Here is a 72,089-nt window from a genome sequence, read left to right on the forward strand (position 1 = left end):
GCAACCATCAATAACACTCAGCAAAAAAGTCTTAATGAACTTATTAGATGTCATTGAAAGTATATAATCAAAAATGGACGTTCAGTTAACACAGAACAAGGCTATGTAGAAGTGCTTGTTTCTTCTCAGCCATGCTTCATTCCCTCAAATAATGAAGAGACAGGTATTCTTCATGTCACCCTTCTGTCATCAGCTTCAACTAACTTCTTTACTATTCCTTTGGCCAAAAGTCCAAAACTAAATACCCTTCTGTCTAGCTCTACTACTACAGATACACTGACTACTTCCCTTATAGTACAAAGATATAAATAGGTCCACAGATGTGCATAAATGGTACACACTACCAGGCTGGCTAGTCCCTTGTGTTGCAGTATAAAATAAGTCCCTTTTAATTTTGGCTCAGACAGTGGCTGTCATTAAAGTGTCACTGAAGCCATTCCTTGCCAGTCGGATGGGCCCACTGTTTCCGGCCTCACAGAGTGAATCTGTATGCCTGTGGCCCGTCAAAACACAGGGCACATTCTGTCTTCTTTCGGGCTGTTTTTGAGATGGAGGAGCATGAGTTTCCTTTGTCAGTTACGCAGATAGCGGCTTTCTGAAGGACAGACGTAGGCCTCGCTCTTTCCAACCTGTTTGTGTGCGAGTCCGTAATGTAATTCACTCGCTCACATGAGTGGAGAAAGGGACAGCAGTTGACCACTTAAACCCTCTCAAGTCCAAAGAGGAGACACATGACATTACAGTGGTAAGCAGTGCTGTGTTGAATATTCAACTCACAATTACCCTGGATTAGCCTTTATGCTACACCAGGTTTAAAATCCCCCCATTCCATTTTAGCATGCATTACACATCTGGTAATTGCAAGCCATGGTGATGAACACTAAGCACTTAAACTGCACTGGGAAAGAAGCCATCATTTAAACATTCATTCATCTACTGCATTAAATTACTGCCAGCACCCTTATTGTGAATTACAAGCCGAAAGACCACCAAGAACTCCTTTATAAAGAAAAAAAAAAAACTTCACAGGTCAAGCTTTTGGTGCCAAAGATGTTTGTGTACTCAGCTGTGCAGTTCATTACAGACACACTTGATGGTTTTTGACCAAGGCCCTGAAGAGCTAACGACCTCGATTTCATTTAGAGGCGGCATCTGGTCCCTCATATTAATGAACTCAGCAAAACTGCTCTAAATAGGGCCAGTTGGTGTCCAGGCCTCACGTGCAACAAGTGCATGTGGAAGACGGAGCCAAAGTGTCCCGCCAGGGGAGGGGTGTGAAGGGACCAAAAAAGAGAGCGGAAAAAAAGCCCCCCGTCGTCACGGTAACGGCTGGGGCAGCGGGGCAGAGAGTGCGGGTCTGTATTCACACTTGCTGCTCTGGTCCCACTCAGTGTCTCTGGAGTACACACTTGAATGTGACAGTAGCTTAGCAACCCCCTCAGTGGCTGGATATGGGTATTGATATTCACTGAGGGGGCTCAAAGGAGGAGGAGGGGGGTGGGGTGGGGGGGGGTCAGGAACAATAGTGTCCTTATGAGAACCTCGATTCCTTGTGGTGTGCTGAGCGACTAATGTGGGAGGACAAATATTTTATCCGAGAGAACTGAGCCACCCTGAGCCAACCAGGCACAGAAACTTCCCAGCATCCCAACTCCAACCCCCCCCCCCCCCCCCCCCCACCCCCCCCCACCCCCCACACACACACACACACCAAACCCTCTTTCACTTCTGTTTGTGCATCTGTGTGTGAGGGAGACAAGGATAGAGTGAGGGAAAAAGAAAGAGAGGAGCAGAGAGAAAACATCATGTGTTAGAAAACAGACATGGTTTGAATGAGTGACTGGGTTGTTCCCTGTTGTTGATGGGTGGTTCACCCTTTTGTCTACATAAAGACTTGCAACTTGAACAAGTTATTTTATTGGGTCCAAATCAGTACAATCCAGTGTAAACATACAAATAAAAAAATAAAGGTCTAACTGGGGTTTTTTTGCTCATGATTCTCAAAACTTTTTAAGCCAATCTCTCCAAATTCAGCCTACTGACAATACTTTTCCAGTGTAGAAACATTCATTGGAAATATATCAAAGAAACTGCAAAAGCGTTCTGATTACTGTTATTGATAATTGCTGAAAAAGTTTAAATTCAAAACAAATGCACTCAATTTTACATGATTTAAATGACTGAATTATAGAGATGTCACATTTCAGATTCTCATTCAAGATATCACGGTAATGTCAGAAGAAACAGGTTGGTAACAGATTCTACAAAGACATATCTTTCCAGAGCAGAGTGGACAACAACAGACTTAATTTAGTTTATTCACTTTATACCAGCTACCTACATTTAGCCAAAGCATGCCGTAATAGTGACTTGTGTATTTATAACTGACGTGTCTATTTGCTTTACAAAAAAATTGGTGTTAAACTATGAATCTTTCTATCCATGAAAATATTTCTAAAATGCTATTCAACTATTCAATTCATATTTTTCAGCTCTGAGTAGAAAAAAGTAAGACATACTAAATCAGTCCCACAGCATCATCATACATATTGTTACCCACATAAACAGTAATAACTGTATGTATTGCTATGAGGCATTGAGTTAACTAAAAATCAGTAAACATACAAAATTCCAGCCCGTGGATGGAGCAATGTCATGTGTTGATGAATAAAGAATACTACATCACATCCTTGTTCATTATGCAACACAGAAAAAGGGGTTAGCATAACAGAAGACAAAGGCCATCTACTGAGTCAAACCACCAGATGAAAAGCCATCACTGGACTCATTTAGGCCCGCATAACTCCACATGTCAAAAGTCCTTTCAAAGAAGGAGAGAAAAAAACGACTTCATAATAAAGGCCACACAAGCCGTTCAGTTTCAAGACTCGTAATCTTTCTTTTTGGCCAGCTTGCTTTTGACATAGAAAGAAAAATGGAGGAAAGGGGGATTTCTTATGCTCCCCATTGTAGTGTGGTTTCTTCACTCTCCTTCTTCTTGGGTTTTATTTCAGAATCTGTCTTGTGCTGGTATAGCAACGAGGGCATCAGAGAGCTTGCATGTCAGCTGAGATGGTTAAACCACTAATACTGGACAGAGCCCTCGGCTTTCAACAGGTTTATGTACAGTAAAGGGTCACATCAGCAAACACAATGGCCCTCATTTACGAAAGGAACGTACAACATAGTCAAGTCAGTATGGTGTGGGGTGCAACAGAGTAAATTAGTGGAGGACTGGGGAGTTCTAATCATAGAATATAATCGATTGGAACTGCACATTTGTAGCGTTCATGTAGCCTGTTATGTTGACACAATGCTTAGGATACCCATCATGTGTCAGAATTACTTTAAAACCAAGAAAAGCACAGTCAGGACATGAATCAAAACAGTCAGGACATGAATCATGCATTTTGTTTTCGTGTGCACAAAAGATTATGTTGTCCTTCAACTTGTCTCCAGTGTTCCATGGTCATATATAAAATGTGTCTATCCCAAGGTCAGAAAATGTTCTCATCTGGACATATTATGCATGTCATAAATTCTAGGGGGTGTGGCCTCTAAAATGAGAATATAGGGGCGTGATATTTAAATTACGTTTTTTTTTCAGCCTCCACATTAACCAACACCCGTTCATTTTCATGATGCAACAATACATTTCATGAATCCCATGTGAGCCCTCTCGTAAGGTGACTCCTGTGCTCAGATCTGTGCTGGTTTCTACGTTCGATTGATAAAAGAGGCCCATTGAAAGTTTCAGCAAAAGAATAATCTCCATGATAAAATGACTCAACATCTTCCTTCATTATTTTCTACCTCAAGCCCCACAGATGGGACAGTAGGTCATGAGATGTCCCTGCAGCAAAGTCATTGGGGACGGGGTCCACAAGGAGGGCCCCTCAGCAGGGGGTGCCTAGGGCCAGTATAGAAGAGTTGTCCTTGGCTTTGTCGAAGAGGATGGCGGGCGTGGTGCCTGAAACAATTTTGAGTTTGTCCTCAGGGACGGAGGATGTGGGTGAGGAGGAGGTGGTGGCAGTGGCGGCTGTGGAGTGCGAGGAAGAGGAGGAGGAGGCGGACGAGGACGAGCGGTCAGGCAGACACTCGTCGCAGCAGCAGCAGCAGCAGTCCATGAAGGCCTGGCCCAGCGCACGGCACAGGCACAGCAGGATGACCGGCGTGGCGGCCGCCCGGGCGAACATCAGGAACTGGCCGATCAGCTGCAGCAGAGCCAGTGTCGCCACAGACACCTCCAGCCCGGCATAGGCCAGTGTGATGTTGGTGGCGTTCTCCGGCAGGCCGCAGACGCCGAACACGACGGCCAGCGCCAGGACCGTGCGTGTCAGCTGGCGCTCCCGCCGCCGCTGCTGCTGCCTCTTGGGCGAGGAGGAGGACGACGACGTGGATGATGACGACGTGGTGGAGGGCGAGAGCGGGCGCCCTGCTGCGGTGGACGCCGCCTGCCGTGCCTCCTCGGTCACGTGGCGTGTGAGGAGCTGGCACGCCAGCGTGAAGAGCAGCGGCAGGCAGAAGAAGCAGCCAAAGTACCACCACATGCGCGCCTCGTGGTACGTGAGCACCAGCGAGTACACCGACTCCGGCAGCTCCACCGAGGGCCGCTGCACGCACGAGTCCACCGGCAGGCCAGACGCTGGCGCCACGTCCTGCTGCAGCTGCCAAAGCAGGAGCTCAGGGATGGCTAGCACCATGGAGCCCACCCAGATGACCGACAGCTTGGCCAGGATGGACTGGCAGGGCTCCACCATCCGTGGCCGGGGCTGTGGGCTTGTGGCCGTGTGGAAGCGGTCAATGCTCAGGGCACACAGGCTGAAGGTGGTCACTCCCAGTGAGGTTACCTGGATGGAGAGAGAGGAAGGGAGAGGAGTGAAGACATGAATGATGGTAGGGGTGGAGAGGAGAATTGGAGAGACTGGAGAGTTCCATGTCATACCAACAGGTGGGGCAAACCACACAGTCCATCATCCATCATAAGACTGCCGAGCCTACTTTGTGTTTTCAGCCATTATGTGGTGGCCTAGGAGAGGCCTGTTCAAGTGTGTGTGTGTTTTTTATCAACACACTTGATTAGTTTTAAATCAAACCAATTTCTACAGGCAACCAAACAAAGTACAACAGGAGTAAATAACCACTCATTATTGATTAGGTACTCCTGCTGGCATCACTGTAAATATCTGGCCTTGTTTATTTATGTAGGGCAGCACAAGTACACAATTGTCACTTGGCGACCGTTTGACCTAAATCTGGTCTCATTTAAAGTCGTAATGGCTCCATTAATTAGTCTTCCCTCCAGACAAATAATGTGGTGAATGGGTAATTAGCATAACAAAGTCTCGACTAGTAAAGGAAAACGAAGGGGCAGGGCAACATACCCCATAGGAAAGATATACTACCAGAGAGTGTTAAATGTATCTAAACATATGTAACTTATATAAACATAGTTACATAGGCTACATTAATATATGAATGAAACTCACCTCCATGTAAGGGACAATTCTACACGAAAGGTCTCCCATTAACCTCCTTTTGGTCAGTTCATTAAAGATGACCACGGGCAGACAGAAAAACAGGATCAGGAAATCCCAAAAGGCCAGGCTGGCCAGAATGCAATTCCAAGCAGTTTTCATGTAGTAGTTGTGCCACACGATGCACATCACCGCCAAGTTACCTATGATACCCACAGCAAACACTATCAGTGACAGGAGCATCACTGCATAAGCGCTGTAGGAACTGTCAGTCACGGGGTACAGAGGGTTGTGGATTCGAATAGAATTGCTACTATTTTTTCCATCCCCGTCAGTGTTATTAGGGAAATGTGCATTCCTAGGTGTTGTAAAATAACCGTCTGGGTCGTAAGGTCTTGGGTGCCTGAAGTTATAGGGAAACTTCGATGTTCCATCCTTCGCCCCCCTGGGCACTCTCTTCAGGTTTGCCTCCCGAAATAACATAACATGATTTGTCCCAACCATATCTCCTATTGGATTTGATTTGGCGTCAGGAATTGAAATGTGCATCGCATTAGAGCCCGCTAATCCACTTGGTAACATGTCCAAAGAAGTCAGGTACCCTGATGATTCCTTCAGTGGTTTTGCGTAACGGAGCTCCGTTAATCCCAAAATAAGGAACAAAATAGGGCAAAACATTGTATCTACTCAATAATGCAACAATTCCATCAAAACGACCAACCACAGAGTTCAGAGAGTGTTTTTCACAGCCGACGAATAATTTACGACCCTGTAAGCTCCAGAAAGTCAGACCCCAAAGCCCAAAGACGAGATGTTCGGAAGTTTGAAGCAACTATATCCCCATCCTTTGAGCCCGTTATTCATAGGCAACCGCATTTTTGCTGGCTCAAACGCCCTCTAGTGTTCATCAGTGGTTACACAAGCCAAGTTCCCTGGATCACGTGAAAGCTGCACATTTCACCAAGGAATTCAATACTGAGAGCAACAATAAGCAACAGCACAGCACAGCACAGGTCCTAAAGGACAATGTAGGCTAAAGTTATCATCAAGATGTGCACTGCATTTTCAATGCCAGTAATCGTCAACTTGATATGGCACAGCAATACAGCTGGCTTAGCCTACTTAGGCCTATCTACAGTTAGTGGGAAGCGAAAACATAGGTAGGCCTACACCAGTGTTTCCCAAACTTTTTTTCTGGGGACCCACTTTTTAAAAAGGACAGACCATCGCGACCCATTTCACTTCAGATCTAACATGCAACCACCAATATTGTTTTAGGCCACAGGTTCTCAAACTTTTACAAACAAGCTATGTTGTTGTAAGAATGTGAAATGAATAAATATCAGGGGCCGTATTCACAAAGAATTTTAAGGCTAAAAGTAGCTCCTAAGTGGCGAATTTAGGAGCAGCTCCTAAAAATAATGGGCGTGTCACTCCTAACTTTAGGACTCCTAATTTTTTTCACTAAAAGTAATTCACGAAGCATTTTAGACCTAAAAGTAGCACCTAAGTCTGGGACAGCCTAAAAGAAGTCGAGAGGACTCCTAACTCACTAAGACCTATTCACAAACAGCTTTTTGTGGCATTTCACGTTGCGATGTTTTGAAATGGGTATGCGCAACAGGAGCTTCCAATCGCGAGGGAACAATTTTGCATTGTAGGCATAAAAGGGATGCTATAACGCCACCAACAACAACCAAAACTACTCATTGTCAACATGTAAATTAAATGTAACGTTTCATTGTGAATCAAATTAAAATGTTCTCCTCTTTGCAAACGTAGGCATATGGTGACAGATTAATTTAATAATGTTGCAAAGATAGCCTAGCCTACTGCATCAATCCGTAGGCCTATGTTTTATTAGGCTACTAGGCTATTTGTTTTGCCTTACTCTTTATTCATTTAGGCTAGGCCTTTTTATTCAGTTATTCATCATCTTCCGTCCTTCGCACTACTTGCACGCATTCTCAGACCTGTCACCTGTCACTCATCATCGTAAGGGAGGTGTTTGGAATCATTCCCGCGTTACAATCATCAGCCAATCAAGGTGGTCACTTCAGTCAAGCTCGTGCATGAGTAATGACGTCATCCATAGCAACGAAGACTCACTCTTAGTTTAGGAGTTGTCATTTTTCCTTCCTAAGAGTAGGTCTGAAAGGCTTTGTGAATAACTTTTAAGAGAAAACTCCTAGCTAAAAACTTTTAGTGCGATTTAGGAGTACTCCTAGTGGTAAGATAAAAGGCTTTGTGAATACGGCCCCAGAACAAGAGGCTTTTGCGCAATAGCCAAAAGATAATAGAGTTTGCGAGGTGGAAAACACCTAAAAAGACTATTAAACAGCTTCAGGTAATACAAAATGCAGCAGCTAGGACTCTAACAAAAACTAAAAGAACTGACCACATTACTCCAATTCTTAAGTCCTTGCACTGGCTTCCAGTAAGTCACAGAATTGACTTTAAAGCACTATTGCTTGTTTATAAATCAGTAAATGGAGCAGGACCTAAATACTTGTCAGACATGCTTCAGCAGTACACACCTTCTCGTCCTCTCAGGTCCCAGGTGAAAAACCTGCTAGTAAAACCTACAGTTAGAACTAAACATGGTGAAGCAGCTTTTAGCTGCTATGCGGCTCAGCTGTGGAACTAACTTTCGGATGACATTAAAAAGGCCCCAACTGTAGCCAGTTTTAAATCTAGACTTAAGACCAAACTGTTCTCAGATGCTTTCTGCTAACTGTGCCGAGTTACAAATTCTGAATCTGCCTTGATAATTATTCTACTTTGTCTGTTATTACTTTTTTTACTACTTTTGCCTTTGTTTTTGCTTACTAATTATTCTTTATTTTTAAACGATTTTACCTTGTGTTTTATGTTTTCTTTTCATTATGATCTTTACCTTTTAACTATTCTTTGACTATATTGCCCTCTATGCTTTTATTTGTTATTATTGTTTGGTTTTGTTTATGTAAAGCAGATTGAATGACCTCTGTGTATGAAATGTGCTATATAAATAAACTTGACTTGACTTGACTTGACTTGACTAACAGTGAAATATTGTAGTGAGGACTTTTATTTTGAAACATTTGAAACGAGGACTTTTATTTTGAAAAAGTATAAAAGTTACAAAGATGAAAAATACACTGCCCGGGTGTCCTAAGTAAGATCTACGTGACAAAGTTTGAATGAAGTTTCTACGTTAAGCGGTTGAAGCTGCATTAATTGCGTTAGAAGAAGAAGAAGAAGAAGAAGAAGCCTAGGAAGAACAGTACAGTGCATTTTCATGCACTGTAATAATAATAATAATAATAAATTCACTTTATAACTCAACCAAAAGACATCAGATTAATCAAAGGCAGTAGAAAATATTAGAGTTTTTAATTTATTTTCTAAATCTGATCAAATCTGATCTCTAGGCATCTGAGTTCCAGCAGTGGGCACCATATGACTAAATGCCATTTCACTAGTTTTGACCTTGGGCATCTACCAGCAGACCAGCGTCAGTAGAGCCAGTGCAAGGACCTGATGATTGGGGTGATGTGATCTCCTTTCTTTGTTCTGGCTGCTGCATTTTGTATTAGTTGGAGCTGTCTGATAGACTTTTGGGGGAGGCCAGTGAGGAGAGTATTGCAATAATCATCCCTGCATGATATGAAGGCATGGATTCGTTTTCAAATCCTGCTTAGACACAAATCTTGTCTATATTTCTAAGGTACCAAAATGCTGATTTAGTTATTGTTTCGATGTGCTCATTGAAACTAAGATCTCCATCCATTGTTACACCAAGGTTTTTGACACAGGTTCTGGTTTGAAGTGCTCTAGATTCCAAATAGGTGCTGAGTTTCAATCTCAATTCCAAAACAGAACTCTGTCTTGTCTTTATTTAATTGTAAGAAATTATGTTGCATCCAGCAATTCACTTTTTCAAGACATAGACACAATGAGCCAATCCCAAAGTGAGCCCTGAGGACTAAGGACTCACAGACTTAATTGATCTCAGGTGCTAAGTGAGTGAGTGTGTGAGACCACATGGGTGGTATAAATGGAATTGGGACAGCACTTCACAATGGTTATACAAAGACGTTGCTGACACGTGCACTATGCACGTGTGTCGTGCTGTTGTTTACCTTTGTAATGTCTGGATTTCCCTGGTCTCCGCGGTAAACGTCACAACGCTTTGAACTGTGGGTAATTACCTGTGGTGAAGTCCAATGCAGACTCTTGGAAAGGGGCTCAGTAAGTGTGTATACTCAAACCCTCACGCTTTTTGAAATGCGGCATTGGGACAGCCCTAAGCCCTTACAAATTTCGCGAGAATGTGCACCAAAGTCTGTGGGATTGGCCCAGTGACTCAATGGGACCAACATCATTTGGTGAGAGAGCAAGGTAGACCTGGGTGTCATCTGCATAGATAAGTTACCTTGTACTTTGTCCAAGAGGGAGCAGTATTGGGCAAGTTACTTCAAAATCGTAATGTATTATGTATTACTTATTACTGTCATTTCAAAGTAATTTGTTACATTATAATATTACTGTCTCTGAATTGTAAGGCATTAAACTACTATTGTATTACTTTTAAGTTACTTTTACCAAAATATCTAGAAATATGGATTTGGAATTCTAAATGCAGTTTATTATGCTCAATGCAGCTCACTTCTATAATGGAGGGCGATGTGGTATAACATAATGACCTGAGATAGGCTTAAGGCTAACAACAGAATGCAGTAGGCGCAGTGATGGCTCATGATGCAATACAAGGAACAATCATAGCCAGAATTTTGTTAAAAGCAGACAAAAGGTCGAAGTCTGGTCAATTGTGATAGAAATGCTACTTTAGGCTTAGGCCTACTCATTAAAATCAACAGAGCGCCCACTATCTGTATATTGTAACCTAAAACTTGTCAAGATAGGCTACACAGTGCCACTGCTGGCCATTTTGGTGCCCTAACTGGTGAAATACAGTATTAACCTAAGTATGTCATCATATGGCCAACTATAAAGATGTAATCTGCCTGTTCCCAGGGATGGGTAGTATTTCTGATGAAACATGTAATATGTATTTGTATTTCAAATACAAAATAGTATTTTGTCATTTGTATTTTATTGGGTTGAAGGAAATGGCTCTGTATTTTGTATCAAAATACTTTATTGGTGTGTATTTTTGTATTTTAGAAATACTGCAAAATACTATATGTGAAAAACACTAAAAAAAAAGTAGATACTACACACAGGTGTAATGAATAATTGGTAATTAGGCAACAATGGTTTATTTTCATCACAATCAGCTAAAATGAGAACAGCTGTGTTCAGACACTCACAGCTTTTCAGTGACCGCTATTGTTGAAGCATCAGCTCTGGTCTGAAGCACTGGTGTGAAGTCGTATGCAAGTTTACCTGTACAAGTTCACATAAGGACACCGACAAAGGCAACCATGTCCTATTGTCTCCATGCCAATCTTTATCAGAAAAAATGTCATATCTCAATGAACCACAATGACATCAATAGATGGTGTTGAGTGTGTTTGAATTCCCTTCCTTGTAGCATCCATTTATGCATTCTACAGTAGGGACAAGTTCACCTTGTTTAATTAAATAACAATTCTATGTCCTTATAGCTGCATACTTGAAGTTGGAGATATTAAGGCATATCAAGTTTCTCACATACTGGAAGTTCAAGATACATAGCCTTATGATTTTCTTATTCAGTTCTGCACTGGACTTGAATTACGAAATTCGGCACAGATACACAATTATGATTTTGGCCTATTGGTTATAATGTGGTTAATTGAAAGCTCTGTCAGTCGTTTTGGATAAGCATCAGCTAGATGACTAAATGTAAATTCTTGAATTATTCTTCTGATCACACTACATGAACTTGCATATACGGTATACTATTTGGTATGACGAGCCAAATTGTAGTGTTTTTTACTATATAGTTTTAATAGGCTAAATGTTTGGGATATTAAAAAGCTTTTTTGCAGTGCTTCCATACTTCATTGAAAAAAGTATTGAGTATTTTCTAATACAAAAATACAGTATTTTATTTTGATACATAATATGGTTACTGCATTTTGTAGGCTAGTTTATTTTGATACATTAAAAATGAGGGTATTAGGTATTTTATTTTGAAATACATTCTGATGTATTTTTGCCCATCCCTGCCTGTTCCCAGCATTAGAACAACACTTTGCAATGGTTAGCTTGTCACCTGTGACGATATATGCTAGGCCTAAGTGACTGACCTATCTGGGTGCGTTTGGAGATGCCTGATGAAATCAGACGTTGTTGAATAGGCATAATTTATCCGGGTGCCACACACCTTGCATGTAGTTGTTCGCTTATTTCCTCAGTGCAGTTTTTGTAACCGAAAGTAATGATAAAAGGCACAACTCCGGGAGGACTTCTTGTCACCATGGTCAATGCATTTATATCTGTGAGTGTGCGCACATAGCCCATACGTTACATTGCACATTATGGCAAAGGGGCCATGTCGCTTGTTATACGTTTCACAAAGTATATGTAGCAGTAAAATAAAATGGAAATACATGAATAAATTTAGATTAAAAAAGCAATAATTGCATGAAATACAGCTTGTTCAGGAGTCTCGAAGCTCGAGTCCGAGTCAAGTCTGAAGTCTTTTGAGTGGAGTCACAAGTAAAGTCCCCATCTTTTTTACATTTCTATCCCTTCATTTTCTTTAATTCAAGTTCACAGCACGAAGCTGACATGAAGAGCATTTATGCTTTATCAAGAATCAAAAAGATTAGCGTAGCACCGCTCTAGATGTGTCATTAAATGAATTGTGCTATTTCGCGAGGTATAGAGATCTTTCGGTTTCAGACACAAAGTGCACTTAACTGTTCTTCATATGCTAGTTGTCTCTGATAAATTGAAAATAATGAGCGTAGGCTTATGTCCATCGAGTCAGTTGCAGCCAGCCACAGTCATCTTCAACCAGTAACAGGAGATACTTTCTGCTATTTGCGCAGTTGCGAATATGCATCAAAACATAACACCACTTCATTTCAGGTTAAAATGCATTGTAATGCGCGTTAGTTAAGTTTGTACCGAGTAAAATATTACCCAATAGTTTTTTGTAATGCCTTACATTACCGCGTTACAGCAAAAAGCAATATATTACAGTAATTACATTACTTTTGTTACTCCCAACACTGAGAGGGAGCATGTACAGGTTAAACAGTTAGGTTAAGGGGCCCAAGAATAGATCCCTGTGGAACCACTTATGGCATGGTGGTTTTCTCTGATACATAGGTGCTGATAGAAACAAAGTAGTCCTTGTCTACTAGGACTTGAATTTATTAAATGTATGTATCGTATTTTACCAGAGTCTGCATTCAGGTGAATGCCTTTTACGACCTTGACTAGGGCTGCTTCAGCATGATGTTGAGGAAAGCCTGATTGTAGGTTGTCATTGAAAACTACTTTTTCAATAACCTTATCTATAAAGGGGAGGCTTGAAATAGGCCTGTAATTGTTAAGTATAGATTAATCCAGGTTTCTTTTCTTAACCCTCCTGTTATGTTCGTTTCATGTTTACTAGTTTTGTGTTCCCGGTCAGAAATGACCGCTGCATTATAACTTGTTATAAATCCATAGCAGAACATATATTATCATCTAATGGTGTGATAGACCTTTGTATGAACGTGTGTTCTATAGATATAACCTATTGAACTTCCATTTGCTGTTTATGGCCTGTAGGTCTCATTGACCTGAGCTCATGCAAGTCAGAAAGGGGAATATTCTATTGGGGAAGCAAAGAGGGGGAGTGAGGGTGTGTTTGTGTGTGTGTTTTAATGTACAGAAGCACACATACAGTCCATCTAATCAATAAGTATGTGTCTGGATTCAAGTTTATACACTGACCATTTTCTCACAGATTCATTTCTAATGGCCGGTCATATTTGAGACCGGGAATACACATGGGTGTTAAATAAACACTCAAATTGTCATGAAAATTATCAAAAATTGTTCATGTGTTCAGATGCCCTGTGTTAAGTCATGGCAACTCATGGTAGTCAGAATAAGGTAACAATATTTTTGAAAATAATTGTCAATCGGTCACATTTGACAGCAAACACAACAGGAGAGGTTTGGTAACTGCAGTCTTAAGTGCTGCTAGGAAAATTAGGTGAGAACGGTTCATAATTTGCAAAAGCTCAAATGCCAAACAGCTGAAAACACTTTTAAAGAAGTTTAGGCAGAGCGTCAAGACAGCAGGTAGATAAAACTAAGTTGCAGCACAGTTTTTTCAAGGGTTTGGCCATCAATAGCAGTAAATACAGATAAGGAGGCTACATTTTGTCTAGGCCTGTGGTGAACTCTAATATTTTAAATTTTGTGATGGAAAAAAAAAAGAACCAACATCATTACATTTTTTTGTTGACTTGAAATCTTGAGGTAGCTCTGTTATGTTGGGGAATTTGTTAACTTGATCAAGTTATGGCAAACAATGGCAAAAAGAGCACGGGAGTTATTAATGTGTTCATAATGTTACAATTAATGAAGATTGCCTGGCCCTACATAACTCAAGCTTAGTATTCTCCATTTACGTTCGGCTTTCCTACATTCTCTCTTCTGATTTGCTACTGTTGTGATATTCCTCCATGGTGTTTTAGGTTTACTTTTAACCTTGGCAGGTGCTATAGAGTCCTTGAGAATATTAGAGCTAAATTGAGTAAGATGGTCTTCCTGCACACATGGTGTCATAGCTACATAGCTATGGCTTCCATAAAAAGAGTGCTGGTATTCTCATTGATTTGTTTGTGGTAATTTGATGGTTTTACTGTAAAATTCACTATGATAGTTCATAGTAACACTGTCGACTTATGTTTTTTTTACAGTTCAACCATGAAGTATTTATTAACAGTGCCATGACCGATTTTGATGTGTTCATGATGAGCGATAATGGATGACTGTGTTCTTTAATCAAAAGTTCATTTTTCTGTCATGTTGTTAAACTTTAGTCGATACAAGTAACATGTGAGTAAGTAAACATAGCAGTCTATTTGATGACCACACACAGTCTATGGTATTATCCCAGAAATGTGATTTACTTTTGAAGTTGAAAATGTTTAGTTGAACTGTAAACTTCATAGTAAACCTCATAATTATGAAGACCACAGTCTGACTATAAACTGAATTGCAGTCAACCATCATCTTTACTTATTAACTGTAAACTTTAAAGTCTGCATCAGATGTGCGACCATGAAGTTCATAGTAATGGGAGAGTTCATAGTCAAGTTATGATATATTCGTGGTTGAACTGTAAAGGCAATGGTAGAACTATAAAAAAAATTAGTTAAACTGTAAATTTCACTGTTTTACTGTAAATAATTTTACAGTTCATTAATGTATTATTAATGTGTTGTATACTGTTAAGTACATGCCTAAAATTGTGGTCCATTTGTGGAAAAACACTTAAGATACGTTAAAACGAACTGAGTATGAGCTGGTAACTGACATTTTAAACAAAGCGCCCACACACGACTGAACGTGAGGAGGCAGCGCGACATCTATGCAACACGACAAAATGAAGTGTCGTGCAAGTTGATCGGTACCGTGAGATGCACGCTGCCCCCTCTGTGACGCGTTCGCCCCCAGTTTCAGAGCTATTCTAGGGCCGTCACTGTGGTAAACAAACTACATCCCAATAGAAAACTGATGGCTTTCCTGGTTAAATGGTATAAGCTAGGCCTATTACACAACATAAATTGTGCTGGCGACCCAAATAAAATCTCCTGCGACCCACCCGTGGGTCGCGACCCAGTCTTTGGGAGCCAATGGCCTACACAAGCAAGCAACATGATGGTAGGTTACACTAGTAACAAAGGAACACTATCAACAACACGGCACAGGTCATACAAGTCCATGTAACACTGCACTGGCGTTGTGGCTTTGTATTTTTCTGAAATATTATATAGCAATCTATTTTAAATAATCTCAGTTGGGTACACTTTTGGATGTATTTGTAATTAGCAAGTTTCTTGATTTCGCAAACTGATTTGTTCACTCAGGGTGATGCATTCAGTCCGCACTTTAAATGTAATAAAAAGAGGTTACTTAGTAGGCCTACAGCAAAAGGCCAGTTTATGAACATGATAATAGGGACATGCATGCCTTTGGATTTGTGGTTTTCTGCAGTATGTCATGCAGTTTGCCAAAGACATTTCAGACAGCCTATTTCCTGATAGACTGGCATCACATGAAAATACAGTAATTGATCTGACAGTTTATACATTCCTATCCTGGTGTTGACATCAATTTGACAGGGGACATAGCTTCCTCATTATTCACTTATTATTTCCCGCAAACCAATTGCATGGTCTATTACCAAGAAAATACCTTCTTGTCTTGGCACATAGGTTGAACTATCTGAGGCCCAATTGTCTGTGCACAAGCTTGCAATGCAGAAGAACGCCATTGTGTTTTGCCTTCACTGTCCGACAGATGTTAAATAATACAAATAAAAGTCTTCAGTACAACCAAGCCTGCAGAATTTGCCCCTTAGAGTGGGCAGTGTTTAGCCAGAGAACTCCTAGAGCTTAGCCTTTTTTGTGTTTGTGTTTTTGATTGGGCTTGTCTGTCTTGTCTCCAGTCTGTGATTCCTTGTTAGTATGAAGCAGTGATGTCATATTTGGCTCCTGTGAGACCAGCACAGCTTAAAGGAGAATTCCGGTGTGATATTGACCTAAAGTGTGTTGAAACATGATACCGAGTGTGAACGTATGTCTCATAGCCCATCTTGGCTTGTCCCCTGCACTCCAAAATCTGGCGCTAGTTGGCCAATGCTACCAACAGCTTTTTCAATGGTGGTGCTTCGGCATCGGGCTAGCCATGCAAATAAATCACTGTTTTACACCATTTACGAGGCTCAATGTATCTCCACACTTCATTGGTAGACTTCCGAGGGCCCTGACATTTAAAACGAGACATTGAGAACTTTGAAAAAAAAGTACTGGTAGTTTACTTACAAGACGATTTATATAGACAGTATCTTCATGAAGTTTAGCGTTTGCAGCCATCTTGAATTTAGTCTAGTCTAAAAATAATTCAGTGGAAATGCATGGATTCCAGTTTCTTCCAGTAGCAGCAACTGGAATCCATGCATTTCCACAGAATTATTTTTGGAATCTGATCCCTTATCATACCTGTTCATTCTTACTTATCGCTAGACTTATCGTGACTAAATTCAAGATGGCTGCAAACGCTAAACTTCGTGAAGATACTGTCTGCATAAATCGTCTTGTAAGTAAACTACCACCCAGACAGCACACATAGGCTACATCTGCCCGATGTCTGTTTCAGATCAGCATGGAATCCTCCCATGTAGCCTCCTTGTAGGCTACAAGTTCTAAATGGATAATCTGCTAAAATAAACTGTGCCTGATATTGACAGACACGGACACACCAGCATAACCTGAATTTCCATTCAAGGAATAAAGGAGGTAGTCTGTAGCCTACAATAATAATGATCACAATCTCCATTTTCTGTCCTGTGCACGCAGCCAAGCCTTGTGACTGTGATGAAAAGATCTGCACGTAACCTACTTTCTACATTTTGAAGGTTAGCGTAAAAGGTCCCCCGGTAACCTGTCACTGTTATCCCCGTAAGAAAACGACACTAGAATTAGTTACCCAACTGTGCCTGTTCCCTTTGTGTTTGACTGTAATCATGTTATACATTAATTAGTGATTAAAAATGACCTTTCTGCGCATATCTGTAACACGAACTGATCTGACCTGACTTGACCCGAGTTTATGTGTAAGCCTGTGTTTGCATGATTCTCTACAACGTTTTACTGCATTGCCATGAACAAAGTAAAGGCAAAAAAGGTGTTTGTTTGTCGAACAAATTGGGATGCAATGTGAGCCTTGAATTGAATGCCATGCAAGAATTTGCTAGGATCTCAAAACCGGATTATGAACATTCTTTGCCATAGAGCAACACACAATAGCGTTGGATTATAAACATGCTTTGCCACAAAAACAGAGAAAAAGGTGAGGTAAGTCGAGCTATATGAAGTTATTATTTTGCTGTCACTTCGTCTGTTTTATAACCCAGAAGGATGTACTTGGTATCAAATGATGGCTCTGTGTCTCCTCTTTCATCCGACATGCGTGGCATCTATCCGATGACAGGTCCGCGATTCAAACGAGAGTAATGGGTGTGCAGTTGGTTTTTGTACATGACGTTATTATTTTGCAGTCAGTTCGTCTGTTTTCATAAGCCAGAAGGATTGACATATTTGGTACCAATGGGTAGCCCTGTGTCTCCTCTTTCATCTGATATGCTTGCCATATCTATGCGTTCACACATTTGGGAACCACTGAGCGAGGCCGTGTCGGTGTTGTGGTCAACAACTGCCCTTTTTTTTTTTTTTTTACCCCCGAAAAGTGGGGGTGCGTTAGCACCCACTGCACCGGTGCTTCCGGCACGCTTGTGTCTTGCCAATGAGCAAACGATGAGTCTTTGAAACATTGGCTCATTGTCGTTTTCGATGATTTGCCGACATCCCGGTGATGTCTTGCCAATGAGCAAACGCTTCCTATGCCATGTCTTCAAGACTGTAACATTCATCAGCCCGACATCGGTAAGATTTATGTGTGCCTTCTGGGCAGTGCTTTTTCAAAGTTCTCAATGTCTCGTTTTAAATGTCAGGTCCCTCGGAAGTCTACCAATGAAGTGTGGAGATACATTGAGCCTCGTAAATGGTGTAAAACAGTGATTTATTTGCATGGCTAGCCCGATGCCAAAGCACCACCATTGAAAAAGCTGTTGGTAGCATCAGCTAACTAGCGCCAGATTTGGGAGTGCAGGGGACAAGCCGAGATGGGCTATGAGACATACGTTCACACTCGGTATCATGTTTCGATGACCGTGATTTGTTCAAGTAACAGTTGTTCCTGGACCAACATTCTAAAGAAGGTCCTGGACCAACAACTCTTTAACCAATCACAGCCTTGTGCAATGTGAGTCTTCTGCTTCTCCCATTGCCATTTTGAAATTTCCAGTGGATCACCAACTTGTATCTCAATAAAGGTAGGTCCTTGCATATTTGTGTGTAAAATAGTTGTAAAATAAAGTAATTCCGAGTGGAATCTGAATATATGCACCTTAGATTTTTTTTATTTTCGTTTTAGTTGACTTGGTTCCATGTTTGTCTAATGTTAGCTGCCAGGCTAGGGACCATACATTTACTGTAATACATTAGCTTCCTAATAGGTAATTCAGTGGCTATGCATCTTTTAAATAACTTATTTCGAAGGGATACAGTAGTTGAAGTAGCTTTGAAGCTCATTTAGCAGTCTTGGTGCCGCTGTTATTATGTTAGAGGCTAGGCTAGGGAACATAAATTTGTGCTACCAAATTAGCTTGCTAATAGGTAGGTGCAGCATGCAACTATGTGAAGTGCCAAGCCGGTGTTATGTTAGTTCACTTGCTAAGGAGCACACTTTTGGACTACTAATGTAGCTTGGTAATAGGCTAAAGCAGTAGCTTTTGTGTGTACATGGTCCTGGAGCGACGTTGCCATGTTGGTCTTAGACCGTCTTTACAATGTTGGTCCAGGACCCACATTGTCATGTTTGTCCAGGACCGTCATTACAATGTTGGTTCAGGACCGGCTTTACAATGTTGGTCCAGGACCCACATTGTCATGTTTTTCCAGGACCGTCTTTACAATGTTGGTCCAGGACCCACATTGTCGTGTTTGTCCAGGACCGTCATTACAATGTTGGTCTAACACCGACACGGCATCGCTCAGTGGTTCCCAAATGGGGGTACGTGAAGGCACTTCAGGGGATACGTGAGATTTTAACCCTTTCGAAGCCGATTGATGCAAAGTGCGTCAAAACACACCCTTTCTTCTCTGTTACATTGCTCCGCAACTGTTCCTAGCAGCGAGAAGCCGTAATTGCGTGACAGAGCAGAAGTGGGGCTTTCCAACGAGATCACGCACTTGTCTGTACGTTAAAGTATGAAGATTAAAAAAAAATCATGAAATTAAATCAAATTGCATCATATTTACAGTCTGTGTTCACCTGCGCACCCATTACACTCGTTTGAATTACTTGCAAACTCGTGAACGCATAGATATGGCAAACATATCAGATGAAAGAGGAGACACAGGGCTACCCATTGGTACCAAGTATGTCGATCCTTCTGGCTTATGAAAACAGAAGAACTGACTGCAAAATAATAACGTCATGTACAAAAACCAACTGCACACCCATTACTCTCGTTTGAATCGCGGACCTGTCATCGGATAGATATGCCACGCATGTCGGATGAAAGAGGAGACACAGAGCTATCATTTGATACCAAGTACATCCTTCTGGGTTATAAAACAGACGAAGTGACAGCAAAATAATAACTTCATATAGCTCGACTTACCTCACCTTTTTCTCTGTTTTTGTGGCAAAGCATGTTTATAATCCAACGCTATTGTGTGTTTCTCTATGGCAAAGAATGTTCATAATCCGGTTTTGAGATCCTAGCAAATTCCTGCATGGCATTCAATTCAAGGCTCACATTGCATCCCAATTTGTTCGACAAAGAAACACCTTTTTTGCCTTTACTTTGTTCATGGCAATGCAGTAAAACGTTATAGAGAATCATGCAAACACAGGCTTACACGTAAACTCAGGTCAAGTCAGGTCAGATCAGTTCGTGTTACAGATATGGAGCGCAGAAAGGTCATTTTTAATCACTAATTAATGTATAACATGATTACAGTCAAACACAAAGGGAACAGGCACAGTTGGGTAACTAATTCTAGTGTCGTTTTCTTACGGGGATAACAGTAACAGGTTACCGGGGGACCTTTTACGCTAACCTTCAAAATGTAGAAAGTAGGTTACGTGCAGATCTTTTCATCAGTCACAAGGCTTGGCTGCGTGCACAGGACAGAAAATGGAGATTGTGATCATTATTATTGTAGGCTACAGACTACCTCCTTTATTCCTTGAATGGAAATTCAGGTTATGCTGGTGTGTCTGTGTCTGTCAATATCAGGCGCAGTTTATTTTAGCAGATTATCCATTTAGAACTTGTAGCCTAGACTAAATCACTCTGTGCGTAAAAAGACGCTACTTGCAGTCCAATCAGCTTGAATGAAACCACCCGAAATCACTACACAGCACCTAACATAATGACAATTTTTGTTAGACTTTTTTAAAAATTATTATTATACTCTCTTATATCGTAATATCCCACGTGAAAACGTGCGTGAATAGTTGGCCTCTGGAATTTTCAAAATTGTCTCGGGGAACCCAGCCCGAAACCAGCTTTTTGTTTTGTTTTTTTGCACCCCCACTTTCAAACTCGTTCCGGCGCCGCTGCCCACAGGGACATTTGATCAAATATACCTAATTAGTAGTGCTGCATGTGATTTTTCCTTTAACCCATAGTTCTTTTCCTGTTATAGGGTGATTAAAGGAGTGACATTTGTGTGTGAAATTGTCCTGTGCTCAGTGCCCACATGGATAATTTCCTTCTGGAAATATTGCGGTGTTGGTGCAGGTGGGCAGTCTGTTTTCATAGTCTCTGATGTTGTCTGGCCTCTTGTAGAAAATTAAAAATATAATATAAAATATAATATATACAAAAAATATATATTGACAAATATGACAAAAATATATTTTTTTGACACTTAAAATATAATTCAATATATTTTTCCAAATAATTACTCTTACCGACCCACACTCCATCAGTCTCCATAGCTTAACATGGCAAAAGTCAATCCCCTACTAATCTTATCTTTCTTAAACTGCTGTTCCATGTCCCACCCCCTTAAATTATAGTATAAACAGATTAAATTGAAACAGTGATGTATCGCTTGTGTAGCAGACGTTGCTGCCATTGCACAGACCAGAGCAGAGTGTGTGCAGACTGCAGAGTGCTATTTCTTATGATGGACGTGGGCCAGCTTCCCTGTGATGGACCTGGACCAACTTTCTTATGATGAGCCTGGACCAACATCCCTGCGATTGACCTGGACCAGCTTCACTGTGATGGGCCTGGACCAGCTTCCTTATGATGGACCTGAACCAGCTTCACTGTGATGGACCTGGACAAACTTCCCTATGATGGACCTGTAATAAACAAAGCAGAAAAAATATTTTGCAGCTTATTGTATAAAGGTTTAAACATGGCAAGTTTCTCAGAAATGTAGGAAGAAAAAAAATCAGTCTAACGACAACTGACAGATCTGTATTGCCTAATAGCAAGCTATTTTTTTAGTATTTTACCTAGCCTAGCTGCTAACATTAGCACTAATTACCATGGCAACAAGATTGCTAAATGAGCTTCAAAGCTATATCAACTATTGGGTCTCTTCTTGGTAATAGGCTAAAGCAGTCACTTTTGTTTGTTGTACATCTTCCAGGAGTGACCACCATTTTGGTCCAGGACCGTCTTTACAATGTTGGTCCAGGATTAACATTGTAAAAATGGTGCTGGACCAAAATTCTAAAGACGGTCCCTGACCAACATTGTAAAGACGGTCCTGGACCAACATTGTAATGACGGTCCTGGACAAACATGACAATGTGGGTCCTGGACCAACATTGTAATGACGGTCCTGGACAAACATGACAATGTGGGTCCTGGACCAACATTGTAAAGATGGTCCTGGACCAACATTGTAATGACAGTCCTGGACAAACACGACAATGTGGGTCCTGGACCAACATTGTAAAGACGGTCCTGGACAAACATTGTAAAGACGGTCCTGGACAAACATGACAATGTGGGTCCTGGACCAACATTGTAAAGACGGTCCTGGACAAACATGACAATGTGGGTCCTGGACCGACATTGTAATAACGGTCCTGGACAAACATGACAATGTGGGTCCTGGACCAACATTGTAAAGACGGTCCAAGACCAACATGGCAACGTCGCTCCAGGACCATGTACAAAGAAAAGCTACTGCTTTAGCCTATTACCAAGCTACATTAGTAGTCCAAAAGTGTCCTCCTTAGCAAGTTAACTAACATAACACCGGCTTGGCACTTCACATAGTTGCATGCTGCACCTACCTATTAGCAAGCTAATTTTGTAGCATACATTTATGTTCCCTAACCTAGCCTCTAACATAATAACAGCGGCACCAAGATTGCTAAATGAGCTTCAAAGCTACTTCAACTACTGTATCCCTTCGAAATAAGTTATTTAAAAGATGCATAGCCACTGAATTACCTATTAGGAAGCTAATGTATTACAGTAAATGTATGGCCCCTAGCCTGGCAGCTAACATTAGACAAACATGGAACCAAGTCAACTAAAACGAAAATAAAAAAAATCTAAGGTGCATATATTCAGATGCCACTCGGAATTACTTTATTTTACAACTATTTTACACAAAAAATATGCAAGGACCTACCTTTATTGAGATACAAGTTGGTGATCCACTGGTTGTTTCTGGAGGGAAATTTCAAAATGGCAATGGGAGAAGCAGAAGACTCACATTGATGACATCACAAGGCTGTGATTGGTTAAAGAGTTGTTGGTCCAGGACCGTCTTTAGAATGTTGGTCCTGGGACAACTGTTACTTGAACAAATCACGGTCACCATCATGTTTCAACACACTTTAGGTCAATATCACACCGGAATTCTCCTTTAAAGGTGAAAACTCTGAATTCTGATAGTGTATGTATTAATATAATAATCTTTATTACAGCACATGAAAATGTTCTGTTCTGTTATCCGAAGTCGTCGTCGTCTTCTTCTTTTTCTTCTTCCCACCAAATTTCTGCGTCTAATTCAGCTTTAACCGTTTAACGCAGGGCTCGAATTATCTTTTTGTCTTTAAGGGGGTCTCTCTATCTCATAAAAAGTTGGCACACCCCGTGCATAGCCTAACAAAGCGATGAAATAGCCTAGGCGTACAATATATGCGCACGGTAGGCCTTGGCTTTACCTTGACACACGCACACAACAGACATAGATTTTTCATAGAAATTGATTGCTTTTAATTAATTTCAACATATTATTGATTGTAATAGTTAATATTTCATTTCAATTTCACAATACAAAGAAATAGACTAAACGATTTAGTCTGTGCCATTCTCAATTTCACAACGTGACTCATTTGAACCAGACCACCGTCTCAGATAGGCTATCCTCAGTGTCAAACACAATAATTATAAGCCATAATAATTATAAGCCATTGCAGCCAAACTATGTTCTAGTATTGTTGAACTGTGGAAAATTAATAGACGAACAATTTTGGAGTTTGCACTGAGATGTTGTTGGGTAGCCATTGAATATTCCGACATCAGAGATTGCTAACAGGTGTTTCAAAGTATCTGGGAACTTTCTGGAGCTCTGAATGGCAGAGGATAGCTACAGATAATCAGACAACACAATCATTGTAGGCGGCATTATGGGCCATAATGGCTTTGTCAATCAACATAGAAGAGGTGAAGCGCAAGTTCAAAAGCAAATAGGACTTTTCAGCACATATCAAACCATATAGGCTAGCCCAGGGATGTCAAACTCAGGCCCGCGGGCCATTTTTGCTGCTTATTTGTGGCCCGCGAGGTCATTATTCAATCTGTATTAGAAGTGGCCCGCCGTGTAGTTTATACAGCGCATCCATATCTGAGCTGGCCTGACAGTATTCTCTTCAGCGCATCCGCGTTAGAGCTGGCCTAGCACGCTATTCTATTCAGCGCATGAGCGCAGCCCATCAAGTTGCTACATACTGTACATATAGTGTATCATACACCGATAACACTTCAAATCCCAAAATGCGTTGCATCGTTAATGCCGCCTTTTCTGTTCATAAACAAAACACGTATCCATGCAACCAGACAAACTATCAACGAAAATGGCGAAGCGAAAGATTGATAATCGGAGCTTTCAAGATAGGTGGGAAAACGATTATATGTTCATATTATTCAAGGACAAATCCGTTTGCTTGGTATGTGGATTCACCGTAGCTGTCAAGAGTACAACATAAAACGGCACTACGAAACTAAACATGAAGACAAATACAAAGATCTGGATGCGAAGCTTAAGCTACAGAAAGTGGGAGAATTGAAAGCAAGTCTGCTTTCAAGGCAGACAAGCCAAGTCACAAAGTGATGCTGCTGGAAAAGCGAGTTTTAGGGCCCGTCCACACAGAGACGCTTTTTAGGTTAAACGCATCCTGTAAACGCACTGGCCCAAAACCGCACTTTTCTGAAACCTGGTCCCAGAGTGGAGAAATCTGAAACCGTAGCCCGTTTGAATTCGTTTAGACAGCGAAACCGCACATCCTGCTTGCGTATCGATGATGTCATCGCCACACCTCAGCTGCCCTGGACTTGCACTTATAGTATTGCCTAACAATACTAGTTTTCATACATGACATTACCTACGATTACACTCCGTAAGATAAATATCACAACTAGTGCTGCGCAGCGCCGATAGCTTATGACTTGGTAGACTGAACACTGTTTTTCCCCGGTGTTTTTTAATACATTCTAGCTACTGTCAGTGACGTGAGAGAACTTAAGTTATTAGGAAAGTGCGGTGTAAGTTTAGGCTACATTAATTTGTGCGTAGTGCCAGTGTCATTCATTTATTTTACGTGTCTTACAACATATATACATGCATTCACAGTCGAGTGAAATCAGATATAAGCATACAAAGACGCTTAGAACTCACGTTAAGCTGGTAGCACACTGAATGCAAATGCGCGATTTGATTTGATGCAGGCAAACGTATTGACTGTTACTAACGAAGGTTTTATAGCAATATAATAAATGTGGCGACAGAATACCCTAGAACTTGGGTAAGCCTTGCGTTTAGTAGCCTAATTGCGGTGATAGCCAAAACTAATGTGAATCACGGACTATCCTACAACCAAAGAAAGTAAAGGTGATTAGTAGGCCTACCTGTGTTAGCCAAATAAAGGACGGGACTGCACCCTTCACAAACCGTAAAATAAAGTTTATTAGTTTTACAGTTGACTACAGTTGACAGTTCACCATCAGTCCACACAAACAATTCTGGTTTCCTTGCACTAGCCATTTTGTCATAGCCTATTCTGTCTGTTTGTAAAGCACACAAACTTTGGTCAATTTCTGTAAAGAAACAGTGCCACCTATAGGCCTGGGGTATGAAGTAACGTGTTGAGATGGATCCGTTTGGACGCAAATATTCTTGATGCGGTTTCAGGGAAGACGGAGGAAAAAAAGATCGGTTTCGTACGTGTGGACTAGCCCTTACAGTTGCACAGGATATCGCGCAAACAGCACGGCCATTCTCAGAGGGAGAGTTTGTTAACTGTTAATAGTTACAATTACAATTTTGATAATTGTTAAATGTTATTTACAATTTTTATAGTTCACCTGCAAAAAATAGGCCAATATATTTTTTCTATTCAGATATTCAATATATTTTTTCTATTAGGCTATATTCAGAAATGCCTGCATTATATTTTTTCTTGTGTGTATACAGTTTTAATTCAATAAAAACATCGGTTATTCAATAAATGTTGAGCTTGGCCCGCGACATACTCCCAGTTCTTAATTTTGGCCCCCTGTGAATTTGAGTTTGACACCCCTGCTAGCCCAATGAACGCCTATGTAAATAGACAAAACACTCGCATCAAAGCAGGGTGACTTCTTCAGATTTGTGAGTGCTGTCAAAACGATCGTATACGGTTTGCTCATATAGTCTAGTGGTGTGGTGGTGAAGTGTCATGCTGCGTTCAAGAGCGTAGGGTAGGTCTACGTCCCGTAGCCTATATTTTAATTTAACGTCTTTAATGGTAAGAGATCACACAGGGATGGATAATGAGCGGTTGTTTAAGATTAAATTGCAATGCCAGACCCCCTCAGATTTTTGACTTTGTTGCTTTCATGGGAGCCAGTCCTCACTCTATGGGAGCTCGGCTCCCTCTGGCTCCCACGTAATTCGAGCACTGGTTTAACGTAGAAACTTTGTTCAAACTTTGTAACGTAGGCCTTGAAAAGGACACTTGAGGAATTTATTTTTCACTTTTGTAAACTTTATAGATTTTAAGATGTTAACAAAAAACAAGCTTATTTTTCCCCATAGACTTTGCATTGGCACTATGACATCACAATGGGCTAATATAACTTCATTTGCACCTGTATCAACTTCCAGCTGCTCAACTAGGCCCCATCAAAGAGCCAGTTAAACTGATTGCACCTGTATCAACTGCTTTCTGCTCAACTAGGCCAACTCTCTCTCTGTCTCTCCATTCTACAAGGATATAAGGCACATTCCATCCAACTTTATCCTTTCATCCTCTTCAAACCATTCACTCATCCACCCATTAAACTATCCATCAACATCCAGTAAACAATCTGCCTATCAACATCCATTCAACTTTCTGTCTATCAACATCCATTACACTATCTACATTTAACTTTTAAACTATATACTCTATCTCAGGCTTTAAACATACAATCTGACTCTCTTAAGACTACAGATCCTGTTCAACTATTTCCTCTGCCCACAACTGTTTCAAAATAAATGTCCTCACTACAATAACTCATTATTAAATAATTTAACTGTTTAAACTACTCAACTATTTAACTGTTCAGCCATTTCAACTGTCAGTTGTTATCAACTATGACTCCTGCCAACTGTTTCCTCTGCCCACAACTGTTTCCAAATAAAAGTTTGTTTTGCATTTTATGTTAATATTAGGGCTGTCAAAATAACTGATTAATTTTGATTAATTAATTTGAGAAAAAATAACTGATTAAAAAATTAGTGCAGATTAATCGATTCCGTATGACCTTTGACCCCGAGCCGTTCTAGTCAGTAAAAATTAGACTGTAAAATGAAGGAGAGAGAAGAAAATGTGCTGCCTGGATCATTGATTGGAACATTTACTTTTAAAAAACGGCCTGATGGTGTTGAAAATAAAGTCCTCTGCAATGTCTGCAGCAAGGAATTTGCATATCAACTCTATAGTCGCACATCAATGCAAAGAAATAAGTGTTGACATTGAGGGGAGTGTTAATTTATTTTCATTGTGTCCCCTAGGTTATATCTGTGGCCTGAAATGCCTTGTATGTGAAAAAAAAAACTTCTTCCCTAAGCACTTTTGAATTTATTTCCTCAGTATATTAGTTCATATCATAGATTATTATGGCAATTATTTGAACAGTGAAAATAATAATAAAAAGAGTTTTTGAACTTTAATGTCACTAATGCTGATTAATCAATGATTCATTTGAATTTAAATATTTAAAATACTTTCACAGCAAAAATTATATATGCGATTAATTTAGATTAATTAATCACAGAGTATGTAATTAATTAGATTTATTTTTTTAATCGATTGACAGCCCTAGTTAATATATGTTTTGCACTTTCATGCACTGGTAATTTCCACGAAATTACATTTTCTAGTTTATAGAGCGCTTTTCTAAACAAAGTTACAAAGTGCTTTACATATATAAAATAATTAAAAGAACAACATTAAAATGGTCTAAAAATAATACAAATAAGACCATATCAACATTGGCAAGAATAATAGAAAAATGTATCTTTTTTTACTAGACAAAAAAACTATTAGACAGCATACACGCAAAACAAAACAAGACACAACAAAAAATAAACTTAAATTGGAAATGCAATTCCAAGGAATTACCCGTGTATGAAAATGCAAAAAATGTAAATATAAAATATCATGTTAAAACAGATAATGGAGAGGTTACTAAGGTGTTGCTAGGACTGGCAGTGAAATGGTGGTTGTATAGTTTAATGAAAGTTGATAAGTAGACAGTTTAAAAGTTGAATGTAGATAGTTTAAAAGTTGTTGATAGATGGATGGTTTAATGAATGATGATAGACAGATAGTTTAATGGATGTTGATACACATAGTTTAATGAATCTTGATGGTTTAAAAGTAGATAGTTTAAACGTTGAATGTAAATACATCAAAGGTCTAAATGTGCGATGTATACTACTCTGTTGAATGTAAATAGTTTAATGGATGTTGATAGTCAGAAAGTTTAATGTTGATAGACAGATTGTTTAATGGATGTTGATAGGCAGATAGTTTAATGGATGTTGATGGTCAGAATGTTTAATGAATGGTGATACACAATAGTTTAATGAATCTTGATGGTTTAAAAGTAGAACAAAAGTTGAATGTAGATAGTTTAATGGATGTTGATAGGCAGATTGTTTAATGGGTGTTGATAGTAGGGATGTTAACTGATGACCATTTGACTGATGGTTGACCGTATTAATATTAACTGATCAAAGTTGTCGGTAGTCGGTTAAAAAAAAATAGTGATCTCTAAATTATTGACAGTGGACTAAACGCTACTACAGTTAGCCATCTCATTCCAAGATCTTTTTGTGTGAAGTGAACAAATTATCCCTCACTCTGAATTTTTCCATAACTCGCCTGTTTGTACTTAATAAACCAACAAAACATTTGGCGTGAGGTCACAGCGTTTGCGAAAAGTATAGGCTACAAGCTAAAACACTTGAGGTTAGAGCCTGGCCAGACGACAGGATGAAGCGTGCAAAGAAAAGTAGTGTGTGGGACCATTTCATCTAAAAGAATGACACAGATGTAAGTTGCAACTTGTGTGATACAGTGTAGTAGCACATCATGATGTATCACTTGAAAATGCAACACCCTAATGCCTCTTCGGATGAGAATGGTAGCCAAAGCCAACCTACCATGTCATCTATGCTAGCTGGTAGGAAAAGTGACAAACATCGCTCAGAGACTATTACCCAAAAGATATGTGGAATAATTGAAAAAGACATAGTGCCCCTTCACTTTGTAAGCGGTCAGGGCTTTCTAGTGCTTACGCAATAAATTAAAGAAAAGAGTTGTTCTGTCCGCTATTAGAAGGTTAGACCTGCCTTGGCCGGTGCGTCTTTTACGCATTCTGAAGGTGCCTGTTTTATCCATTAGTTTTATCGTGTTGCAGTCTATTAGGCAACATTCCGCATAAGATAGGCTTAGATTTGGAAATACATTACATCTACATTTCAGGAAGAAATCAATGGTAACAGATAAGGTGATGATGATCATCATCTTTCTTTATTATTGTTAGCACTACCTCAAACTAAAGCGGCATCTCTTCGGAGCTGTCCATTTTCTTAAATAATCAGATTACATACAAGCTCCTTGGCGCTGCGTTTGCGGGACTCATGTTTCGCGCTGTAGGGGATTAAAAAAAAAGTGACGTGAGTGGAAGGGCGGCGATGCGACGGAGTTGTGAAATTGCAGGCACGGCACGAAATGGCTGTTATTTCAAATAGAGTAGCATATTTTGAACTAATCAGTTAACTGGTTTCAACCGGCTAATGAGGCTCGGTGGTCAAGAAAATTTTTAGTTTTCGCCATCCCTAGTTGATAGGCAGATAGTTTAGTGGATGTTAATGGACAGATAGTTTAAAAATTGTTGATACACATAATGCATGTTGATAGTGTCACGGCCTTGCCTGGCTCCTCCTCCTTTCTGTGTGCTGCGTCTGTCTCCTACAAGTGAGCTGGGCGCAGGTGTTTGGAGTCGGGCTAATCACTTCCTAGTCTGGGCCTTTAAAAGCGCTTCAGACGAGACCGGGTTGTTGACCGCTGCCGCTTCGTCTCTCCCGCACCGTTTAGGATTTTGTTTTGCTTATTCGCTACACCGCATTACACTGACTGCTTACACTTTTATTTTCCAAATCCAACTCCATTACTGACTTTACTTAACCCATTCTGTTAAAGTATATTAATTTAATAAATTTAATATATATATCGCTATTCCGCGTGTGGCCTTTCCCTACTCTGTTGCTTGCTTTGAGCCAGGCTTGTAACAATAGGCTGATAGTTTAATGGATGTTGATACACATAGTTTAATGAATCTTGATGTTTTCATAACCACATAAGTAAATAGTTTAAAAGTTGAATGTAGATAGTTTAATAGATGAATATTGATAAGCGCCAAAGTCACACTGTAACATTTTCATGCACTGTAATAATAATAATAAGACTTCGGATAACACAGCAGTGCATTTTCATACACTGTATTAAACTCTTTAAAGGCTTTGCGGTACAAGGGAGTTTTAAGAAGAGATTTAAAAGATGTCATAGAATCAGCTAACCTTATTTGCTCAGGCAGTGCTTTCCAGAGCTTTGAGGCTAACACAGAAAAAGATGTCCCCTTTAGTAGCAAGCCGGGACTCAGGAATAGTTAAGGCCATCCTTAAAAATATTTTTGTTTGCAGTAACAGCCAAAAAAAAATAAAAATGGGTCGGTAGGTAGGTCAATATTTTTTTTTTCAAGATTCAAAGTAAAAAAAAAAAAAGTACAATTTTGGTCATGGTGATTACGTAGGAATGAATTTACACAAATGTGCATATCGTGACGTAACTGACTGGGTCTTCAACCCGTGCCTTCAGGCGCACCATTGCAAACCTCATTCTGATGCAGGTTATATAGACCAGCTTTTCTCAAACTTCTTTGACCTGAGGCCCGGTCATGGCAGACTTTTGGGTCATAGGGCTCATCTACATGTACCCAGAAAGAAGGCTACAATAGCTCTTAGCCACGTTATATTGAAATTTGACTATACAATACTCAATGCTATACAGTGTATTATACAGTCTCTGCTCTGTTTCTAAGGAAGTTCCAAAAAACAACGTCGTTCTATTAAGTTTCGTTAAATAAATAAATAGCCTTCCAACAGGTTGAAGCGGAGCTTTGATACCAACGTTATCGATTAGTTTCAGTTTCTCTCGCGCAGACGCGCACTGAATGAATGCTCATACCACCACTTAATTGTAGGGCTCCATGTTTAATGACATCGATAGCAGAAACGTTTGTTTTCTTTTTTCGTCGATCCGCGGTTTCTTGATCAACTGCGCAGCAAATTATCAGATGAAGCACCGGGCCTAATTTCACTCCACGACTCCGCGGACCAGCAGTCTCCATGTTGCGGACCCATATTTTGAGAAATGCTGAATAGACCACAACCAATTTCAATACTCCGACACGGTCACCGTTAGACTAGGGGGAGGAGGGATGAGAAAAGATCTGGCCACAGTTCTTCCAGAACTTCGTGCCAAGTAAAAGCGTTATCAGTTTGTGTGAATGAAACGAAGCGTAGGCCATAGTGTGACATGTGTAAAACCAATGGTGTAGAGATGACGCCACACGTGAGCCACGTTTGCATGTAGGCAATTTATATTCACAATACTTGGGCCTACTAAAAGAAATATTATTTTATTGCATTTGTATTGGTTGTTTAGAGTAAAAAAACAACAATCGGTCGGTATTAACGCAAGTTTACAACCGGCAAGTCGGTCGGACTAAAAGGGGAAAAAAATAAATATTTGGGTCGGTTCTAAATTGACAGGGTCGGTCGGGTTACGGCAAACGAAAATATTTTTAAGGATGGCCTAATAAACTTTTGCCTGTAGACCTTGAAGCAACACCAAAGAGTTTTTTGTACCTTAAAATGATGTTTCCAAAATCGTTTCAATGGTTCATCCACTGGTAACAGGGTGAATGGCACTTCTGCATTTGCTTCGCGACCCTCTATCGGCTATGACCGCACTATGCAAGTTTGCCAGATCGGGTAGGGGATTTGTAGTTCGATAGAATGCAGAATTACTACAAATTTGACTTGCTTCTGATGATGCAATACATTGTTATTTCCAAAGCCTATGCTGGATAAACAAATAGCATGCGTGCAACAGAGGAAAAGTGCTTTAGTGTTGCTTTAATGTGCATGTAGGACTAGGGCACTATCATAGGGCATATCAGAAATGTAACCAGGGGAAAGGCCATGAAGAGCTTTAAATGAAATTGTTGAACATTTTAAACAATTCTCCAGCATATTGGGAGCCTGTGTAGTGATGCTAGAACAGGAGTGATGTGTTCATACCTTTTGGTCTTATTTAAGAGCCTGGCAGCTTTTGGACTATTTGAAGTCTATTTAAGGACCTTTTAGTAAGGCATGTGAAAAGACTGTTACAAAATCCAGGCGTGAGGAGATAAAAGCATGTAAGATGGTTTATGTGTTTTTGAATGATAAAATAGGTCTTATTTTGGAAATATAAGATTGAACAAGCTTTGTAATATGGTGGTCAAAATTTAGATTGCTCCTTGGGGATCAATAAAGTATCTATCTATCTATCTATCTAAACCAGATGCAAAGGTTCTTTGCAACAGGCTTGACCCTGTAAGGACCTAAAAATGGCAAATTTGATTCGCTATGTGCTGGGACCCAATGACAAGGATCTCTGTTTTGTCAGAATTTAGCTGGAGAAAGTTCTTTGACATCCAGTTTTTAACACTACTAAGGCAGTCATTCAGTGAATTAAGCCTACTATCTGAGGGTCTAAGTGTGACAGTCTTCCTGAAGACATTGATTACTGTATGTTTATGCCTTTTATACAACAGGATATTATAATAGTTGGCACTTATTTAGGATATTATAATAGTTGGCACAATGGTAAATGAAAGAATGAAAGAAAATACATTTTTGAAAAATGCTGGCTAACTTTTTGAGAATTGTGGATTGAGGATAACCCTGCATGTATTCTTCTGATTTTAATTGTACAGTTGTGATCTCTCTATAGATTTTTCTATAGATATTTTTTGTTTGAACACATTCAATATTTATTATAGGAATATGGGACAGTTTGTTTGACAGTTTGCCCAACCATTAGCTTTTGTGACAGTGATTTATACAGGCTAATCATCAGACACTTGTTAGTGTAGTCACTCGCCTGGGATTTCCAAGTAAATTGTTTCCTGTTACTATTGTTAGCAGCTTTACTGTGTTATACATAGCCTGTTAAAAAGTGGGAAGGGTGGGGCGTTTTCGTCATCGACTTGCTCATATCACCACACACACTTGACCCTTGTCGCTTGACGTAATTATTACTGACATATTTCTGTTATATCTGTCTATGGCGTTCTACAGAAGTGTTGCAAAATGTTTTCCTGCAGACTTTGGTCAGGTTGACCTTTAAAAGAAGATTTCACATGTTATTGTGCTGTCTTGAGGATTTGTTTGCAACCTTAATTTGTAACACATGAAACTTTAGGAGAGTTGGCAAGAACAGTGATCTTGAAACAGTGAGCCTAAAAGATGACTTTGTCATGTTTACACTTAAGTTTATTCTAGTTATTCATTTACCTTGGACATCAACGCAAAACCTCAGCTTGAGGAAGCCAGGTGTTAAAATACAAAACCATCCAGGCACACCTTGATTCATGAGGTTTTCATTTGCAGTGGATGTGTGTTGTTTTTTTAACTTTCAGAATGACATGAAAAACACAATGTCCAAACACTTGATTTTTAAATGTAACTGGCCTTAAATTTTATCTAGCTGTTCAATTCACTACATAGTACAATGGTGGGCAGTAACACACTTAAGTAAAAAAAAAATTTTTTTTCAAGCAATGAGTACTGAAATATTTTTTAAAAAAACTGTACTTCTACTCACTACTCCAGTAAGTTTTTGAACCTGCTTCATAGCAGAGTTCATAGGTAACCTCCCAAAAACAAGCATAAAGACACTTTGCATTGTAGAGGTAGAACTTTCAGACAAGTAGCTTGTTGGTTGGAGACACCACGCGGTCAGCATTTGAAAATCTAGGCTACCAATAAGAAAACCTTCTTCACAACTGCTCTCGCATCAGCATTTGCAAAGTATTTGCACATAATTGTTACATGCAGGATGTTTGCAATTAAGGTTATTTAATTTTTGACTCTGAGACAGGGAAATGGAGAGAGAAGCGTGGAAAGAAGGAAAAATAGTGGGAGTTGCCCTAGGCAACCCTAGGCCTAATAGGCCTATAGGCAATTCTTTTGTTTGATTGACCCACTGGACCTGCTTTACCTAACTAAAAAAGTATATTAACAAGTGCTGTTTTTGCCCTTATAGGCTATTCTGCACTGTCCAACAACTGAAAAATATAACAAAATGGAAAGTAACTTGTATTTTTAGTAGTTTAATAACTACATACTTTTCTACTTTTACTTGAATACATTTCTCAATAAGGAATTTTACTTGAGTCCATTTTAAGGGAGTTATTGTACTTTTACTTGAGTATAGATTATAGAAAGAAATGTACTGGCATTTGTGTTTTGTTATTTTATTTTTATAAATCTGACTATATCTGAGCTAAATATCAACCCAGACCAATGTGAATTGTACAAAGGGCCCACTAGGGGGCAGTCCATATCACTTCAAATGAAGAATTAACCCTATGGTTGACAAAGTTTATTCAAGGATAAGCTTGTAAGGTATAGTTCATCTCCTCTTAACCAACAAACTTTTATCATGTGCATCTCCAAAAGTTGCTTTTTAGAATTTGAGGGCGATATGAAATAATTTGCATCGCAAGATAACCCACAGTAATTAGGATAGTGCAACTACATCCTGATCGTCATATCAAAGAGTTGCCTCATTCTGTATATACCTCCTTCCGATCCACTTTAAATTCTAACAGTTCTTCATATACTATTGTAGTTGAAATAGTCATGGAGTCAAATTGCAGTAAGGCCAAGTCTGAATAGTAAAGAGGTATGTGTCAGATAGAGAATGCTGCAGGACTGCTAGTGCACCACTGTCCGGCCCCATTTTGGTGTCTGTTTCGGTAACAGAAACTTTTTGTTTTCCTTTCCGCATCGTGCTCATTGTTATGCCTTCTTCTATTGGTTGGATCTACCGGATAGACTAGAAATGATCATGCGGTGTCTTTATGTAACTGAGGAGTAGTGTTATCACCAGAGAAATATTTGGATACCAGGTCAACCAAACAGATTCATTTGTCAGATTGAAATTAACTGAGGAATTTGATGCATGGAATCCTTCATCACCTGGAGGTTAAAATGAAATGATCCAAATCCAGTTTGCTTCATAACAAACAACATCTGTATCAAAAGTTTCAGTTGGCAGCTTTTTAGTTTTGATAGTTGTTGATACCTTGTTTATAGTTGCAATAATGTACTAACAGCTAGCCTAAATTGACAGGACCATGTAGCAAAGTCTGTGCAAAGTACATTGCACCATTGTAAAATAATAACAGAACAGGCTCAGGTTTTAGAAAAGCAACTTTAGACAGTCAGCACTATAAATAAAATCAGATTGAATGGAATGGAATTGAATTGAATTGGATATTTGCTGTGAAAAAATACTATGTATGTCAAATAATAAAGGCAAAAGATCAGCAGTGAATATTTTTAAAGTACTGGTGCAGCCACTTGGACTTCAGATGCAGGTCAGATAAGTTCAGTCCAGTCACTTAAGTTTTTTGTCTTGGCACTTTCCTCTCCTTTCCTTAGTCACTAAAAAATAGAGAGGCAAAACTGTGCACCCTCTAACACGGAGATGCATGTCGGCCGACCACCTCTAGACCACTTTTCTCACACTCCACACTGTGACCTTATTGGGTCAGTGGATTGTGAACACTGATGTCTAAATATATTTGGCAGGCCCTTTTTATCATATGCGTCTTATATATTATAAGTTGCCTGATGTCTCAGATTCCTCAGTCTTGCTGTCCCCTTCGGGTCACCTTATCTGTTCATCAGGTGTGGCATGATGCCATACCTTATCTGTTCATCAGGTGTGGCATGATGCCATCTGCTCCGCATGGCAGCGTGTTGTCCTGATGAACTGGTTTGGCCAGTGTTTGACAGTTGGGTTATAAGAAGCACTTCATGCATGACTCCCTAATCGTTGTTTCCCAGGGTCAAGCTCCTATTCCGTAAATCAGGGGTGTCACACTCATTTTCATCACGGGTCACATCAGCATTATGGTTACCTTCACAAAGGGCACAACTGCCTTTGCATTCTATTATTATTGATTACAAACAAATGAACTAGCTTTGAAAGTAGAATAACCATGACCATTACGGCAAGCAGATATTCAAATGTACAACTATTGTACAAAAAAAGAGTTTGGTTACAAAAAACTACTTGCATTTATGCAAATATGCACTACTTACATTTATGCAAATGCATCAATGTATATGCATTTGCATAAATGTAAAAATATACTGTATGTGGGTACCCACTCACATTTCTCTGTGTTCTTATAACATCATTTATCAGATTAAGAAACCCTCATCATTACCATATTTTCCAGACTATAAGTCACACTTTTTTTCATAGTTTGGCTGGTCCTGCGACTCAGGTGCAACATATTTATATATATGTTTTTTTCCTCTTCATGACACATTTTTCGACTTATACTCCGGTGCGACTTATAGTCCGGAAAATATGGTGCTCATCCTTTAAGACAACAATGTATAAGTGAATAGCAAAATGTAGGCTAGAAAAAGCAAGCTCATGTAAAATCACTTGGTAGGCCGCAGTTTTTTCTGTCATTCAGTAACAAAGAGGGAAGACATTACTTGGGCATTGCTTGGCCATGAACTGGTGCCACCTGATTGTTTTGATAAATATGTAAGAAAGGAATTGGGTCAGAATGCTATGAGCCATGTAAGTCATGATCATCAGCATAATTTATATGCATGACATCTCATGATTTTGGCACGTGCTATAAAGGCCTGACTATTCAGCAGTAACTTGATTACTCAAATTAATTGTAAACTGGTAACAACGCTATTTTATTTTGTTTAAAAATGGTAAATGAAACAAAAACACTTTTTAATCAATGAAGTTGCATGCATGTAATTGGTATGAAAGTTAATTACGGAATAGCATCATACATGTGTTAAGCTGCAGGGAGAAAATGTCATTGCTTTAACCGTTGTCCACTGTTTTGCAAGATGCGTGTTGATGTTTTGCAAAGCGTGTTGACAAGATGTGTTTTTGGTATTCAAATTTATTATGCAAATACTACATGGAATAAAAACAAGCTTTACTGAGAGCCATGTTTGTCACCTAAGCTATATTTGAATATGTATGCAAAGGGATATACAGTACTCCTGAACAGCAAAAGGAATGGCCTTGTACTAATAAAACAGAGAACCTTGGTCAACCCTTAAAACACCCAAATCCCCCCCCACACACACACACACACACACATCGCATCGCTCCATGATTATGCAATGATTATCTGTCTACTGTAAAAACATGACTGAAACATGGCAGACCACCGCCATGTTTCAGTTCCCCTTTTTGTTTGCATAAAGCATGAGCTCTTCCAAAATTCTGCACCTCTTAGCATCGTTGACCCAGCCACTGAGTAAACCCAGTCCAGACATTAGGATGGTTTTATTTTGAGCTGGTGTTGAAAAGGTGTGTTATTGCTTTGTTGTTAAACATGCTTTCTGAAACAGAAACTATATACTGGGTTGCTTCCAAAACTCTTCTGTACAGCATTTTTTATTGTCCAATACTTATGACAACAAAGCAAGGTAAGAATAATTTATATTTAAATAATTTACCTACTCATCCATAAATCAGCCTTCGGTTGGTTCTTGTTAACTTCTTACTTTCTATGGAAAATACATGATATATATAAAACAAACCAAAAAGCTCAAAATCAGTCCCATGTGTCAACATGTGAGACATCAGGTACAATAAAGAGAGTGAGTTCTTGCACCCTCCATCAAGGTGTTGCTATAGTGATTAATTATCAGTGTCAAGTGGTCACCAACCTTTTTGAGGTCAATATCCCTGACCTCGGCCCTGAACAAAGGCAAGATCTACCTAGAAGCGTCAAAAGAGAACCAAAGGCAAAATACTTCCAATTTAAAGGCTTTTATTTAGGCAAATGTATCAGGTCAAAAATATCACATCCTCCACCCTCTTGTGAATCCGTGCCTCTGTACATTTTAGTCTGGGTTAGCCTACACAAGGATCGCATACATTTTACAAACTGAAATCGCATTTTCCTTAGTAGGGGTATGCACGGACGTCACGTTCTGGGCGGTAACCCAGCTGCATGGCCATGTTGGAGGCACTTGGCGTAAAGAACTGAATGTACAATGGAGCATTATGCACTTTGGATACCTTAAGTGATTATAACCATGTCTAAATAACAGAAAAGCTCATCAACACACATCCAAGATGCAAAGGCATATAGGGCAGGACTTGGACCACAAGAAAAGGTGCGATATTTCGAGAAATTACGGTTTATTGGCAGCGCAGATCCATATGAGTTAGGTGAGGGAGGAGGGAGATACGGTACCAAGTCCAACCACAAGCGCCCCCCTTCCTCTGATAACTTCTGGCATTATTCTCCTTTCTCTCTGGGTTTTTAATAACTTTTGGAAGTCGATACCTACTCCAGATGTTTTTCTCGGTCTGACCTATTGGTACAACCTAAAACACGGCAATAACTAACCATTTTCCTTGACGACTTTAGGGATTTACTTCAGTGCCTAATGCTTTCTTGCGAGTATATCTCCAATATGGCGACGTCCCGATCTGATGACACGCCGTGTAAACCCCTAATACAGGCGTCAATGAGATAACACTTAACATAATCTTTACTTACATTATTTGGTTTTTTAATTGTGTAACAGGGTGGTACATTCAAAGGGCCAAAGGGCCAATCACAGTAGCCTGACTACGCCACCCTGAGGCCTAATGGATCAGGGAATCTTTAAGAGATCGTACCTCTAAACCGAGACAGCGCTCACAGGTTCGAAAATTACACGGAGACATGAAGTCCAGCAAAGCAAAAGATTTATTAATACACAGAGTTTGGGAAGTGGAGATCTGAGGGTGGCAGCTATGGAAGTCCACACAAATATCATGCAAACATCATAAAAGGTTCACCTGTTACACAGCAAAGGCACACACAGCAAAGCTATAAGCAGCACACCAGAAACACCACACGTGTGCTTAGACTAGACCTCCTTCAGAGCCACCTCCCTACTAAATAAACATAAAAATTACAAACAAAAAGACTAAGACAAGCCAAACAAAAACCAAACATAACAAATAACCAAAGCAAAACCGAGACAAGACAAGACAGCAGCACGACCCATGTTACCCCACCAGCATGACTGTGCTGCCTAAAAGAACAGAACACAGAAGATTAAACAATGAAAACACCACAATATACATAACACCACAAATGTTTATGGGGAGACAGCATACCTGACGGTAGCACAGACAGCGGCTACACCAGTGGAGTCTACATTGTTGTTGTTCTTCTTCTTCTTCTTTTTTTTTTTGGCGGTTGGCAAACAGCTTTTAGGTGCATTACCGCCACCTTCTGAATAGGAGTGTGGGTCTGAATACTACATCCCTCTAAATTCTATGGAATAAACCTGTTGTTTTCAAATATTGAAAAACACATCTAAAATATTGTTCCCCAGAATTTCTTTGCAGTATATCTGTTATGTCCAAGACTTATTTTTTCTTGTGCTAGCTGCTCTATAAGTGTCTGAATTTAGGACACTGTACTATTACATGTTCTACTGTTTCTTGAATGCCACACTCACAGTAACCATCAGCATGCTTTCTCATTAGAACTAGAGTGCTGTTCAACCCTGTATGCCCATAACTCATTCTTGACACAATATCCTCCTCCTGTTTGTTTCTGCTGGTACTCCTACTCCATCCTACACTCTTTTGAATTGAATACAAATGCCTGCCTGTAACTTCATTATCCCATAAATATTGCCATATTTCCTTATTCTTAGCTTTAATCATGTTTTTAATTTCAGCTTTGCTATATTGTACCTGAATACCTATACTGTCTTGTTTTGTTGCCTGTTTAGCATACTTGTCTGCCACTTCATTCCCCACTACTCCTACATGGGCTGGAACCCACCCCAGAAGGATGCTGACTCCTGAATTAGTTAACCTATTTACCAAATGCACTATCTCATATATAATATCCTGCCTGGATTCAGAATGTACATTCCTTATACTTAATAAAGCTGAACTTGAGTCAGACCATATTGCTACACTTTTAGATCTATACTCCTCCACCCATAATAACGCCAACCATATTGCAATTAATTCAGCTGTATATACAGCAAGATCATCACTAATTATCTTAGCCTTTACCAACTGTAATTCAGGAATTGCATAAGCAACTCCTACTCTCTTGTTTATTTTTGATGCATCTGTGTACACATGGATATTATTTCCATACTTTTCTCTGACATACATTTCAAATGCACAATTATCAATAGTAACTCCACTCTCCCTTTCTTCCAATAATGCTAAATCTATTGCTACTTCTTTAAACATCGATGGAGGAACACTTGAATATGCTACTGTTGGACTTACACTTAGTGTTGTAATTTCCATTTCTCTTGCAACATTTCCTATTGTCCAACCAAAACATGAGCTTTGTTTTTTTTTTCTTCTCTTGGCAGGGCATTAGAACCCTCTGACAAGGATGGTCATCTTTGTGGCCCTTCAGGTTTGCCCAGTAAACAAGGGCCAACTGCTCTCTTCTTAGCTTAAGAGGCATCTCTCCCATCTCTACCTGGATAGCAGCCACAGGAGTAGTTTTATATGCCCCACTACATAATCTCAAAGCTTGATATTGTATTGCATCCAGTTTACTTAACGGAGTTGCAGAAGCAGACCCATATATAAAACATCCATAATCTAACACTGACCTCATTAGTCCTATATAAATAGTTTTCATAGCTGGTCTGCTTGCACCCCACTCTACTCCCCTCAAACAACGCATAACATTTAAGACCTTCTTACACTTTTCCACTACTTTTTGGACATGAATTGCCCATGTAAGCGTCTTGTCATACCATAGACCTAAATACCTAAAGCAGTGTTTCTCAAACTTTTTCAGACCAAGGACCACTTAACCAATGAAAAAAAACCTCACGGACCACCTAGCTAAAAAAAAACAAGAGTAGACGTACTTCAACAGTATATTACACAATAGGCCTCACCTTGCTTATTGTGTCAGAGGATTCATATGATTTAAACTGGCGTAGCATACAGTTGCAGAACTGTTTGAATTTACATACAAGTTGGTTCAATATTGCAAACAACTCATCTATATTATATTTTACCACGTCTGCTTGCGGACCACTTGGGATAGCTTGCGGACCACTAGTGGTCCCCGGACCACACTTTGAGAAACACTGACCTAAAGAAGTCTACTATTTTCTTTCTTATAAAAAACATGGTCTTTGATTTATCCACTGAGAATCTAAATCCCCATTCAAATGCCCATCTTTCAATATTACTAATTGCTTGTTGCATTTTATTAACAACATATTCAACATTTCTACTCTTCTTCCACATTGCACTATCATCTGCAAATAGAGCTACATCGACTGAGCCTCCAACATCTTTAAACACATCATTAATCATTATTGAAAAAAACAAAGGACTAATGATGCTCCCTTGAGGAGTGCCATTCTCTACTTCATAATAACTACTTAATACTTCATTAATTTTAACTGCTATCTTCCTTCCTGTTAAGAAATCCTTACACCAGCTAAAAACTCTTCCTTTTATTCCCATTAGTTTTAACTTGATAAGCAGTCCCTTCTTCCACAGCATATCATAAGCCTTTTCAATATCAAAGAACACCACTAATACTGTCTCTTTATTTGTCTGAGCTCTCCTTACGTCATACTCCAAACACACCATAGGATCCATTGTTCCTCTTCCTCTTCTAAACCCACTCTGATCATTTTTGATCAGACCTCTAGATCTAGATCTGATCAGTCTCCAGGTAGTATACCATTTCCTGGAGAGCGCACCTGCAAAGTGGTTCTATGCGCGTGTGTGTGTCTCTGCATCCTGCGTTATACCCGCAATCCCGTGCTGAAATTTAGGCCCTGTGACGTTGGCAAACATGCAGGAATTTGGTGAAATTTTTTTTTTCTGTTATTCTCGGGATCTACTGGAAAAGTCCCAAAGATCTACAGATAAGTTGAGATTGATGGGTTGGTGACCCCTGCTCTAAACCATGAGTTGTTTTGAGAGACTGTGTTTTGGAATAGTTTATCTCAGTCAGGTACTAAGTACACGAACCACTGCTAGCTGATGTGGTGCTTTTAGTGAGCATATGCATTGCAAGTATGCCTAACATTACATCTCATGCCAAGGGAGGTTTGAGCAGGCAGTTGAGTTCAGCAGTGAATTTTCATCGCCTACTGTATCTCTAGATATACCTTAAACATGGGGTGTCAGGTTTAACAGACCTTTCTTCTTAGAATGCTATGAAGCACATCAACTCATTTCAAAGCCATGTAACAAATTAATGCATTTTGTCCATGAAAAACACTGACACATTAGCATTTGCATCCACAAAATATTGAGGAAGAAATCACAGAGAAGAAAATGTATGATTCCTGTTGTGCACTAATTGACCATTGTGCTTTTAATTTACCCAGGCAAGGCCGAAAACACTTGCACTAAAATACTACAAAAAAGCTTGAGGGAGAAGAGGGTTCATGTCTTTTAGTTCTACACACGAGCATTTCATAATCTCTATGCTGACCGAGTGAGTGCGGAAGTGTAGGCGCTTCTGTCAAAATTATATGCAAAAAAGTGATTTCGTGCATACATGACATGACTCAGCAGGTCACAGAATGCCCACGAAGAAAAAGAGTTGCTGAAACTTTTATAGGCTTATGTTATGAACAGACACTAGAGCCTATGAACAGCCTTGTTGTATGTTCCTGTACGGAATGAATTCTGTAGTCTCCTGTCCACTTAAAGGTGCTAAAGAAGCTCTCTGTTCAGAGGTGAAGGCTGCAGAAAGAGAGAGAGAGAGAGAGAGAGAGAGAGAAATCAGAGGGCGTCCCATCAAACATACAAAATTTGAACGACTCTAACTCATTTCCTGTCAGCCTCTACTGTCCTATCTCAATGAAAGGCAAAAGCCACCTAAATTAACTTTTTCAAAAAGAGACTGTCATCAATAAAACTGTAAACATCCTCCTGTCTGAAAGCCAAATTTCTCATACACCACTAACTCATGGTGTCATGGGGACAGAGTGAAAATGGTGGACTTTGTTTTTGTGGTGTTTGCAGAGTGGCTGTTGGTGCCAAGCATGTGCCCTCCTGAGGAATGTGCTTTCCTTATCACGGCTGATAAAGCTGCAAACCAAACCAACCAAAAGGTGGTGGTGCCTCGACACACCAATGCCAAACCTTTTAAAACATCAATGGTACAAACAGTAGGCTATAGAGGTCTTTTTTCCCCACCAAACAACCTCAGCTAGGAGTCATATCGAGCACCCAGCATGTCCAAGATCGAACATCCAGCATTTGCTTTATCACGTCCAAACAAGGTTCACCCAGGGTTTATCTTTCGGGTCAGTTTTATTTTAAGTCTTCAAACCTGTTAATTCCGATGTGAAATGATGCCTTGCTCAGATGACAATCAAGAGTAATCCTATCACTTTGAAAAATGCAGTGTGAAGATAACACACATATCAAACCAGTTGGACAAAACTCCAAATTTTAAATGTGCCACCTCTCACGACTGCTCAAATCTACTCTTGTTGGAAAGAGGAGCAGGTCACATGAGCCTAGAATCTACAGACAAATGCACAATGCCATTTTCACATGTGGGTCTACTAAACTCGATATTATCGTGACCTACTGGTTAGGGCTTCGGGCTTGTAACCGAAGGGTTGCCGGTTCGATCCCCGACCCAGTAGGAAAAATGTGGGCGGGGGAAGTGGTTGAGCACTGCTCTCCCATGCCCACATCCACAGCTGAAGTGCCCTTGAGCAAGGCACCTAACCCCTCACTGCTCCCCGAGCGTCGCTGTAGCAGGCAGTTCACTGCTCCGGGTTAGTGTGTGCTTCACCTCACTGTGTATACATTGTGTGCTGTGTGTGTTTCACTAATTCACGGATTGGGATAAATGCAGAGACCAAATTTCCCTCACGGGATCAAAAGAGTATATATATTTATACTTATTTGTACAATTATTATTAGTGAATAGCCAGTGGATAGTGACAAAGATATTGTTCTAATGTATTGTTCTAATGTGGAACATGTCTTTGACTTGGTCGGCGGAGCAGTCACACCTACGCCACACACACACACACACACACACACACTAGGTCACCTAGGTCACCTGCAGGTCATTATCGTGGCAGGTCTTTGATTCATGGAGCCGGTGGTGTCACAACCCCATAAGTTTGTCTGAAGTCTTGAGAGCGGACACGTCTGGCCCTGCTGGTATGGAACTTTGCATAGTTCCTGTTGGATGTTGCAAGACTGTTATCTCTAGGTCATTAGTTACATTATATGATCGTCTTGGCACAGACTTCACCTGAATGTGACCCTGCTCTGTCTCAGAGTTGGACTCATTTGAGCACCTTACCATGCACACAGAACTACAGGACTACTGTTGGACTACTTTTTGCACTTTCACATTGACACTCACTCTCTTGAGCACCTTACCATGCACACAGAACTACAGGCCAGACCTTTTTAATTTAATTTATATAGTATATTTAGTATTTAGTTTTGTTAGTTTTTCTTATCTTCTACTGTCTCTATTGTACAGTGGAGTTTTGTTATATGTTTATACTTATATTTACTTATATTTACTATTTCTGCTGTAAGTGCATGTTGTGTGTAATGTCTGTATGCTACCGAGACCTTGAATTCCCCCTTGGGGATCAATAAAGTATCTATCTATCTATCTATCTATCCATCTATCTATCTATTATTAGGGGAGTGGCATGCTTCTCAATAGGCCGCCATAAAGACCCTCGGTCACCACACCTTTTCCCCTTTCCCCTTTGTGTGTGCGTAAAGCATGAGCTCTTCCAAAATTCTGCGCCTCTTAGCATTGTTTACCCACCCACTGAGTAAACTCAGTCCTGGGTTCCAGGTTATGGCCACTGATGTTATACAATTTATGATGGTGGTGCTGTGGCTTGTACTAACAGTTTCATGTGACTGTGCTGCGGTTTTTGTTCAGCAGTTCAGTTGGGCAGAGAGGTAATCATTAAGCCACACAGAAACTCTGCACATTTTCGCTTTGTCTTTGGTCAGGTGGTTGGTCAGTCATAAACATCAGAGAAATGAAACCAGTAGGCACAGTGCAAACAATCGATAACTAAATCATAGGGGCAGTGATAAGACGTTATTGCTGTGGCACAGGATCTATAGGTGAAAAAAATCGATGGGAAAAAGTTAGATGAAGTTAATGAAGCAAGTAAAGATAGATAATAATGGACCCTGGTCTGTTGCAATCGAGTATTCTTTACTGAACAATGACAGAATCAATTAAGGCTACTGATGACATACATAATAGCATCCATGGTCTGCCAACACAAAAAAACAAAAAAACTGGAAATCAGCTCTGTATCACCACCAGTCACTATCTGTCTGTTCGTATCACTAAAATGAGTAATTACCCCCTGGGCTCAACATTGTATAATTTGCCTCCTGATTCCTGTGTGACGAAGACATCACAAATGAATGTTTCTCTCCAATCATGTACCCCCTCCCTCATACTACACACGTTATGACCCCACCCCCAAACCCCAGAGTGTACCACCGACTGACACTCTTCCGTCACAGCTACGGGCAACATGGCAAGCACTGCATGTGCATTACGCCCGCCCTGATACGTCAAGGACTGTTAATGATCCACCCACTTTGTGCCTCACCCACTTCCAGCCAATCGGCTCGAGGGTATTTGCATAAGAAAGGAAAGGGACTTTCCCTTCCTATTCCCGGTCATTTCCAGAGAACTCTGACAGGTATTCATTGTGTGTGTGTGTGTGCGTGTGTGCGTGCGTGCGTGTGTGTGTGTGTGTGTGCGTGTGTGCGCGCGCACAGTGTGTGTGTGTGTGTGTGTGTGTGTCTGAAATCACTCACCAATCTGGATTTTTTTCTCTCTCTCTCTCTCTCTACGCACACACACACACACAGACAAACACTCTTCAGGCATGCAGAAGAGGAAAGGTGTTAGAAGGAAAATATACAGTGATTACATCTGTCTCAGAACAATGCACAATGAAAAAGTGTAATGGAAGGTCAAATCTCGGCTTATCATTTGTGCACAGAATTCGAGAGAAACCTTTTGTAAGCACTATATTAAAGGGTATATACAGGTCCTGAAACATGAAACATAATCATTGTTAATTACATTATGTTACTTTGTTTCAATGTCAATATTGACATATTGGATTTAGTCAGGGTAACAACACAATGTTTCAGGCTAAACAATCTGTAAGCGACACTGACATGAAATTGATATTGTTATATTTTGGAGTTAAAAACTAGTTATGTGCACGTCCTGCCTTACCTCTCCTTGTGCCTTGCACCTGTACTTAACTTAGAAAAAAAAAAAAAAAAAAAAGTGTATATATATATATATATATATAGGGGCAGGTGCACGCACCAACCTTGTCATTCTGCAAGGTATTCAGTCACTGTCACTAATATGTACCAATACATAATGTTTGTTTGTCTGTGTGCACTCAATGATGGAAAAAAGTTCACCTTCACATCACATGCGGCTGTCAGGATATTTTGTCACTCCTATTGTCTTTAAAGCTCTTTGCTCTAAAGCTCTGACTCTATTTTTCACAATCTATTGTTTTATCCCAACCACCTGACAGAGAGAGAGACTCCTTGTCTGCCTGGCCTGTTTCATAATTTGGCCGAGTGTCCTTTCATCTTAACAAATTGCCTGGCAAGGTCCATAAACATGTCATCACCTGACAACAGTGATGTGTGCAGTGTAGTGTGGTAAATACTCCCCATTCATTAGATGATAAGCATCGGACTGCCAGTCAGCCTGGCAGGTTGGCATCACATTCTGCCATCAGGCTTTGTTTCCTCAGTGAGACAGCTGGTTGTCCTCACAGCTCCCTGCTCTCTCCCAGGTATAACATGTATAACTCCCCCTAAATGTTCAAGATGGGCCTATTTGGGCCTATTACAAATTCCTTTACCTTAAAATAACAGCTTCAAACTCATTCCGATGCTACGCTGACTTGAGTACCTGAAAAGCTTGATATTGCACAATGTAACGTTGTTGATTGGGCTAAATAGTATTGAATATTGATGCCAAGGGGCATAGATATCAATTCTTCCTTTGTGTTCCTTTAACAAATATATCACTGATACATTATGCGTATTGACCCTTACACTGTGTTTCTATACAGCAGGTGTCTTTGTGTCATTGTAAGTCAAATGTAAGGCTAAATAGACTAAATGCTGTGGTTGTGTGCTGTGGCACATGAATATTTTTTAAGCTGATGATATATGGGGCAACTTTTTGAGCAGTGTTGCTGGGCAATGTTCCTCAGTATTGTGGTTCTGGCACATTCCTATTGATATTGGTCATTAATGTCTTTCCTGGAGAACTTTAATCAGTTGGCAAATTGTCATGATCTTCCAATCACAATAAATGGAACTGGTTATGTGGTTACCCAGTGCCATGTTGCCCCATGTATTAGTTATGTCCCTGGGCATCTCAAAACAAAATATGAGACTTTCATATCTGATTTTCATTTTTGGTGTTATGAAAGAAGAGGCATTCCCTAAAATTAATTTCCCTAAGTTTCATAGTCAAGATAAGAATGTAAAGTTACAAAAAATATTATTCAAGTGGGCAAATCCTACCTGTACCTGTCTGTAACCTGCAGTGTTGTAATGTAACGGAGAACAAATACTTCGTTACTGTACTTAAGTAGAAATTTCACGTATCCGTACTTTACTTCGCTATTTAAATTTATGTCAACTTTCACTTTTACTCCACTACATTTCCTAGATAAAATGTATACTTTTACTCCGTTATATTTCCACTAAGCATCTTCGTTACTCGTTACTAAAACATAAAATTAGAAGAAATGTGTGCGACTGCAATAAGGGAGGTTTGGCGAATCACTGCTACTAGATTGCATTACGCGCGCTCCGCACGCTGCGCGCTCTATTTCAGCGCTTGTTTGTTGCTAAAGGAGGAGGACGCACAACTGAAACCGCCATGGAAGCACAAGCACCTACTGGAGGACCTCCCTTTATCATAGACGACCATCCTGACGATAGTGGTGAACTCGGTGAACAGGGTAGTGGTGAAGATAACATCATACACGCGTGGCCGTATTTGCAAGAAATGTTTCTGTACATTGGCAGCTTTCTGTGAAGCTGAACACTCCGCTACCTGCCTCAGCGGCCTGTGAAAGGCTATTTAGCATCGCAGGACTTGCCTTCAGTCCAAGAAGAGTAAGACTGAATCAGGCCCGCGGTGGGTAATCGGGAGAATAGGGAGAATTCCCGGTGGGCCGCTTCACTTTTGGGTCGGTCGAGGAAAAAAATATTGACATGTCATGTTAGTCAATGTTTTCTTAAAGTAGGACACGTTCCGCATTCTGTGCATGACACCAATGCAATGCCTCTGCATGGGTTGTAGCCTACGTGAGGGAGTTCTCCCCTTCCAAAAAGAGTTGGTTGGGTCCATATAGCCCGTCTTTTCCAAAAAGTTTTCTCAGATATGGATAGCCGAGCCGGCCCTACAGTAGACACAAGCGTCAGGAAGGATGGATGGTAGAAAGAAGCCAGAGAGAGACTGAGCAGCAGATCAACCAGTTGACCACTGAAAATTATGAGCCCGAAATTAGTGATGAGGCCATGACTACAGGGACAAGTAGAGAGGATAAATTAAAGTTATTCAATGTAAGAAAGAGCAATTACCCTACATGATAAACCTATATGCCTTGTTTGCTCAGAAGAGGGTGTAGTAAAGGAGTAGGCTAAATCACCAAACAACAATATAGCCTACCCATGCAAAAAACATGTAGCCTAAACATTAGTTCAATATGCCTCTTTGTGGAAGCGTGGGATAGGCTACATTTCAAAGGCTTTCTGTCTTTCTTTCTTTCTTTCTTTCTTTCTGTTTTTGTTAACTTGTGGAATAGTGGAATATTTTTTGTTAACTTCTCAGTTGAAGTGAATTATTATATAACCTTTACACATTTGTTGAACCATGGTACTAATAAAAACTACAGGATAGTAAGAGCTGAAATGTTGCTTCATTTATCCAATTTCCACCACTATGGAAAACGTGGGCCAGTCTTGGGCCTGAAACTCCCGGGCACTGAATTCTGGCAACTTTGAAAACCAGCTTCTTTTGAAGATGAACAGACACCTTTTCAGTTTCAACTAATGACTGGCATATTAGTAGCTGCCGGACATAGGTGGCCTGTGTGTGTGTGTGTGTTTGTGTGTGTGTGTGTGTGAGCGAGTGAGATGGTGACCTGGGGAGTAAGCCCTAGAAATGCTCATACCAAATGACCAAAATGTTCTCCCTACCAGCAGGTCTTTTTTTTTTTGAAAGAAATAAGTTATTTATTTTTCATTTTTACCTTAAGTTCATACAAAAGTGAAATTTCAGTTTTTTTCTTTGATGTCAGTTCTAAAAATATGCTGTTTGTTCTTTGAACTTAAGAAAATTGTGCCTGAAAAGTCCTAGAAAATAATGTGATTTTGATTTGATGAGTGAGATTAAGAGGATATGGGAACCCTGAATATGTTTTATGCTTTACTATAAGAAAGCCAAAATAAAGTTCACAATAAAACCGCTTGCTTTTTACTTTTTACTTCAAAATACTTAAGTACATTAAATATCAGAAAATTACTTTTGATACTTCAGTACAGTATATATCAGATACTTTAATACTTTTACTTAAGTAATATTCTAAAAGGTGACTTTCACTTCTACCAAAGTCTTTTTCTAGTACGATACTTGTACTTTTACTCAAGTATTGCTTTCTAGTACTTTATACAACACTGGTAACCTGTAACATGATTTTCTCAGTTTTTTCAATTGGACAAAGATGTCCGGAGGGCATAATTCAAAATACAATATCTTGAACAATTCAAGATAATTATGACTTTTATGATATAATTTAAAGCCTATTGTGTCCTCTTTTCATTGGTCTCAATTTTGAATTTTGGGTCACTGTGACTCATTTTTCCAGGTCACATATTTTTTTTATTCTAACTACAGCTGCAACCATTATCAGACATGGTATCCCTTGGTTTGATACTTAATTTTTACAATTTTACCCCAGTTTAATCTTTTTGTCTGAAAAGCAATTACGTGAACCTCCAATTCAACTATTTCCTTTTCCGAGAATAATCAATGACAATAACTCCTTTTCCAGAATAACCAGTTCTGATATTCCGTTACTGTGTTAACCTAACCCCTTCAGCACCAGTGGTGGGAACTGTAAGATGAGAGCTCTTCCCAAAACTGTGAGCTAATCTACAGACATAGTGAGAATAAAGCTCCAACAATGGCATTGTGCCCCATGATTGTGTACTGGCTGGCTTTCGGAGGAGAAGACGAGTAGTTAGGTTTCATGAGGTCAGTTTTGGTTACGTAAGGCAAAGGCGTTGGGGAAGAATGCAGACACCACAGTTGATTTAAAACCGTAATAAGTCTGCAAAATATCAAAGCATTTCATTGTATTATATAGTAGCACCTGCATTTTGGAATAACCTGCCACATTTTCAGAGTAAAGAGCCTGAACACAAATTATTACATATTCTGGTACAAAATAGGGAGGTTTTTTTTATGACATTCATGACAATGTAACATTATGGTAAATTATGCTATAATCAATAAAATGCATCATTTTAATCATAAAATTGTTATAGATTGTCTCAAGCATTGTATGATCTGTCCTTGAAGGTCCATGGAGACATAAAAACTGCACTCTGTGTTATACAGACATGAACAACTAAACACTGGTACACAAAAACACACACACACACACACAGTGTAATGCTTATAAATAAAATGTTCTAATCACAACTGAACATTTGGAAAAACAGGAGACAAAAATAATTCAGAGTTGAACCAGTATTAAACTATTTTAATCACCTTAAACTATTTTAGTCACATTACAGTTGATATCTCACCCAACTTGATACACAACCACCCAACCCAAAACAGATATGTCTTCAGATATTTAGTTTCACTTTGACATCAGACAGTTTTGGGGTTAGCAATAACTGGCAGACCTGGTCGGTTAGTGGTTCTGTGGGTTTGAAAACAGCTTCACACAGGATCAGTCAAGAGATTCTTTTGGAAACTTATCAGCACTAATTATTACAGTATGTGCATGCTCGTTTGCATATATGTGTGTTTGTTTGTGTGTGTGTGTGTGTGTGTGTGTGGATTCGTGCATCTCTGTGTGTGTGTGTGTGTGTGTGAAACAGCTAATCTTCTCTTTGTTTCCTTAATCTGAGTTTGATTGTAGGGCATTCAGTAAATGTCCCCTTCAGATCTACTTGAGTTGGGCTAACTCCAGCAGCTTTGATGTAGTGCAATAAGGTCTCATGCTCCACAGTTGCCAGCAACAGCAAAAGAGAGAAATGTAGATATTCTTTCACCTCTCATGATATGTTTACTAGGGGTAATGGCATCTAAACCACACCATTAGCAGTACGGAGTATTGGACTAAAAATCTAAGAAGGCCTGCAAAAAAAATCCTCAAATACCAACAACAATATCTGACAGCTTACAATATTTTTGCAATATGCTTCTGTCCAGTGAATGCTTTTGTTCTCCATTCTTTTTATGGGTACATGGATCACAACACCTACCTGTCCTTGCAGGACCATATTTGAAGATGGTACCAAAAGTAGTTAAACAAGTAGAAACATACCCCAAAAAGTGGCTGCACATTGTGTTTTTTAAATATTTGAAGACAACATAATGCAATTTCCATGCTTTCCTTCTTTTAGGCCACAGTTTTAGGTTTTATTAGCCATGACCACACAATATGCCATGTCGTTAATGTTGTCCACAATTGACCGATCCCAAGCCCCGCCCCCTTTTACCATGTCACAATGAGGACCTCGGTCAACCTCGGTCAATTTTGAATTTTCTAGTGTCCATTCTGTATGACAATACGCCGGTTATGCGAATGCTATAATACTTATTTTGCGAGTAGCCTAAGTAACTAAATAACTAAAGAGCTCAAAAAGGTTCAAATATATGCCTGGGGTACTTGTAGAAGTGACATCCGATATCCTGACCGTGTGAAACGTTAACACACATAGGCCTAACTTTGCACAACTTTGGATAGACTGCTACTTTTCAGTAAAGAAATCTGAGTGTGTACGAAAATGTTCCCTTTATTTGTGTTCATAACTACACACAAAAACATAACTAAACCTGGTTTTCACTGTTGAAACGGCAACATAAGCCTACGCAAAAAAGTAAAGCCTACCTACCTTGCAGGAACTGAACTCGCACACTCATACGATTGGAAGACGCGAAAATAGGCTACACCTTCAATCACGTATCGCCACACACAACAAGAATAGGCTACTTTCAGCTTTAGGCACAGGCTAACTTGCCATGTTTAACTTGGGATAGAAGACTGTTCACAGAAATAAGCTAACGATTATTTTTTCAACAAACGCAATAGGCTAATAGCCTACTGCGATGCATTTGATGGCTGAACGAGATAGCCAATGTCTTCTAAAGATCAAGTCATGTGCCGATTCAAAGCCTTGCTGTATAGGCTATGCAGTCTCAAAATCGTCAATATTAGGCCTACTACATTGCCCACATTTAAATTAAGTACAGCCTAAGCGGGCACTGATGAAGTCTAGTGCAAGACAAATCACGTCAGCGAAGGAATTGCTCTTGATAGCGTCTGCCTGCCATGCAGATATGTCGTGCGCGGGGTTTAAACTCGGATAGATCTAGTGGTTTCTTTTCAATACACTTGTATCATGTTTATTTGAACTCTTCCTTCTAAAGCAGCCATTCAAAATAATAAGTAGGCTATCGGCCTACCGAAGCGAAGCTATATCCACCTCCCCAACATGAGCTGCTTATAGGCTAGCCACTCTCCAGTGCGTGGGAACTTTGGATCTGCAGCACTTGGTCCCGTCTTCAATTAATCCTCGAAATATGGTTAGATTTTGTTATGGACAAGTCAACACCATATGTTTGCACAGACCTGTTTATTGAATCAGAGTCACATCTGTAGCAAATAAGGTAAACTACCTGCTCGTGATGCTTATCCCCAGTTAACATGCATCCCATTAAGATCCGTAACACCGGATTGGTTTCAATTTGTGGTGTTCCACCTCGTTGATAACAGTGGACATTGTGAATGTGCCCTTCCGCATACTGAAGGCCTTTCTGGCCTCTGTTTTTTGAATATATCAATATTATTTGAATTAACGCCCAGAAATCCAGCATACACTGGGGTGCTGCGTCCCCATGTTGAACACGCGTTCTCGCACACTTTCCTACAAACTTGTCCGACTTAGCAACAGTAACTATGGGACTGACAATGGGAGGTGGGGCTTGGGATCGGTCAATTGTTCTTTTTTCAACAACCGCTTGACAGGCTGGTCTGTGTAGTTCACCTGAACTTTATCTGATAGATCTTGGAAATAGATCACACTTGCTAGCTAGTATATTCCATTGTTATGTAACTGCAAAATTATAATATGATATTGTTTCATTGTGAAGGTAAGGGATGACATTGCAAACTGGCTCTTTATCAAAATGTTGAGCAACATGCTTAAAGCATCTGCCCTTACATAAACATAACCATAAATATAGCTGCAAGCAGCAATGCAGGGGCCAAGCAGTGCGCTATAACAGGAATGGCGTTGCCATGACATGAGCAAGCACTCACAGCAAGTTTGATTGCAATTGGATAAAGAATGGCTGAGAAATAAGCTCATTTACTTTGTTATAGTGCCCCTACAGGCGAAAATTACACCAATGTCCTTGTGCAATCTCACAATCAGCTACCATGTCGCTGGACACCATACCATTCATACACCAAAGAGTTGCTGAGATGTGAGCTCAATTTGTCTATTACAGCACCCCTAGAGGCCAAATGAGACCACTTTCCTTGCATGTCCTCACAATCAGCTACTTTGACTCTGTATTAAGTTGGGACTTCATACATCAAAGCGTTGCTGAGATACTTACTTCCTGTATTGCAGCGCCCCCTATAGAGGCCAAATGATGCCAATTTCCTATTGAGTCATCACAATCAGATACCAAGTCCCTGTACCAAGTATGGACTTCATACGTTGAAGTGTTGCTGAGATACAAGCTCACTTCCTGTATTGCAGCGATGGTATCGAGTTTTGTTATGTTAACTCAAGGTACCACGGAGATGTTAGTCCACTTCCTGTTTGGCGGCTTCATCGCCATATTTTATTGGCTGTCACGGGCAAACAAAAATGAAATTGAAAAATCTGACAAGTATCTTTTGTGCGGCTCGGGCAGAAGATCATCTCCGCCAAGTTCCGAGAAAATCGGATGAAATTTCTGACCGCTGAAACTTTTCGTAGAGTTTGGACTAAATCCAATATGGCGGAGGTCCAATATGGCAGAAAGTGACGTAATAGGGGTCATTGAACTTAGGTCGGCCCAGGGATTCCAACGGTGCCTGATATGTGAAAATCGGACGCACCGTTGAATGATCACATGCGTGAATGCAATCCAGGTTCGACCCATTGGTGGCGCTAGAGTGTTGGGCATAGAGTTCTGGAAATTGGTGAGAGTGATGATGGGACAGTGTTGAATCAATGTGCCAAATTTCATAACTTTAGACCCAGCGGTTCAATTTTCGGCCAGATTTTGACCAATTGACCTCATGTTCTCCTTTTTCCAAAGTCATGAGAATTTGAGCAGTGATGACCACATTTTTGGCAGAATAATAAAGTCATGATCATGGTTAATACATCATAATTCATAATGATGTGCCCATCATACCTAATACTTTAGTAATGTGTTCATGTATGAGGTCACAAATGACATTATGGACTCATTAAATTCCTGATGATTAATTAGATATTAATGAATGAAGTAATACATAAATCATGAATTACTTTATGTACCCTTACCGTAAAGTGTTACTTAACTTAAGTGGCCGTTGGGTCATCCACCCCGCCTTGATAATTGGTCGAATGCAAGGAAAAGCATCACACGTGACAGCCCAGATGTTATCCAGCATGTATGTTCGTGCCTTGACAGGGGGAAAAGGTGTGGTTAAGCCATCCTGTTGACAAAGTATCATCAGAGCTCTCAACACCTACTGTTACGCAGAGGATGATGCCACAAATGATCAACCTCCCTCTTTTCTTTTTGTTTTACTTTAAACAATTGAAAGGGCACGTTTTGATTACTCACACAAAGGATTGCTTTTCATGTAATTATGTAACCCTGCTACAATTATTATGACCGCCGCTGGCGAAGCTAGCGAAGCGGTTATATAATGATTGTCAAAGTTTTTTTTTTTTTTTTTTTCGTCATCTACTTTTGGTTTGAATTTTTGGTCAACGATACCCGGGACACTGAAACACCGGTGCACATGAAATTTGGTGGGTATGTAGCCCCACTAGACTTTTACGGAAAATTTTCGTTTCGTCCCCGGGGGCCACTCCCCTCCCCCGTGCTGGGCCCCCCGAACTGCAAAAAAAGCAGTTTTTCCTAAATAACTACCTGAACCGTGGCACTGAGGATGAAGAATCTTTTATGGTATGGTATGTTGGTCTCAAGGGCCCACATCAACCTGGCCCATAATCACTCATTTGTGATTTGCACCCCCCCGGTAAAAAATGAAAATGCAATATTATTCTGCTTTAATATCTTAAAGCTATCTTCAGTTAGGATGTTCAGAACTGCACCAAATTGTATGTGTATGATTGACCTGGCATTCTCTGGGGGTATGCCAAGTTTCGTAGAATTTCATCCATGGGGGGGTCTAAAAAAATTAGGTTATGTGTACATTTAGTGACTGTACACTCATTGGCCTGTAGATGGCGGTGCACACATATACACATGCACACACACACACAGCCACGCACATACTATCGGTATTAGAACGGCCGATATATAATTACAAATTCAGTAGGATTAAAAGAAAGCCAAAATAAATATTCATCATCATAGACATTCAGACAATCACTTTTTAACATAAGTAAGGCGTGCTGAATCCAACTAGCCCTGTTCCCAAGCTGAATTTTGAGTTCATGACCATCTAATTAGCATAAACAAAATGGTTGCCAAAATGGCGATTTTGGGCACTTTCATTGGGCGGATATCATTATACCATGTAAATCAATTCATATTGTTCACAGAAATCTCCCTTGGCCAATAGATCAAGGATACAGGCTGTGAAAAAAAGAAAAAAAATCTAGTATTATGCCTATGTTAATTACCTGAAAAAAACTTTAAAAAATGTAATTGTTAAAATGTTATAACTGAGCAGGCACACGGTATTTGACGAATGAGACTTATGTTTTTTGAGGGTCAAGAAAGATGTGTAGTGATGAAAGGTAAAGTTTAAAATTGTGCCCTACTGGTTAGGTCTTCGGGCTTGAAACCAAAGGGTTGCCGGTTCGATCCCCGACCAGTAGGAAATATGTGGGTGGTGGAAAGGTTGAGCACTAGTCTCCCATGCCCACATCCACGGCTGAAGTGCCCTTGAGCAAGGCACCTAACCCCTCACTGCTCCCCGGGCATCACTGTAGCAAGGCAGCTCACTGCTCCAGGTTAATGTGTGCTTCAATGTGTGACCTGTGTGTTCACTAATTCACGGATGGGATACATGCAGAGACAAATTCCTTGTATACCCAAGTATACTTGGCCATAAAACCTGACTTACATTACATTTTACATAATTGAAGCGAATTAGGTTGGTAATGTATGTAGTCTCGGATTAAGTTACACAGGCCTTTACCCATTTCAGTAACACTTTACAGTAAGGGTACATAAAGTAATTCATGATTTATGTATTACTTCATTGATTAATATCTAATTAATCATCAGGAATTTAATGAGTCCATAATGTCATTTGTGACCTCAATGAATTATGATGTATTAACCATGATCATGACTTTATTTTTCTGCCAAAAATGTGGTCATCACTGCTCAAATTCTCATAACTTTGGAGTTCTCTAAACACATGTCATTATTCACTACTTTAGTTGAGGGGCCACAGACATGATGAATGCATGAGCAATTATCCTCTATAAAAATTCATGTAATCATGAAATCATAAATCACAATGATATACCAATCACACCTAATGCTTTAGTTGATGTGTTGTTCATACGTGAGGTCATCATGAATGAGAGTATATGAATTAATGTCAATTTCTGATGATTAATAGGATATAAAAGATAAAGGAAGTAATGCATAAATCATGAATTAATTCATGCATGAATTCATGATAATTCATGTACCTTTACCATAAAGTGTTACCCATATTTCTTCATAACCTTTGTGTTAGTAAAATGATTGAATGTCCTGTGAATTAATAGCTAGATTAATAACTTTATAACTAGTGCAAGTTCAAGTTACTTTATTTGCAAGTTCAAGTTACTTTATTTGTACCCAGAGGTAGATTTTGTTTGCAGTATAGAGTGCTTCAAGACAATTTGCCAGAACAGGAGCACAGAGGATGCCATCTTTATGGCAATTCACTCTGCCCTGTCCCTCCTTGACAATAGCAACACCTATGTGAGAATGCTGTTCATTGACTTCAACACCATTATCCCCTCCAAACTGATCACCAAACTCAGTGAACTGGACATCAATACCTCCCTCTGAAACTAGATTCTGGACTTCCTAACCAACAGACCGCAGTCTGTTAGATTAGATAACCTCACCCACTCAAACCTCACCCTGAACACCGGCGTGTGCTGAGCCCTCCTTTACTCCCTCTTCACCTACAACTGCATACCTGTACATGGCTCTAACACCATTGTCAAGTTTGCAGACAACACTACGGTGATTGCTCTCATCAGCAACAATAATGAGACAGCCTGCAGGGAGGAGGTCCACCTAACATTGCGGAGCACCGACAACAACCTGGCTCTCAACACCAAGAGGACCAAAGACCTCATTTTGGACTTCAGGAAGTCAAAAGCTAGCACACAAAGCCCCATCCTCATCAACAGGACTGAGGTGGAGTATGTCACCAGTTCGTGTTTCTGGGTGTCCACATCTCTGTGGACCTCTCTTGGACCCTCAACACCTCTACCTTGATCAAGGCTCACCAGCATCTCTTCTTCCTGAAGAGACTAAAGAACACAACCTCTCTCCTCAGATCCTGGTGAACTTCTAAACCTCTACCACTGCACCGTTCTCACCAACCAACATCCTCACCAACTGTGTCACAGTATGGTGGCAACTGCTCTGCCTCCGACTGGAAAGCACGGCAGAGGATGGTGAAAACTGCTCAACGCATCACTGGTTCCTCACACCCTTCCATCAACGCCCCCCCCCCCCCCCCCCCCCCCCCCGGTGCCTCCTTGCCTGTGCCTGTTGAGGTGTCCATGTAGATGGCAACCTTCACAGGGACAACAAGGAGGCGAACATTTTGCCCCTATCCCATCCATAGTATTCTATTTATATTTATAAATGTACACACTTTATTACACTTAAACATAGCGATATTCTACTGATATTTATACTGTTCATACTGCACATACACTTATATATTTTCAGTACTCTGCACAATGACAATGAAGTTGAATCTAAGATAATCTAATCAAATGAAACATGTGACTGCTGGCCATCTTTCCCATTTGGAATCAAGGATATGATGCTAGCTTGTTAGTTAACGGTTGTTCGTGATTAGTTCAAAGGAACTCCAATGATTTTAAACTCCAAACATGTGTCTCCCCACCACGAAGAAGATGTTTACCAATGAAGTCAGGCCACACTCTTTGCCAAAGAGGACTGAAAATATAGTCAAGAGTATAATAAGGTGATAATACGGTTAATTAGCATAATAATAGTTTTTTTTGCATTTTTATATTTTTCATAGCCTTTTGTAGCACTCGGCTCAGAAAATATTGTTTAATTATCTAAACTAGTTTTATAGAGTGTCTGGACCAGTTATATCAGAAGATTTCTATGTTAGACTGCTGGAGGTAGAAGGTTGCAATGCAATAACTCAGAACACGTGGATGGTATACTAGTACGTTTCTGTATTGTATTTAAATATAAAAGGTGAATTGTATTAAATAGGCAGTGCAAATAGTACAAATATTACATCAATAACAAATATAAATAACAAAATAAATAAATCACAAAATGTGCAAAACCATTCAATAGTAATATACAAATATCATCAATTCATAAATCTTACCGTAGTAAAACAGGTCTATCCTAAGTTGGATGCACCCTCTAAGCTACTGTAAGTTTGTTACATAAAAAATAAATAGTACAATAGGATAATCACTATAATATAATGTATCAATTGTAAGTTATCAGTATCCACTGTATCAATCAATCTGTTCTGTTCTTTGTTTTCCAAATTATCATGAAGATTAATGCATTACATATCATTGTACATTCAATAAATTATCTGTCTGGTGTGGGGAGGTAAAAGGGAAAGTCAATGTCAGTGTCAGGGTGGTCCTACTGCCAGGGAGGCAAAAAACCTGACCGAATTCCAAACTTCCACCGTTACACGTCGTTCTTGTCATCAACGGCCTTATGATTGTTTCTCGGTTTCTTTTCTGTATTCAAGTATAATTAGTTTGTCTTCGTTCGTGATGTTACAGTTGGAAGTTCATTCTATTCTGTTGATATTCTATTGTTCTTCTATTTTTCCAATCAGTTATGAGCTGTAAAAGCAGTTAGCGGTCTTCATTTAGTAACGTCTGATAATTTTGTTTATTGTTGTCAACGTTTCCGGGGAACTGCATGCTGATTGGTTTAGCTCCCTTTACAACTTAACCCATTGTTGTCTGGGCTACACCCTCCCCTCTTGAACTCATGCACGTCCCGCTGCATGAATGACCGGGCTGAGTGAGAATCACAGGGGCTGGGGTACCGGGAATTGAGTCAAGGCTACTAATCTCAGTCAAGACATCTGTGTAGGCTACAGTTAACCCATGAAAAAGGGCTTGGACTATAGAGATTAAGGGTTTTCCCATGTGAGTGTACTGCAATCTGTTGGGCTCTTTTCTTTGTCTCTGTGACCGTCTTGGAAGGTTCTCCTGTATGTCTCAGGTCTCTGGACAAAGTCTAGATCCTGACTCCATGGGTCCATTACCGTAGAGCTTGAGGGGTGATTCACAGACTCAGCGCTCAAGGCGGAGGGGACTGCATCTTCAGGAGGCTGAACCAGGGTGTACTCCAGATAATCCTCGAGCTGATGAGGGACAGGGACAGAGCCAAACGTATCCTCAGAAAGCAGGGCTGGAGAAGACTCTAGACAGACCTCGGGCCGGTGAGGCACAGGTTCAGTATCGAGTCTGTGACCTACAGTTCCGCCGGGGGTTTGAATACCATCTGTCCCAGATGTTGGATTGTCGTAGCGGGATGTAAATTGAGTAGAACTGTGACATGGACGTTCCTCAATTAAGGGGGCTGAAGGGAAGGCTAAAAACTCATCTTCAGAATCACATGACTCAGTGGCTTCTGTCTCACAGTCAGGAACACTCTGACGTGTCTTGACACGCCGTGTGGGCTTGGGGTCTGGGGACAGCTCTTCTACTTCCTCAGGCACAGGGAGGAAGCCACAAGGGAGCAAGAGATCTTGATGCAAGGTTCGTGTGGGACCATCTTTGGATTCTGGCTTTACTGTGTAGACTGGGAGGTCTCCAGCACGTTTCACCACAATGTGGATGTCAGTCTCCCATTTATCTGCAACTTTGTGCTTGCCACATAGTCTTACATTCCTCACTAAAACTCTGTCTCCAATCTCAAGGTCAGAAGAGGTTACTTTTCAATCGAATTGGGCCTTGTTTCGGTCTGCAACTTTCTGAGGATTTTGTGCAGCCAATTTATAGCTCTCTTCCAATCGGGATCTGAGATTCTGCACATATTGTGCTCATCTCCACTGAAGGGTAAGCCAAAAGCTAGATCAACAGGAAGTCTTGGTTTACGTCCAAACATCAACTCATAAGGAGTGAATCCTGTTACATCATTCCATGTGCAATGGGCTCCCCCTATTAAGTCAGGTTCTGCTCAAGGTTTCTTCCTGGAATATGGGAGTTTTTCCTTGCCACAGTTGCCATATGGCGTGCTTGTGGGGGGTAAGAGGGTTAAGGCTGCCAGTCTTATGACGTCATTTTCTATATTTTTGATATGTTGCTGAGTAGATCATAAACAGCAAAGAAAAGTGATTGATAATGACTGACTGACTATTATTGTGTTACATGCTTCAAATGTAAAGCACTTTGAGCTGCATTCTGTGTATGAAAGGTGCTATACAAATAAAGCTTATTATTATTATGTACTAGTGGCTTTACAAATCCTTTCCAGTGCGATTTTTGCTTGTTCTCTAGAGTTCCTAACATGCCTAGTAATGTTCTATTGAATCGTTCTACAGGATTACCCCTTGGGTGGTATGGGGTAGTTCTGATCTTCTGTATTCCTGAGACTTGACACAGTTCCTTGATCAGGCGAGATTCAAATTCAGGTCCTTGGTCACTGTGCAACTTCTCAGGGATTCCATAGCACACAAGGATGTTGTCCCATAGACACTTTGCAACGGTTCTGGCTCTCTGATTGGGAGTAGGTATGGCAACTGCAAATTTCGTGAAGTGATCTGTTATCACAAGGATGTCTTTGGTGTTACTGCTATCTGGCTCAAGAGTAAGAAAATCCATGCAAACGAGTTCTAATGGCCTTGATGTTCTTATGTTTACTAGAGGGGCTGATCTTTCGGGAAGACTTTTTCTTCGCACACATCTATCACAGGTCTTGATTTTGTGCTCTATGTCAACAGACATTCTTGGCCAGTAGAATCTGGTTCTAATGAGATCTAGTGTCCTATCAATTCCCATGTGTCCCATGTCATTGTGCAAACTATGCAAAACAGTTTCTCTGAGTTCTTCAGGGAGGACAAGTTGATATGTGGTCTGATCTGCGTCTTGTCTTTTGCGGTACAGAACTCCATTGTGTAATTCCAATCTATTCCACTCCCTTAGCAGAAGAGGAAGGTCAGGGAGCTCTTTGCGCACTGTGGGGGGTGGCTTCTCTCCAAGTTCCAGTTGAGCTATCACCTCTCTGATGGTAGAGTCTACTCTTTGTTTTTCGTTGAGCTCAACCTGGGAAAAGGAGGGGATTGTTGGTAATCCATGGTTGCTCTCCTTGGCATAGCTCTCTGGAAGTACATCCGCAGAGACGGCAAGAGACTCCACAAGAGTGATACCACAGTCGCTGTGAAGCTGGTCATTGGAAACTTTGAAAAGACGGCTCTCACAAACGGCTTTAACAACATCCACATCATGGTCAACATCTATGGCCTCTGAATCAGTTAAATGAAACTGAGTGAAATGATGAATTCGCTCCTGCTCTTTTTTGGACTGGGCATCATTGAGGAGTTCTCCATGTGGTCGTCTAGAGAGACCATCTGCATCTATATTCAGCTTGCCTGCCCTATACTGGAGTTTAAAGGTGAAGTTCGACAAGGCTGCAAGCCATCTATAGCTGGTGGCATCCAATCTTGCAGTGGTGAGTATGTAGGTTAATGGATTACTGTCAGTGAAAACAGTGAACTGGGTTCCATACAGATAATCGTGGAACTTCTCTGTCACAGCCCATTTAAGGGCAAGGAATTCTAGTTTGTGGGCTGGGTAGCGTGCTTCACTTCTTGACAGCCCTCTGCTGGCGAAAGCTATGGCTCTCATTTTACCTTCCTGTTCCTGGTACAATGCAGCTCCGAGGCCGGTGGTACTGGCATCAGTGTGTAAGATGTATGGTAATTTGGGATCTGCGAAGCCAAGAACTGGGGCTGAGGTGAGTTTCAAGATGACTGTATCAAATGCCTCTTGACATGCACGTGTCCAGCGGGAGCCAAATGGTTCCTTCGGATTAAAGTAACCGGTCTTGTTTGGTGGATTCCCAACTGCCTCTGTTCTAGGTGGATGCCCAACTGCCTCTGTTTTTGGTGGATGCCCAACTGCATGCTGATTGGTTTAGCTGCCTCTACAACTTAACCCATTGTTGTCTGGGCTACACCTTACTTTTTATTTATTGCCCACGGGAGATTTCTGAGATGCACAGATGTGAACAATATTAATTTATTTACATGGTATAATGATGCCCGTCCGAAGAAAGTGCCCAAAATCGCCATTTTGGCAGCTATTTTGTTTATGCAAAAAAACTCAAAATTCTGCTTGGGAACAGGGCTAGTTGGATTCAGCACATGTTAATTATGATAAAAAGTCCTGTTCCCAACTTTTACTAAGAAATGCCTCTAGACCCATATACAAGGACTTTTTCTTGAAATAGCACTTGTCTATCATCATCATGGCTGCATTTCCGGTATTGGCGATAAGTAGTCGTTTGTCCACTAGATGGCGCATCGTTGCAGTGAGACGTAATTTTGTTGGAAGTTAAAAGTGGGTTGGAAAAACAATGGACGCTTCCTACAAGGACTGTAGCTAACCACAGAGATAAGGATAGGACGATGTTCACATGAAATGTAATTCCCATTTCTCTTTGAAGCCGAAATAAATCTGAGGATGTTTATCGGACATGCTTGGTTTTTACTGCAGGTACGTTAATCTTATAATATCAATAAGGATAGGTAATGTTACCGTTAGCGTTGGTTGAGTGATGAAGGCCAATTTGATTGATTGCATTTAGAAAACTATAAATGCGGTTATACCAAGCAAATTGATAGCAGCACTGTAATTGTATCTTTCGACTGTCATTTGTTGCACGTGCTACAAAAATCATTCTGTGCAATGGAAGATTTACCAACATTACACCGGTCTGATACAGTTTTGCCTATACATGCGTGAGACTGAGACGCCTGTTTTTTTTTTTGTTTTAAGTGCGTGCAGGGTGTGAGAGGGGAATCGATGTGCTTTGATTCCAGCTTGGTAGTTGTAGTCTGTGAAATTAAAAAGCATGTGTGTGTGAAGTATCCAAACAATGACACCTTCTGTCATGAGCTCTCTCTCTGCCTGGTAACACGTGCTGATTGAAGCCTGATGACCTCCACCTGTTCCTGCTCTGCTCTGCCTCACCCTCGTTACCTACCAGCTGCACTGCATTCACCACTCATCATGCCCTCTATATAAAGCCTTGCTTTTCAGTCCACACTTGTCAGATCGTCTGCAACCAGCACCAGTTACCTGCCTGTTTATTGAAAACGCCTCTGACTCTTTGCCTGTGATCCCGGACCCGCTCGACTACTTCTGTGTTCTCCAGCCCCGGTAATCTTGACCTGCCTTCCGTCCCTCTTCTACGAATACCGCCTAGTCCTTGACTGTACTGCTGCTTCGTTTCAATTGCTGTTGTGTGTGTGTTTCCCCCAGGACTTCCCGGATCATCCAGCTCCTGCCTTCGCTGTTCGGCTACTGGGGGAACACACACACGCAGACTCTTGGAACTCCTGTACCCCCCCCGGAACCCCTGAAACCCCCAACCCTTAAATAAACTTTTGAACGTGACGCAATTGTGGTCCTCGTCCTGTTTGGTGTCTGACAGTACGATCTGACCAAACATGGACCCAGCGCACGGTCGAACCAGCATGGAAACCGACGAACCAGAACCACCCACCGCCATGCAACGCCTGGAAGAGACAGAGAGAGAGGTAAACCGCAACACTGCTGACATTGCCTCCCTACTTCAAGCCGGCTTGAGCCAGCGTCAGCAGTTCCAGCAGCAACAGCAACAACTTGCAATGATCATTCAACTTCTCACCAACCTTTCTCCTCTGCCTGCTCCCACCGGCCCAGCCCCAGCCAGCCTGCTCACCGGCCCAGCACCCGAGTCTCCTGCCCAGTCCACTGCTACCGTGGCTGCCGGAGCCCCAGAACCCAGGATCGGCAATCCAGAGCGGTTCAGCGGCGACCCAACCCAGGTACGGGCGTTCCTGACGAGCTGCCGTGTCCAGTTTACCCTGCAACCCAGGACTTTTGCCACTGAAGGGGCGAGGGTCGGTTACGTGATCACTCACCTGAAGGGCCGAGCTCGACTCTGGGGAACGGCGGAGTTCGAGCGCCAGACCCCAGCATGTGCAACCTTCAACCTATTCGCAGAGGAGATGCTCAAGGTATTCGATTTGGAATCCACAATAGCCGAGGCATCTCGGATCCTGATGAGTATTCGCCAAGGCAGAAGGACTGTTGCGGATTACTCCATCGACTTTCGAACCGTGGCAAGTCGGAGCTCCTGGAACATGGAAGCATTGGTGGATGCTTTCCTCCACAGCCTGGCGGACTACATAAAGGACGAGCTGGTTTCCCATGATCAACCCCCCACTCTTGATGAAGCCATTGCTCTGGCCGTCCGCATCGACCGCAGGATCCAGGCCCGCCGTCATGAGAGAGGGCGCCAGAGTCCATCCACCAGCACACGGAGTGTCCCAACTGCCCTTCTGTCCGCACCTGCCACACCATCTAGCCAGCCGGACCAGTCTGAACCGATGGAGATCGGCCGCACCTCCCTAACCCCTGCAGAGCGCCAGCGACGCATCACCTCCAACTTGTGCCTGTACTGTGGTGGTGATGGTCATCGAGTCGCCACCTGTCCAGCAAAAGCCGGAGCTCACCAGATGTAGGAGGAATCCGGATGAGCTCAATGAACATTCAGCCCTCCATCAGCCGTAAACCCCTCATCCAAGTCTGTCTTCACCTGTCTGATTCCACCCACACCCTGGCAGCCCTGGTGGACTCTGGCGCAGAAGCAAACATTATTGACACAGGACTTGCTCGTCAGCTGGGCTTGGAAAGCCATCGCTTGTCCACTCCTGTTCCAGCCCGGGCCCTGGACGGTCACGCAATTGGCACAGTTACCAGCATCACAGCCCCCATCTCAATGATGGTGTCAGGAAACCACCGAGAGACCATCCGCTTCCACCTGCTCAGCTCTCCAGGCCAACCCCTAATCCTGGGCTACCCTTGGCTCCGTCTCCACAATCCTCACCTCGATTGGGCCTCCGGAACTGTGAAAGAGTGGGGAAATGCCTGCCACCTGACCTGTTTGCGTGCTGCCTCGCTGCCCCCCGGCTCAGTACCCCCCAGCATTGCCCACGACATTTCTAATGTCCCTGAATGTTACCATGGCCTCCGAGAGGTGTTCAACAAGACCAAAGCCACATCTCTGCCCCCACACCGTCCGTACGACTGTGCCATTGATCTCCTCCCTGGGACTGCTCCACCCAAGGGTCACCTCTACTCACTATCCCCTCCTGAAAGAAAAACTATGGAGGATTACATCAGGGACTCCCTGGCAGCTGGACTCATCCGCCCGTCTTCCTCTCCTGCTGGTGCCGGGTTCTTCTTTGTGGGAAAGAAAGATGGTTCTCTTCGCCCCTGCATTGATTATCGAGGTCTGAATGATGTCACAGTGAAGAACCGGTACCCTCTGCCTTTACTCACCTCTGCTTTTGAATTGCTCCAGGGATCCACTATTTTCACCAAACTGGACCTTAGAAATGCTTACCACCTAGTGCGAGTAAGGGAGGGTGACGAGTGGAAGACAGCATTCAACACCCACACCGGCCATTATGAGTACCTGGTAATGCCATTTGGCCTCACCAACGCCCCAGCGATATTCCAGGCGCTGGTGAATGATGTGCTGCGGGACATGCTGAATAAATTCGTCTTCGTGTACCTGGACGACATCTTAATTTTCTCCAGAACTCTGTCCGAACACACCCGTCATGTCCAGCTGGTTCTTCGACGGCTCCTGGAGAACTCTCTCTATGTCAAGGCGGAGAAATGCGAGTTCCATGCTCAGACTGTGTCATTCCTGGGATACATCGTCGCTGAAGGCAATATCCAGATGGACCCCGCAAAGGTCTCGGCAGTTACCTCCTGGCCAGTTCCGGGGAATAGGAAGAAGCTGCAGCAATTCCTCGGTTTTGCCAATTTCTACCGGAAATTCATCCGGAACTACAGCTCCGTCGCCGCTCCCCTCACAGCTCTGACCAGCATCAAACACCCCTTTTCCTGGACCCCAGAGGCCAACACAGCCTTTCATACCCTCAAGGCCCGGTTCACCACTGCCCCCATCCTCCAGATGCCGGATTCAGACCGGCAGTTTGTTGTCGAGGTGGATGCCTCAGACGTGGGAGTCGGGGCCATACTCTCTCAACGGGCAGAGGAGGACAACAAGTTGCACCCCTGTGCATTTTTCTCTCGCCGGCTTTCACCTGCAGAGCGCAATTATGATGTTGGAAACCGTGAGCTGTTGGCTGTCAAGCTTGCCCTGGAGGAGTGGCGTCACTGGCTGGAGGGGTCCACAGTTCCGTTCCTGGTCTGGACCGATCACAAAAACCTCGAATACATCCGCAATGCCAAACGTCTTAACCCCAGACAGTCCCGCTGGGCCTTGTTTTTCACCAGATTCAACTTCACCCTGTCATACCGCCCAGGTTCTCGGAACACCAAGCCGGACGCTCTCTCCCGTCAGTTTCATAAGGATGACGCCCCTTCCCAGGAACCTGCATCAATTCTGCCCGATCCCTGCGTCGTAGCTGCCCTGACCTGGGATATCGAGGAGGAAATTCAAGAGGCCCTCCGTGACCATCCCAGTCCCAGTGCATGCCCAGACGGTCGTCTCTTCGTCCCAGATAATTTGAGGTCCCGGGTCATACAGTGGGGACACAACTCCCGCCTTGCCTGCCACCCGGGCTCCGCCCGCACCTGCCATCTCCTTGCCCAGCGCTTTTGGTGGTCGTCTTTGAGAAGGGATGTCCGAGAATTCGTCCGTGCCTGCCCCACCTGCAATCAGAACAAGTCCTCCACTCGGCCCCCCGCTGGTTTACTCCAGCCCTTGCCTGTGCCCACACGACCCTGGTCCCACGTCTCCTTGGACTTTGTAACTGGCCTCCCACCATCAGGTGGGATGACTGTCATTCTCACTGTGGTTGACCGGTTTAGCAAGATGGCACACTTCATTCCCCTCCCTAAACTGCCATCTGCCAGAGAGACTGCCCAGGCTGTTCTTGATCATGTCTTCCGTCTACACGGGCTGCCCAGGGATGTTGTCTCTGACCGAGGCCCGCAATTTACCTCTACATTCTGGAAGGAGTTCTGCCGTCTTCTAGGGGCCACAGTGAGTCTCACCTCTGGGTTCCACCCCCAGTCCAATGGTCAATCCGAGCGGGCAAACCAGGAGCTGGAGAAGGCGCTGCGGTGCATGGTTTCTCGCAAACCCCAGGCTTGGGCACAACAACTGATGTGGATAGAGTATGCTCACAACTCCCTCACCTGCTCTGCCACTGGTATGTCACCTTTCCAGTGTGTGTATGGCTACCAGCCCCCCCTGTTCCCCAGCCAGGAAGGAGATGTGTCCTGCCCGTCTGCCCTCGCCTATGCCCGCCGTTGCCGTCGTACCTGGTCACAAGCTCGTGCCACGCTACTCAAGTCAGCTGTCAGCTATGCCACTGGGGCTAACCGCCGAAGATCGCCGGCACCCGCCTACCGTGTTGGCCAGAAGGTGTGGCTGTCAGCCAAGGATCTCCCACTGCGGGTGGAATCGCGTAAACTGGCACCTCGATTCCTCGGCCCGTTCCCTATCCAGAGGGTCATCAGCCCAACCGCAGTCCGGCTCCAGTTGCCAACCTCCATGAGGGTGCACCCTACTTTCCATGTTTCGAAAGTCAAGCCGACGCATGAAAGCCCGCTGGTCCCCGTGCCGCTTCCTCCTCCTCCTCCTCGCCTCGTTGACGGTGGGCTGGTGTACACCGTTCGACGCCTGCTTCGGTCCAGACGGCGAGGTAGGGGCCTCCAGTATCTCGTCGACTGGGAGGGCTATGGACCTGAGGAGAGAACCTGGGTGCCAGCCAGTCGGATTGTGGACCGGACACTCATCGCCGACTTCCACCGTCTGCATCCTGATCAACCTGCAATCCGTAGGGGCCGCCCCAGAGGGGTCCCTAACCGTCCTGCCCGCCCGGCTTCCTGTCATGTGCCTGACCCTGACCCTGTCTCGGTACCTGTCCCGTCTTCTGTCCACGACCCTCCAGCTCCCTCCGAGGATGAGGATGTTCACTCGGACCGCTCGGAGGAATTCTAGCCCTCCACCGGCTCCCCTCCGCCCTCCCGACGTGGTGTCACTCTTGGGGACTTCTGGGGCCGTCCCTTAGGGGGGGGGTTCTGTCATGAGCTCTCTCTCTGCCTGGTAACACGTGCTGATTGAAGCCTGATGACCTCCACCTGTTCCTGCTCTGCTCTGCCTCACCCTCGTTACCTACCAGCTGCACTGCATTCACCACTCATCATGCCCTCTATATAAAGCCTTGCTTTTCAGTCCACACTTGTCAGATCGTCTGCAACCAGCACCAGTTACCTGCCTGTTTATTGAAAACGCCTCTGACTCTTTGCCTGTGATCCCGGACCCGCTCGACTACTTCTGTGTTCTCCAGCCCCGGTAATCTTGACCTGCCTTCCGTCCCTCTTCTACGAATACCGCCTAGTCCTTGACTGTACTGCTGCTTCGTTTCAATTGCTGTTGTGTGTGTGTTTCCCCCAGGACTTCCCGGATCATCCAGCTCCTGCCTTCGCTGTTCGGCTACTGGGGGAACACACACACGCAGACTCTTGGAACTCCTGTACCCCCCCCGGAACCCCTGAAACCCCCAACCCTTAAATAAACTTTTGAACGTGACGCAATTGTGGTCCTCGTCCTGTTTGGTGTCTGACACCTTCATTTAATTATGGCTGCTTTAGCAACACACCTTAAGCTACTGTGTAGTGGGTCCCATTTAGAAGTGGCTACTTCATTCGCGCTGTCCTTGACTCATGAAGCTGCGTGAATTTTATTACAACTTTTCGCCACGATATGGCAATTTAAGTCCGCTTGATACTGGGGGAGACCAGGGGCCTATTGCACAAAAGCAGAATTAAGACATCTGGGATAAGTTACTGAGCTGCACTCAATGAATCCAAAACAAGAGTGTGCAAGCTTAATTGGTTGCACAACGAGCAAGCCAGGATGAGCAGACACGGATTCATCAAGCCAGGTGAAGCCAATCCTGGATAAGTGCGCGCTCATGGCTCCCTCAAATAGACCCCGCCACCGATCACAGATTCACCATGGCAACTAGAGCGGCTTCATTGCTTCTTCTACGGTGTGAAGTAGGTAGCGATAGCCTTTTCACAACAGCAACAAACAGCAACACCTCTGTTTAGGAGAATATTGCAACTAGTTCCGCGACCACCACGCGCAAAATGGTTAGGCACTCCCGTGACGTCACATTGTCGCGTGACAGGTCGGTATGTAAAAGCTAATTAATGATCACAAACATTTAAATAATGACCGTGGGTCTAGTTATATGTGATGACAATGTGTAGAGTGTAGTGGAATAACTATTGGTTTCCGTTTGTGGTGACTGCTGACTGAGATAAGGGATGAGATTAAATAGATCCTGGAACTTAGCCTGGTCTGGAGCAGGCTAGCTCCACAGAATAAATCGCCATGGTAACTTATACCATAACATATCCTGCTGCCCCCTATCCCACTTTTGTGCAACTGGATCACGGATAAATTGAGCCAGGATAACCAAGATATCCCGGCTTAAAGGAGAATTCCGGTGTGATATTGACCTAAAGTGTATTGAAACATGATACAGAGTGTGAACGTATGTCTCATAGCCCATCTCGACTTGTCCCCTGCACTCCAAAATCTGGCGCTAGTTAGCCGATGCTACCAACAACTTTTTCAGTAGTGGTGCTTCGGCATCGGGCTAGCCATGCAAATAAATCACTGTTTTACACCCATTTACGAGGCTCAATGTATCTCCACACTTCATTGGTAGACTTCCTAGGGCCCTGACATTTAAAACGAGACATTGAGAACTTTGAAAAAGCACTGGTAGTTTACTTACAAGACGATTTATACAGACAGTATCTTCACGAAGTTTAACGTTTGCAGCCATCTTGAATTTAGTCACGATAAGTCGAGCAACGAGTAAGAATGAACAGGTATGATAAGGGATCAGATTCCAAAAATAATTCAGTGGAAATGCATGGATTCCAGTTTCTTCCAGTAGCAGCAACTGGAATCCATGCATTTCCACTGAATTATTTTTGGAATCTGATCCCTTATCATAGCTGTTCATTCTTACTCGTTGCTCGACTTATCGTGACTAAATTCAAGATGGCTGCAAACGCTAAACTTCGTGAAGAATACTGTCTGTATAAATCGTCTTGTAAGTAAACTACCAGTGCTTTTTCAAAGTTCTCAATGTCTCGTTTTAAATGTCAGGGCCCTCGGAAGTCTACCAATGAAGTGTGGAGATACATTGAGCCTCGTAAATGGGTGTAAAACAGTGATTTATTTGCATGGCTAGCCCGATGCCGAAGCACCACTACTGAAAAAGATGTTGGTAGCATCGGCTAACTAGCGCCAGATTTTGGAGTGCAGGGGACAAGCCGAGATGGGCTATGAGACATACGTTCACACTCGGTATCATGTTTCGATACACTTTAGGTCAATATCACACCGGAATTCTCCTTTAATCCCTTATCCTAGTTTTGTGCAATAGGCCCCGGGTATGGTTGTAACATGGGGGGAGTTGTAACATCACCAATTCCACCAATCAGGGATAAGATATGAGCCATGTGACAGTTTCTGACTCCTCAGACTTCCTTAACGATCACACATGGACATTTTCAAGTTGTTAGTGCCATTTAGTAGTAGCTAAGGAGAAAAATTCAACATCTGAGGTTTTTTTTTTAGATTTATTTTTTTCTAGTGCTTTTACCATTGTAGATACAGTTGTATGAGTTACATCAGGTCAAACTATAGTTTCTCTAGTAAAGAAT

The 72,089-nt window shown here is 41.6% G+C and overlaps 1 protein-coding gene and 1 long non-coding RNA gene across 2 annotated transcripts; one reads left to right on the forward strand and one right to left on the reverse strand.

Annotated features, from left to right (window-relative positions):
* Positions 1–1,901: 1,901 nt before the first annotated feature.
* Positions 1,902–6,489, reverse strand: gpr37l1a (G protein-coupled receptor 37 like 1a). The gene is made up of 2 exons (XM_042090604.1): positions 5,490–6,489; positions 1,902–4,850 (listed from the first exon to the last, which is right to left on the reverse strand). Exons 1-2 carry the CDS (start codon positions 6,153–6,155, stop codon positions 3,897–3,899), a joined length of 1,620 nt encoding a protein of 539 aa, XP_041946538.1. The 5' UTR covers positions 6,156–6,489; the 3' UTR covers positions 1,902–3,896.
* Positions 6,490–14,824: 8,335 nt separating this feature from the next.
* LOC121706621 lies at positions 14,825–30,287 on the forward strand. Its single transcript, XR_006031085.1, has 3 exons — positions 14,825–14,835; positions 17,654–17,661; positions 30,207–30,287. It is a non-coding gene; the product is annotated as an uncharacterized LOC121706621 (long non-coding RNA).
* The last annotated feature ends 41,802 nt before the right edge of the window (positions 30,288–72,089 follow it).

Source organism: Alosa sapidissima, chromosome 4 (assembly GCF_018492685.1).
Source record: "Alosa sapidissima isolate fAloSap1 chromosome 4, fAloSap1.pri, whole genome shotgun sequence".
Taxonomy (NCBI): domain Eukaryota; kingdom Metazoa; phylum Chordata; class Actinopteri; order Clupeiformes; family Clupeidae; genus Alosa; species Alosa sapidissima.

Bases quoted from the DNA above. Each gene is read 5' to 3' on its own strand.
- gpr37l1a (XM_042090604.1), bottom strand. From the start codon at position 6,155: ATGTTTTGCCCTATTTTGTTCCTTATTTTGGGATTAACGGAGCTCCGT. The intron at 4,851-5,489 runs GTGAGTTTCATT...CTCTCCATCCAG, and splicing joins GAATTGTCCCTTACATGGAG to GTAACCTCACTGGGAGTGAC.